The sequence below is a fragment of the Ammodytes marinus genome, assembly GCF_949987685.1.
Source record: "Ammodytes marinus genome assembly, chromosome: 5".
NCBI classification, from domain to species: domain Eukaryota; kingdom Metazoa; phylum Chordata; class Actinopteri; order Uranoscopiformes; family Ammodytidae; genus Ammodytes; species Ammodytes marinus.
Window position 1 is genome coordinate 17,804,462 of NC_137234.1, and position 72,089 is coordinate 17,876,550.

Consider the following 72,089-nt stretch of genomic DNA (forward strand, 5'->3'; position numbering starts at 1 on the left):
CGTCGTTTTGGCAGCAGCAAAGTCCTCATTTCTCCTCTTAATCGATTACTAATGCCTGTGCTGTGAAGTTGCACCTTAGGGGGTGGAGTGAGGTGGATTAATACAAGTGCCGGTTCAAATTAGAAGACAGTGCAGTGAGGAAAGCGTACATTACCCCAAATATTTCAGAGGAACATGTTATTTTAAAACAAAAATCCCCTCACAATTTGTTTAGGATTAACATTAGGTTCATCATACGCCTATACGTTTAGCTTGTCCCAATGAAGTGAGGATGAGTAAGTTTAGGATTTTGGTCCAGAACACTGCAAGCTCTATCAATAAGTCTGTAATATGGTACATGTTCAGGTAGCGCTGCTGTATGTGTGTCAGATTGAAAAGAAGGAACAAACCCTGCATACCTATCTAAAAAAAGGTTGGGAAGGGACACATCACCATGACAACACTGGGAGGAGTAGGACATACGCCATTAAAAAGAGGGAAGCAATGTGGTGTATCCTAGTATCTCATCCACACAAATACATACATTCATGTGTATGGAAACAAATTACTTGTGCTAGCACAAATGCACATACTTAACCAAACAACTGACACACACACACACACGTACGCACACACACACACACACACGCACGCACACACACACACACACACACACACACACACACACACACACACACACACACACACACACACACACACACACACACACACACACACACACACACACACACACACACACACACACACACACTTATTCTTCCTCCAGCACATACCCAAGACGCACACACATTTCTGCTAATCCATTTATTCAGTCCTTGCCTAATTTGCCACAGCGATGACAAACTGAAGTAATTTCCTGCACATCTTTTTATTCCAGTTCAATGAACTCTTAAACAATTCAGCTTGAACTTTGATTACTTGCCGCTCATTTGCATACCCATAGTTCAAGCCAATATGTCCTTACGCCAGTAGAGTGGTGGTGACCCTAGAAGAAAATGTTAACAACAGATGCACAAGTTGCCCATTGCTATGTAACAATTAAAACTATTTATCATTTTGCTTAAGTCTCACCTAAGGGGAGTGTGTTGAAAACAGAAGGGTAATGCTGTGGAACAACTGTTATATCAGTGTGAGCCAAACACGTCAGCAAGGACAGTTTGAGTGAGATTTAACACACAGATAGTAGTGACATCTAGTGGTCAATCAGGAGAATTATACAGTGTGTATGTGTGTGTGTGTGTGTGTGTGTGTGTGTGGATGGATTATGTCTATGAAAATCACGGGAGGATGAAAAACAGTAGCGCTGCATTTCTCTCAGTTCAATAATTTTGCTCCCAAAGGCAAGACTTTCTCTCCAGCATTTCAGCTTGGATTGTACTTTGTGTTTTTTCACAGGGAAGCTAATACATCTTTGTCTCTACATCTGTTATGTCTTAATCACTGCATGTACAAACACGCACGCACGCACGCACGCACCCACACACACACACACACACACACACACACACACACACACACACACACACACACCGCAGTTCCTCTGGGAAGGATGGTTTTCCTCTGTGACATCAAATTTATTTAATCAATCCAGCACAACCCCAGCTGTCCAACATGAAGTGTTTCCCAATTATCTTAATGTGATTTGCTCCCTGCTGTTGACTGCTATACTACTGATTACGATGTAATAAGACACTGAGTGTAGACACACACAAACACAGGCACGCACACACACACACACACACACCCACACACACACACACACACACACACACACACACACACACACACACACACACACACACACACACACACACACACACACACACACACACACACACACACACACACACACACACACACACACACACACACACACACACACACACACACACACACACACACACTAACACTAACACACACATGGACCCATAAACATATTTTCTGTTTCCCTACTCTCCTGTCATCGGGTTCCCAGGGTGAGTAATGACAGGACAAGCTGTGACAAAGGGGAGGGGTGGGGGACATAAAGCCCAGGAGGGAGTGATGGTGGGATGGAGGGACAGGATGGATGGAGGGATAAAAAGGCAGACAGACACGGAGCCTGAAGGCCCCGGCGGAGCGTACAGCGGTGGTTCCACTGTCATCAAAACCACAGCGCGTCCTGCAGAGCGGCAGGGCAGACATCATCCTAACTATGTGGTGACAAGTCAGACGAGACGTTAAATACACATTAGGAGGCTCGTCACAACCCCTACAGGGAACCGACAGACAGATGGAATAGAAGAAGACAGCAAGAGATGACAGTTCAGTATATCAATGCATTGGCCTTAGAGATCTGATAAATCCCAGCAGACGCCACTGACTCTCTCAGTCCCTCCCTTTGGTTTAATCCAAAAGGTGGTATACGGGAGAGGTAACAATTTTGGCGCCTTTGTGACTCTGCGATGACAGTGTGGACCCAGGTAGGATATAAAAAAGATAGTCCACGGCGCAGAGATGTGAACACACATGGTGGAGCATCTTCTGTGTGGAGAATCACACGACCGACAGAGTGAGCAGAGCAGTGGGTCTGCTGTCAGCAGAATGGCTTCCGTGAAAAACGAGGGGAAGGAGGGTTAAAAGAGGCGGAAGGTTGTGGTACTCCGGGGTATTCTTTGAAGAGACCAGAAGATAGCCTGGCCCCTGGAGCTTCGCCCTCCCCTCAGACCATCCCCCTTGTAATTTGGGCGCCGGTGAGGGGATGGAAATTTGTCGTTGCTCTGTTTTCTGAGCCTTGAGGCCGCAGAGAGGAACAACATCTCTAACGCCAAGAGCAGTACATTACCAGCAGAAGTGTCGGGAAACAGCAGGAAAGGGAATTATGAAGGAAGAAAGTGCACATCCATAATGTATTATACTCTAGTGTTTATGATTATCATATAGATGATGTACAGCGCAATATTAGTAGTACAGTACTATTATTTGAGCTTAGTTTCTGCATTAAATGAAACAGTGAAAAAGGAGATTTTTGTGTTGTTGACCACAGGGTGCTGTACTTCTACAACATTAGGAGACCTGACCCTAACCTCTGGGTCTATTTCATTCTCTGAGACACACTTCCTTTTCGCTCTGCTTATTTCTGTGTCTCTGTGCTTTCCGTGCGCGGGCCTGTAATCCTTCTCTTATTATGTCAAAGCGCTCATTAGAAAAACCGCTTCAGTCTTTTGCATCCCTTTAATTATTTGTCTCTTTCGTTCCAGGCCGCTCTCTCAGTCGAAACTGTGATATGGTTAATTGCTGTTTCAAACTCGGGCTCAGCAAACAGCTTTTATTTGCTTATTCATATCAACCACTTGAACTTGAGAGCTGCACGGTTTCAAGCATTTAAAGGGTAATTGCCTCTTCGTTCAAGTAGCTGCGTACACATTGTGTTCCCAAAAATGAGTATGAGAGACATTACAAAACGGTCCAAAACATTCAGATTTACACAGATGTTTACATCCAATGATGAGGAGGATGATTTCTTGATGTAATTTCCATCAGCACGAACTCCCGGCTGAAAACGCAAATTCTTCTCTACACAAATTGTCAGAGGTCTTGACTGGAGACTGCCTGCCTTGCACAGGGACTATCAGATCTTCTGCTGAACTACCATTATGAAGTTAGTGCAATGACATTATAATGGTGTTGCCGTCCCTGTTTTCAATTTCACACTCAATGGCTTCCATGTGGTAGAGCTTAATTGGGGCATCACCAGGGGAGTATTTGAACCATATTGCTGTGCTTTTGCATATGCAGGTATGTGTGTGTGTGTGTGTGTGTGTGTGTGTGTGTGTGTGTGTGTGTGTGTGTGTGTGTGTGTGTGCGTGCATGTGCAATATATACAGAGTCTCACTGTTTTATTCCCGGAGAAGCTTTTGCTAGGGCACTTTTATCACAACCACAAGAGCATGTCTCATACAGTACTTTATTCTCAGTGTGCACAGTAAGAGCCTGCTCTTCAAAAATACATCAATGAGTTCCTGCATCAGAAAACCTCTATAATCAAGTAAACATCTTGAAGTAAAGAAACAACAAAGAAAGCTTAACAGTTTTTTTATATAAAACTGATTGATCTGCATTTATAAAGGTTCACTACAAACTAATGTCTTTCTCATGTACAAATACATTAAGGATCAGTAATCCCACTTTTAGTTTCATAACAAAACACAACTATGATAACGGAAAATATGTAGGCTCCATTGTGTTTGCAACACTCTTTGATAATATATATATATATATTTACAGTGTTCCAGGTGTGTGCTCTGAGTTTGACTGTTTGACCTGCCAGACTCGAACCCAGCTCACAGACATCAAACACGTCAACCTCAGGCTCTATCACTATAACCACACATCAAAGGTCTTAGTTCTTTCTGGCTCCATCTGTCCTTTCATTCCTTCCAATCACTCCCCAGGCACAGAGGGACTGTGTCAGCTCTTTGGGATAGACAGTCAACAGACCATTTCCTTTTAAGGGTAATATTAAAATTCACTGGCCTGTAGAGGAGAGTGGGTCCATGAAAGTAGGTTTACAGTGAGATTCATTGATGGACTCTACAAAATTGCTGCAGCCATAGTCAGCAGGGGTGCAGCTTAGATATAGTGACAGCAGTTTAAAGAGGACTCTTAAACAATAGAGATCTATAATCTATTATCCTCAACATATCCAACTTAGGGGGTCCCTAATTGTTGAAGGGCTATTTCTCAACAGCAACCCTACAAAAGTATTGAAGTAATAAACAATCATAACATTTTTCTTTATAATGTACTACCTCCATTGATTGCTCGTATAAAAAAGCTGTACCTGATAAAGTTTTTAGCTCTTAACTGGAGATAATGTTGCATGCAACAATCTTGATGAAAGTGTTATCATGGCCAATATTTTACTTTTATTGCTACATTTTAAAGAAAGCAGAACAGATGTCATATACAAAAACTGGCCAGGTGGCTCGAGGTTTATATTGTAGCAAGGGCAAAGAGCAAGCAGCTGCTTTTGATTATCTTTAAGCCTCGACAAATAGAAGAGTGCAACATGCAATGCACCAAGACACGCTGTGCTACAGCTGTGATGGTTGAGTTAAAAATAGTACACCAAATCCACAATAAGCAGGGAGTTGCAGCATGTTTAGCTCATTCTCTATTTTGCATCCTAATCTGAAATGCTACAGGATGAGTTGCAAGGCCACACTTTAGTTTGAGATTTTTGGAATTTGGTTTGAAGGTAACACAATATGCACAATAGCACATGTAAAACAAATTAACACATTATATATGTATGTGTTTATTCAAAACAAAAACGTTTGTAAAATCATGAAGTCCATTAAATAGCCCTGCGCATATCCCCCTCTAATGCCAAAACGTGTCGCTTGATACTTCATGCTTTGACAATTAGTCGTAGGAGCTGTTATGAAAATATTTCTACCTTTGGACAGAGTCAGGCTTACCCATTTGAATCTTTTCGTTAAGCAAAGCTAACCATCTTCTGGCTTTAGCCTTACATTTAATAAACTGATGTGTTAGTGGTATACATGTTTTCATCTAACTCTTGCCAAGAAAGGAAAAAAAATTATGTCCCATATTGTCAAACTATTTTTCTAAATTCGATTTGATGCAATTTATTAAGATTATGTTAAACAAACTGCAAATCTACAATGTTAGAACAAGAACATGCAATATATGTGACAGCATGGGAAACATCACATTTTACAGACTTTGGGGCGTACTTGAGAAAAAATGTAAGGGCAACGTTGGGGTTAGATAAGTTTAGACAAGACAAGGCATTTAGGGCATTCACACCATCAGTGTACATAAAGGGCAAGTGTCTAATATTTGTATACATTCACTGTATTTTAGACAGTTGAATTGACAGTATGTTCTACACTTGCATAGACCTGAACAATAATGGAATGGTAAGTGAAAGGGTATGAAACCAATCTGCTACATGGCTAGGATTCTATCACCCTAAAACACACAATCTAAACACATTTGCAGTATGGTAAAGAGGTATGATGAAAGGGCCATGTGTCACACATGATGATATGGTACATTAACCATATAGCTACCAGCTAAATCTGTTAGAAGGGCCTGACAAAAACAACAGAAGGTCAGGCAATCGGTTTGGTCACTTGAGAGTAGGGTTGCAAAGGGGTGGAAAGTTTCCGGTAAATTACCGGAAAGTTTCCAGAAACTTTCCACGGGAACTTTCGCTCGGGAATTTTGGGAATATTCAAAATTGGAAATTATAGGAATTAACCCATTGATGACTATGGCAATCTAGGATGCATGTCCTTAATGCCTGAGGGTTTTCTGAAAAAATAGTACGAATTGTCAAGTCTACCAAAACCTTAATATCTAAGCCTGTGTAGCACATAGAAACATGAAATAAAATACATTTAAAAGTTAAGGTTCACATGTTTCATTTAAACATGCTCCCTTAGCGCTTACAAACCAACAAATATTTCTAAAAATCGTCAAAATTAGATGAATTAAAAAATTATTAAATATTGTTAATAAATAGATGCAATGTGTTGTGTGATTTTCGTCAGTAGTCTATAGTAGACCTTGATTCTGTGCACCAAACGCCACTAACTGTTCTGTCGCCGACATAGCTGGCATATTTTTTTTTTTATTATTTTTATTTTTTATTTTTTTGATTGACATGATTGTCGGTCACGTGGTCTTAAAAAAATCAACAAAACCCACCTCATGTGTATTTGAACCAATGACAGTGCATTCAATGCTGGGAATGCCATGAAAATTAGATAAAGTAATAATGCTGCACGATGCAGCATCAGGCAGGTGAGCCAATGTGGCATCGCGCAGCAGCCGTCATCAATGGGTTAACAAAATGGCGGTAATTTAAATTTTTTTTTTTCATAACCAACCATAAATCTAAACTTTTAAACACTATGTTTGGTCATAGGCAGACATCCATGCAAAATAATACAATCAAAAAACATTACATTTGAACAGATTTATTTGTAAGAAGAACTTTATCAAGTTGATTATTTTATGAACAATCAATAATTTCACTGAACAACAAAAAGATGAATGTTGAGTAAATTATTACTCATCTGTCTGACCCCACCCATTCAATAAATAAAGTCAAATGCCCCCCCTACCATGTGATGGAGGAATGCACAGAGCATGTAGGGGACGTGGCCTCAGTACCCCTGCAGTAGGATGTGTGCTATGTGCAATTTGCCAAGTGTACTTGCATAAAATCTGGTTGTTTTAGTCAAGATTATGCTAAAATATATTGTCCCCAACTATATTTAAAATCAAAGCTTAAGCCTCTGTAAACCTGGTCTAGTAAAAATCAATTTATGATATCAAGTTGGGTATCTCAATAAACTTTAAAAAAAAATCTGATTTGAAATTAAATGTTCATAAATATATTAAAACTTAGTTGAAAAAACTGCTTTTTACAGTCTAGAACGTTTGCCAGGACTGAAATAACATAGTTAGGAGAATTTAGTGCATTTGGGCTGCTTTAAATTTAGTAAATTCCCGTTTATTCCCGTTAATTCCCAAAATTCCCGTTAATTCCCATAAATTCCCGTTAATTCCCATGGAAAGTTTCCAACTTTGAAAATTCCCGGAATTTTGCAACCCTACTTGAGAGCAAAGATTTAAATAGCAAGACTGTGTGCATTTACAGACCTGGCCTGTCCATCCATTCAACCAATGTGTCAGTGGAACAGGTGTGGTATATCATGCATATGACTGTGTTCATGACTATGACACTGAATAATTTTAATTTCCCTGAACTTGCAAGCATTTTTCCTGCATGTAAGATGTGTGTGTGTGTGTGTGTGTGTGTGTGTGTGTGTGTGTGTGTGTGAACTTGAGGGCAGGAAGCTAATCAAATGAACTGCATTCCATATTAACGTGATTTATCGCTGCTGTGTAGCCAAAAATCTAATCTTGCAGACCGTCAGCAGGGAGAATTAATCTATTTCAATTCTAACTAATGACACATGCCACAGGGCCCAGGATGTGTTGTTTCCCCTCAATGCTGACAGCCTGTGTTCTTCGGTTCTGCCCTAAGGGATTGTGGGATTGAAGAAGTCTGCTTTAGTTTTACTGTGAATGATAAATCTAAACACTTACTTCCATTAGAATGAAATGTGTACGGGTAAGTGAATTAATGATCACATTACATAAGAAGCAACACATTTGAATTGAAACGTAAGAGTTAAATGGTATAGAGAGGGAATAACCAAGAGAGCACAATGCCAAAGAAGACACCAAAAACAACAGTGAAATGAAATAAAAAACATTTCATCCCGGTTTCCCTGGTTGCACAGTCAGAGGGAGAAAATATCAGCACTCTAACTTTGTGTAGCTCTCCGTCAGAACATTGGTACTAATTGGATGATGCTGTGTTGTAACCTTGGAAACAAGGGATCATACTAATTTCACAAATAACAGCAAAGAAGGTCATCACAAAATCCCAATACCAGCCAGAAAGGTCACTGAATAACGTACTTCACATGAAGGTTTTTTTTCCCCTGTTCCCCTGCATTTCTGTCATAATGAGGTTTCTTGTCAAGATGGATCCACATTCTAGTGGTGCCACAACTGTGCTGGTTGTTAATGTCTTATCCCATTGCCTTTGCTATATTACAAATGTTGGGCAAGGCCATATGTTATGTTGTGACAATTACATAAGTCTGAAATGATGTGAGTCCCTGATACATATTGCAATAGGTTGGAAACAATGAATGCTTTGAACACACACTCACACACATACTACACATGCAGATGACCTCACATCGGACACCTCATGATTGATTACCAGCCTCGGGCTATACCTCTATCTGAACTTCCTGATTTTTAAGTCTTGTTTCCTGCAAGAATCATTGCTTTTTGTGATGCAATTAACTCACTAGAATGAGGTCATGATTCATGCTGGGGTCTTCAGACAGGTAAAGGTCAGACCAGAGACAGTTTCCCAGGGTGTGGTGTGGGCTAAAAGGTAGGTTTATGGAGCTGGGTTTAGGGATATATACCACCACCTCAATAATTAGCTTGTTATATTTTGTTTATTTAATTTGTTTAAAAACTAAAGTATAAAAATGACTGGTTTGATAGCTGTTTTCCAGTGTCCAGTCTTTATGCTAAACTAAGCTTACCTTGTCCTTGCTGTAGCTTAATCCATCATAATCAATCAATTAGCTCCCTTCTTTCAAATAAAAACACACATAAAGACTTTCTATCATGTGTTTTGGTCCACCTCCATGTGAAGCTTCCTCTTTTCTGTCTGTCCATCCAACTTTTGAAACCCAATGCCCTGATGTTAGCTTGCTAATTGAGTTTCTTCTGTTAACAACCATATGGTGTTGGTTTCAGTTGCACTGCTCCAAACTAATGAGCTATTCCATTTTGAAGAAAAAAAACCTTTTTAGATTTATTACCAGTTCCTTCTAGTGATTCTAAGCAATGACCCCACGATATGAAGTATGGACATTTACTGCAACCCAGCACACACTCAGCTAATGGCCATTACCGCAGACGAAAAGCAGATCAAAAGTTTAATTTTCTAAACTTTATGACTGCTTTACCCCTTTCTCCTCTTTCCTCCTCTTTTCATCCTCTCTATTTATTGTCCATTTATCTTTTATAGGTGTCAAAGTAAGGCAGCTAGGTGCCCCAGACCGCCAAGTGCCTAAAGCACACAACCACTTCACTTAGATCAAGTAAACCTATCAATGCATTAGTATTAGGATAGTATGAGTAAAACAAGTAACCTGTTACTTTTAAAGATTTGCCATGCCTCATTAACAAACGTAGGATTAAAGTGGCAGAAAATCTGTTTGATTCCATATCAGCATGTTGCATGTTGGCAGTGCTGACGTTTAGTTCAGCTTAATTCACACAACATATTTTTTCATGTGCTCCTACACAGTGCTGCATCTGTATTCATGCAATCAGCCATTGGAGATTATTGTTGCATGACAGAATTAGGTGTTACCAGCCTGTGACAGTGTTGCAGAGGGAGGTCGGCAAACATGGAGCAATAGGGAGAATGGTGCCAGAGAGTGAAATTCCATATTTAAAAAACTGGGCTGCTATATTTATCGGTCCCATATGCACACAAACACACCCACACACATACAGACACGCACGCACACACGCACGCACACTCAAACACACACACACACACACACACACACACACACACACACACACACACACACACACACACACACACACACACACACAAAAGCTACAAGTTGCCTCCTGTTTCAGCATCAACACCTGCAGGTTAATAAGTACCACTGTGGATGGAAACCCTGCCACTACCTCTAGCATATATCCCTGGATTGTCCCAATGCCACTTCCACTTCACAGTGAGTCATTGTACCAATCACTCCTCATTTCCTCCCCTGTAAAGGCTTTTGCTGTGTGGCAGGAGCCAGAGTGCAGTATCCAGCTGCCCGACACAGCACTCATTATGGCCTAATGGAGGTGAGGCTGTTTTTATGGCTCAGGCCCATTCAGGCAGTCAGGTGCCACACAAGACTCTCTCTGAGGGCCTTATTACAAATGTCCTCACACAAATAGGGCCCACTCACAGATACACAGATACACACATGAACACATATCTGTAATTTCCCCATGTCCAGACCCTGGGGTTTTGCACCCTTCCACCTAGGACTTTGTTACAGTATGTGCCTATATATTGTGGGCCCCTAGCAAACCAAAGTGGCCACATTTTTATTGAAACTCGTAACTGCTGCGAATTGTTTCCAATTAACCTAAATTGGTCTGTTAAAGCTTAGGTTTATAGTGGAAGTAAGTGACTTACTGAATGAATCACCTAAGCACAATTGTTACCATATTAGCATTGCACCTCTCTATAATGATGTTGAGGTTCCTTAACAATCAGGATGTGTTGGTAATTGAGTGCTTAGCTGCTCTTGATTGTTCTCAATTGTTTGATAATGTAATAGAGTGATTTATGGATTCCAACATGCCAGCTACCACCAGGCTTCTACAATGAGTGTTCCCGAATTTGTAGACCTAGATTAAAAACACACCTGAGGTAGACCGGTGGGATATGGAAGTCATGCTTCACTGGCACGCACATGATTGTCAATGTGCTCCTCTGTGACCTAATGAAAGTCATGTAAATGCATTCCATTGTTATAATGAATAAGTGCAGACATAGTACATACCTCACAATAACTGGCTGAAATTATGAGTAAGTGGTGTGCTGAAGGAGATTAGAAATAATATTGGAGTTGATGCCGCTTTAGTAATTCTATCATAAACCTTGGCTACAGTATACATATCTCTTTAACTTCCAGTGAAGGAATCACTGACAGGAAAGGGGTAACTTTGGTTCCTGAAAATGTTTAATAAGTCGTCCCGTTTATAGCATTTGTTGCAAAGATTGGACAGCAGGGAGGGCAGAGGAAAAAATAAATACATTTTTCAAAAGATATAGAAATCTCATTGGCATGCAGTCTCCAAACCGGAAAGTTAACAGTACTTCAGTAAAGGCAGAGAGGTTATCATAGAATCCATCTCGATTTCTATTTTGTGCTTTTTCTCCTCTATGTGCCCCCCCCTTCTCTCTCTCGCTCTCTCTCTCTCTCTTACTCTTTATGCTTGAGTGACCACAATTACAAGCTGAAGCCAGCACAGGATGCGGCAGTGATTTAAAATGATTCATTTAGGGAATGCAGAGAGCCGACACACTGAAACACATACTCCCACTGCAGCCCCACATCCCCCCCACATACACCAAAAAGGACTACACTAAAGCTGTACATTTGCAGAACAGGTATTGATTGAGTACACACAGCATATTCAAAGAAAACCATCAAGGATGCCACCCGCTTAGGTCTGATGTCTAATGAAATGGGGGTTGCTTATATGTTTTATTTCTTATTTCTATCATTCGCTCTCAGGAGTCAGACCGAACACTGTTTACTCTGGCACGTCAAATTCTGACTCCATCTTTAAAGGCGACCTGTCTCAGGGTTTGTGAATGTGGGACCACCTCATGGGATGAGCCCCCCTCCCTCCTCTTACCCCTGACTGAGTGAACTGTGATGTTTGATAAGATGTGAGAACTCTGCCGTAAATTTAGCCGGGCTGGGCCACAGGCATTGCTGTTTCTATCTGCAGTCCTCTCTCGCCCCCCTTGGGCTTTCTCTATCTATCCTACCCCTACTATTTGATGGTCTGAAAGTGTAGATATGCATCACATGTCAACAATGTGGCAGCAAAAACAACCAAAAAAAAGCTTGCGGAGATGGAGAGAGGGTGGGTGAATAAGAGAGGGAGAAAGAGAGAGGGGAGTCGGGGGGGCGAGAGGGGGAGAGAATGAGGCAAGAAAAAACTCCTTCGCCCCCACTGGCACACAACAATTAAGCCTTCTGACAGGAAGTCGAGTGCACATGCCTCCTGTCTCCACTTTCTTCCCTTGCTGCCAGCATCTGGCCCTCTCCGATGACAAGACAAACCCTGACATGACCAGTGAATAATAACATTGGTGTAAAGCCGATTGAATGAAAGCTTTGTGTGGGTTTGTTTTTGTGTTCTGTCTTCATATCTGGCCCTGATTTATCCGATTAATGCTGCGATATATATCATAAAGAACACATACTGGTTTGTGTTTTCATTCTTACCTCACAGAAGAGGTGCAAAGAGTCCAAGTCATTCGATGTGGACACGGTTTGAATCCATTGGCTTTCTTAAACCCTTAAAAGTGATGGATGAGGAACTGAAAACCTCCTGTTTTTGAACCATTACTGTAGATTTTGTATTTATTCAACATAGTGAGAACAGCTGATCGAGGGAGTAGTGTTCCTCTTGATAAAATGACACATAACACAGCTGTGCCGCATCACGCAGACACAGATCAGACATGCACTCGCAAACTACACAAGGGAGGATGTTGTTAAATGTGTTTTGTTCAAAGACTCGCAGACCATCTGAGGCTGCATGTCAACCTCCCCTCCTGGAGGTAAAATTTACACCCTGTACCTCTATCATTCTCCCCATTTGTCTTCTTTTCCTCCTGCGATGTGCTATTGGCCTATCCGATGAGATCCACAGATGTTTATTTCACTAGAGAGGAATGTGAAGGCCTATCAAGGTCTCAGACAGATGTCAGTTCAACTATTTAGTCTACAGTATATACCATGCCAAAAGAAATGGATAGATTTGTTTGCCTGAATTTGACACAAATGTAAATACCTTTTGGATGACAGGTTGGAATGATAGTAGGGGGAATGTAAAGATGAACAAAAAAAATGTCCCTCAGGTTAACATCTGTGATCAGTTCGGATTTCTGTTACACCCGTACCGCTCATGGTTTTCCTTAGAATAACATTCACTTTTACAAGTAATGGCAAGATAACAGCCATCCATTTCCTAGGGAAGGCACTCCCTCCTTCATGATCGGCACTTCCCTTGTCTCTCCTGCACTCAACAGATAAGTGATGCTGATATTGGCAGCTCCTCATTTGGGGGTGAATACATGAGCACCTGAGTGAGACATTTGTGGTTTCCCTTTGGTGATTTCCTGCTTAGAATCATTTTAAGCTATATACAGCAACAATGTTCGACATCTTCAACAGTTCACAGCGGAGTACCCCGTTCCCCAGCTGCTATCTAGCACAGGCCTGAGCCTGCAAAGAATTAGATAGACGAGATACGCCAAGAGAAATAAAGAAGGTATCGTAGAAGTCACATGTTGTTCTTCTTTCTCTGTGTGCTTTCCAACAACTCTACCGCTGCACAAGGACATTTTTATAACAGTTATCCTTTTATTATTCTTTTTCCTTGATTGTCGGAAGCAGACTTTTTCTTTTCATACATTAGTATACCTCTATGTTTATCACACTTCCTCTATCTTTTTTTTTCTGCCAGCTGCTGTACACCTACCTGTTTACATTTTCAGGTCCCTTCACTCCTCTGTACTTGCTCTGTAAGCAGCCAGAATAAATAAATAAGCCCACGCTCAGACACTTGACAATCACTAACAAAGTCAGAACATAAATAAACAAAATGGAGATGGGGGAAAACAAATTTCAGTGTGTGCTCACATTTTTTTTCACCTCTCTGGTTGTTTGTCTAATGGGCCTACGTGTTTAGTGTTTACCTTTGGCAGTATGGCTTAGTGAATTTTGAAATGTGTGTGTGTGTGTTTGGGAAATGCATTTAATTGGGCTGTGGGTTTATTGTTTAGACTGCTTGAGTCTGATTTTTTTTTACCTCCCATTTAGTCAGGGAAATGCAGTGGTGTTTTGTTTGGAGGAATGGAAGAAGAAAGAACACTTAATGGGGCGGCGACATTGAATTATTATTTGCTTATGCCTGAGAAGAATGAGTGTTTGTTTAAAAGCTACACAACTATTGAGATGTAACAAAGCCTTCATGGGAAGTTACAGTATGAAAATAAGTAGAGTTGAGGTGAAGTGTTATCTGGCAAAGCATACATATAGACAGTACAATGTATGTTATTGGTAGTTCAGGTGGTACAACATCAATGTGCAAAGTGTTTCATAGTTGATACAAAAAACCCATATTTTATGAACCTATATATTGTTAAGCACAAACAATGTAGGTAAAAAAACAACATAATAAAGTTAACTCACTACAACACATTTAAAATGTGCAGTAGTCTCACCTCATGAATTTCAAATAGTCATAAAATAACTAGCATTTCCAAACTGCAATTATATGCATTGTGAATTTAATGTACTAACTGCCCAAGTTGAATGCAATGTCAGAATCTAATTACAGTGAATACAGTCCATTTTCAAACAAGCAGTGAACATGAGCACATACAAATTCATGTTTTTCAGTGAACTCTCTCCATTTTAGCAGCTACATCACAGTGCAGAGACAAGGTTGCAGTTAGATCCTTAACCGTGTGACCATAAGGTGAAAAACCACTAGTGTTCATGTGATATATACTGAGGGATGTCTTCCCAAAACAGCCATAACCTGGAAGTACGCTGACAACCGGTTGAACGTTAGCCTTAGACTTTTATTGTCACTTTCACGGAACATTAAAAAGTTTTATGGTTACCTGTCCGGGAATAATAGAGGGAGAAGCTTATTAAAATAGACTTTGCAGAAGTGTGTGTATGATTGTGTATGCTAAAGGTGTCCTTTAAAAGTGAGGAAAAGAACATGGAAATATAGGGTTAGACAAACAACAACAAAGGTAAATAAGATGTGTTGCAACATCACATTTTTAACCATATTTACTTTTTTTTATAAATTATTATTATAAACATTTATGCTTTATGTGTATTCACAGCGGGCTGCATTTCCCTGGGATACTCAAAGCCCTTCCATCTTTGTTGACATGTCTAGTTGAGATCTAATTAATGATCCTTATCCCTAATCATCGATAAGTAACAATCGCTGATAATTAGCTCTGCTCCAGTCGTTTTAGAGCACGAGAGCCTGGTGGCTGCTCATGCAATCAAGATTAGTTAATCTGTTTAAGTCTATTGGCAGTAAAGCCTGCATGTTTGCATGTGTGTGTCCCAAGTAGAGTAGGAGCTCCCTGGGTGACCAGGCCTGGCGGACTGCCCTCTCGCTGGAGATCTTCACGATTACTGTGAGAAATTACTCACAGATTGCAGTGCTTTCTGTGCCTTTACATACCCTGTTTGTGTGATTGAGACCCTCTCCCACATGGATACCACAAGCATGTAAGATAATATGTTTATTTGTCCAAACAACTGAGGATTGTGAACCTACAAATGGAACATTGATGGCCAAGTTTATCAGAAACATATTTATGCTCTCTCAACTCATTTCACAGAGCATTTCGGCCTACTATGCCTACATTTTAAATTCCATGTTTTACCAACTGCCAAGACCTTTAAGGAACCCAAGGAAGATGAAACAAGAAATATGGACAAAACACTGTGAAGTGATATATTGACCACTTACATTCCCCACACACGTAATGTACTAGTGAAAGTGTTTCCAATGTGTTCGGAGTTAATCCATTCTATTGAGAAAAGGTTTCATATCCTTGTAGAGATATCTTTGCTTCTCTATGACTCCAGATAACATAATATTCCTCTTCCATCATCCATGACCTTCAGTTGTTTATCTTTAAGTAATTCTGTCACAATTGAACCTGAAAATACTCTGCATTAAACACGATGGTTAAGGCCTCTGAAAACCCCATTTATGAAGTTTCCCACCTCATCCAGAGTGAACGGTTGATCCTCTTTAATGGAGGATCAACTGGATAACAACATTGTAGAATGACTGGGGATTAGGGGGCTATATATTTTTGGGTTTGTTTTATCATCTTGTGCAATGCCAAATCCTCTCAGTCCACTCGCACTCCATATATCAAGGGGTAGAGGCAGAAGAATAACAAAATAGGCTGCTATTGTGTAGTCCTCAAATGGGGAGAAATCATATGTTTTTCAGTGTGTGCGTAGTGCACACAACACATATACAAATACTTCATGTGTAGCCTGCAAAAATTATATTTAAAACGCAATCAAATTAAAAAACACCAACATAAAACCAAGACGCTTTCATAGTGACACCACAGTTTTCAGTTTGCTATATGACTCTCTCTCTTTGAGTGGCAAGGTTCAGTAGACATTTGCTTGAGACAAGGAGGCAGAACAATAGATGATGGACAGTTATGTCCTTAAATCAGACATCGATTTACTGTCCCTTCCCCCAATTGGACAAATGGACCACTTGCTGGGCTGTCCTTGGTCTTTGCATTTGATTTTAAATAACTTGGCAGCTGTTATGGGAACATTGCCAACATCCTCTTGAAACCCAAAACAGTTTCTCAATTAATTTCTAACAAAAGGTACTCAATTTCCTACTGTTTATCACCACTCTCTATTTTGGAGTAGGATTCCCCCCCCCCCTAATTTGCAAATCCCTTCTTTCATTCTTATTTCCTGTCACCTCTCCTATGCTTTATAATCATAAGACACCCCCAACATAAAAAAGCGCTTGAGAAACAGCAAATAATACTTTCTGTATTTTCTGTATATTGTTAAATATATGTGCGGAGCTTGGAAAAGTAATACAGCCAGTAATACAGCCAGGCTAAGACCAAATGCCTCTCACCCTGTATCAGAATGAAAAGGGTTATATGTTTGCCTTTGCTTGTGTTGAAACACACACATGCACACACACAATGTTAAGCACAGGTCCCAGGAGAATGGGCTGGAATGGGATGGACACATGACAATATGCAACCTTTAACAATATATGTCGTCAATGCTGCTCATCATCATGACCTGAGGAAGTGTACACCCTGATGGTGAACCTCCCAACAGTCAGGGAGGACGCAATTTAACCTGTTAACCTGTAACTTTATCTGTTTAGGTAACTTGGACCCAGTCACAGCTGCTGAAGATGCACACCCAAAGCTTGAGCACCATTAGGTTAATTACCACCAAACTGTAATAACAAGCATTATCCCACCTCACTTTATGAGTGGGACAGGCTCTCTCTTTTCTGGATCCAACATTATAGCTCTCATCTCACATGAATTTGACCCCTGTGTGTTTTTGGCTCTCACTCTTCCAAAACTTGTTTTCAAAGACACAAACGTGTGGATTTGGACTGACTCATGTCTGTGTGCAAATGTACGAGAGTGCCAAAGAAATCCATGTTTACTTCAAAATCAACAGGGGATTGGGAGTGCACGCTTCTGTCTGACGGACATGCGGCCAAGGCATTCCACCCAGCAGGATCTGCTGCCTGAACCCAAATACAGCTGTTGCTTCTTTCCTCTCACCAGTGCCTGAGGCTTGTATGTTAATATTCTTATACTTTTTCTATATTGCTCTCAAATTAATCAGCTTCTCATATCTCTCATATTTCAGTATCAGTTTCTTAGTGTCAGAAGCTGTAATCAATGACTTTATTAATCATTGACCCATCATTTACTTATGTTTTATGGATCCCTTTTAAACCATCCTCCCCCAGCATACATTTTTTTTTTAATGAAGTACAGCCCTCCAATGGATTGCTTAATCACTTGCCATCTGAAACAGGCTACAGAACAGAATCCCTTTGTAAACAATTACAAATGCATACACGATTGATTATGTGAAAATTGTATTAATGTTTTTCTATATATTCTATTTGCATTTCCTTTAGCAAATCAGTTTAATTTGATTTGCTCCTGTACATGTCTTGTGCACACTATCATATACATCCCTCACTTTAAATAAATAAATACAAATTGAAAAGTGCAATCGTGGATATAATTTTAGTTAAGAAGTGTAGTGACCACATGAAGGTCCCAACTCTGGGTGGCGGGGGTAGCTACAGATGCGGAGGGCCCCTCCCCGCCAGCAACAACAGCGTAGCTAATTGGCAGTTTGCTGTCCGTCTTTCCCAGAGCGAGCTGCCACTGAGTAACCAGCCATCCAACACACACATAGACACAGACACACACACTCCGAGTGCACCCAGAGTTCAAGAGCTCCAGCGCGCGCGTAACTACAATTAAGGGGAGTGGAAACATTTTGAGGAAGTATTCTGTTTTTCCCCCATCCACTTCTCTTTTGGTCGGGACGAGATCGCGCAAGTGTCATACTTTTGGTTACTCTTATCTCGTCCGTCAGATAATTAAGGAGAGTGACGCTGATGCGCCGTGCGGCCATGTGTTGCATGTGAGAGGAGACCGAATTGAATGCGCAGGTGAGATGACACACGCAAGAACCACAATAGAGATGAGTTTAATCATATAGTCTATTCAGAACTTACACAATTTTTTTCAAGTACTGAGGTGGAGTTTGAAAATAAATGTAGGCTACTTTTGCTTGTTTATGCTCTTTACTTACTGGCGTTTCTATAGGTTACATTATGGTAACTAACTGAGGTCACTTGTCTAGTTGATAAAAGTTATTTAATCCGGTCGATAGTTTATTGGATGGTAGACTTGTCAGTGCAGGTTTTCGTTTTATTGAACTTAATGTTTTTAAAATAAAATAAAACATTGAACCAGTAGGCTACAGTTTCTATATTTGGAAGTGTGTCTTTATGCCTAATAGATTTCCAACTTAGATTTACACATCTTCCTTTCTACAACCAAGATTTTAGCTGAACGCATTTAAAAACATTTTTTTTTTTTGAAAAGCTGTGTTTACAGCATGGTGAATAACTAACTATTCATGGGGTTTTCAAAGCATTTTTGGAAGGATCACAAAACACCAATCTTTGTTGTGATTCTCAACTGTGCAAATATGATGATAGAGTTTTAACAAATGAAAACACATTAATGTAGTAATATTATTGCAATCAAACATCTTTGATTGCAGCTGCATCAACTGAAAACATTTGATGCTGGATTTGCAATCTTAAATCAGTGTGTCACATTGCCATTACATCACACTGAGCTTGTGAGGTGCAAATATGCAAAATAATGTTAGATGTTGATTGAGTGGCAGAATGTAAGTGAGTGTTTGGACAGTTTATGTGGTGGGGGTGAGTTTGTTGGCTCGGAATACTCTCAAATTTAATGTTGTGACTAGGTGCACTTAAACACCATAACCCCTTTCCCTGTTGCAAAATATTCACTTTGTCTATAGTACATTTAACATCTTGCAATGAATATAGGCTATTGAGCTCACTACGATGTATGCATTTCTGTGTTTTGCTGTGCTGCATAAAATGAAAATAAACAGTCAAGTGGACTTAGCAGTGTAGTTATCTTTCCCTGCCTGTACATCTAACATGGACCCACTCTTCACTTACCACACTTCTGAAGGTTTATCTTACTCTTTAAAAAGAGGTTTGGGATTGAGAAGGGGGGTTTGTGAAAGAAATGCGAATACATTGTAAAACGGAGGCACAATGAGAGATAAGAGTTGGGTGGGTATAGATTTCTCTGGCAGTTTTTCTGGACTGTTGATCAGCATGACTGAGGAAAACAAATTATTTCTGCCTTGGGCCACAGAAAGACAACTCAGGAAATCCTTGTCTGATTTTCTATTCTAAAAAAGCTGTCCAATCGTTAACTCACTATGGTGGTGTCTGCCAGGCATACTTATTACATCTATATACGCAGACAGTCACAGGTTTACTGCATATGGGGCAGACTGAGAAATGCTGATGAAATCACCGTCTGGAGAGGTGCACTTGTGAGCTTTGCGGACTTTGAAGGCACTGCTGAAAAGTGTCAGCACGCTTTGAAGATGAAACTGAATTCCAGTCTTATTTCTGTGAGTGCTCTGGTATGATTGGGGAAGTGGATCTGATTGTAAGTTATAAAGTTAGAATGGTTTGAAGGGTTTTGGCAGGGTATGCGGGCTCCTTTGTTCAGTGTACCATAAATGTCATTTGTGGACTGATTCAAAATTACTATAAAAAAATCACAGCTTCAATATTCAGCTGTGTTTTGAATGGCTTTACAGCACCGTTCGGGTGCTCTTAAAAAAAGTCATGCAGTTCATGCCGAAGCTTTTTCCTGGAAGCTGATGAAAACAAAAAACAAAAAAAAGTGCTTTGCTCAAAACTCCACAGGTTTTGTGTGGAAAGTATTATTAAAACATACTTATATAGCCATACTGCACACTAGTCTAATAGCCTTATATGGCCATGTTTCCAGAATCAGCGGCTGAGGCACCTTTATTGCAGTGGTGATGTTAGTATGTTTAGAGAGTCTACAACGGCTAGGTGCCAATGACTTGCAGACAGACGGCCCGGCTGGGCTGCCTACCCTGCAGCCCTGTGTCTGTACTGAACTGTTCTGGAACTGGAGTGGAGGTTACTGCATCACACAAGCCTGGTTAGGAGAAATAACTAAAGATTAGCTTTCCACATTCGTAGCAGACTTTAATGCTCTTGAGAGGAGTTGTTGCATAGCATACATGGGTGTACCCCCGTGTCCTCAGGCCATCCGGAGACAAGAGAGAACACTTACAGCTGTCCGTCACTGCTTTCATGCCTCATTGCTCCCATCTGCCTACCTCAGGATGGTATTAGCTTACACTCACATATGTTCATACACGCAAACACTCATACACATTCAGGGTTCCACGCCCCGGTCATGCCGTGTACAGCATGTGTAGAGTTACTTGTTTTGTTATCCCTTTGTTTCCACTTTTTGTTTTTTCGTTTCCATCTTCTCTATTGAAAAGAGTTAAGCCACAGATCCAGTATCGCTTCTCGTCCCCATTTTCCCACCTTTCCGTTTTAACCATGGTGTGACAGCCGACCTGGTATGGCACCGTCTCCGTTGCACATTGTTGAGTGGCAGCGCTAAGAGTCGGGGATTAAATGACAACAATAAACATAAAAGGAGTTTCCGACAAAAGAATCAGAAACACAGTTATCTACGGATGGGAGATACAATGATAACAACAACTATCTCGATATAATTGTCCGGAAGAATAATAATAAATAAATAAATAATGTTCCTCGATAGAAATGTATAAACGCTCGATAAAAGTTTTATATAATTCAACTACCCCGGTGCGGTTTGACTTTGGATGTCCATTCATTGGAAACAATGTCACCCCATTTGAACAGGCAAAGTAATAAATTGCAGTCCAAAACCAGTCCCAGTGGTCCCTCAACAAGCTCCAGGCCACAAAGTGGGACTACCCAGCAGCAACATATATCAGCATTAGTTTAAAACACAATTAACTTTCACTAAGGAGCAAAAATCTGCCTTTAAACTTGAATTAGATAATGTCTGACCATTTAATGTGATAATGTTGACTGAAAAATATTTTGGCATTATCGCCCCAGCCCTATTATAATCTGTCTTTCGTGTATTTGGTTACCATACCAGTAATTGCCCTGAGTATTCTCTATAGTGTTTTCAGATAACAGCTTTGGGAGGGACAAAATGTGGACAGACAGGACCTCAGGGTTGGTATTTTATCCGTCTACTTTTTCCCCACAGACATCCTCTTCACTTCCAAAACGGAAGGAATTCCACTGGAATGTCCCTTCGTCTCAGCATTACCATTCATTCATTTCATCTATAGAGGTTTTCTATCAACAAGTGTGGTTGTCTCGGGATGTCTGTTATTTTATATGTGGTTTTTGTGAATGTGATGCAAAACAAGCCCCAAATGATTTACTTTGAGAAATCCTCACATAACTCAGTATAGGGCGGTGGAGTTGTTGAATGTCAGGGCTCCACTGTTAGCTGTGTCTGAGGGGCATTCCGTAATCAGGCAGCCTGTGGATTTCTGATTTGTAGGATTTATTAGAAGGTAAACGGCTGAAGGAAATACAGACTTTCCTAATGGCAAGGGATCAAATGATCCTTGTTCTCCTCCATGGAGTGGTATTAGGTATCCTTACCTATCATGTTTTTGTATGCATTCATTCATTATGTAGGGGCCAACTTTGCAGCAGCAAATCTTCAAAGCCCATCTCTGTCTGCATGTTTGGATGATTAAATGTTGTGCATAATTGGATGTATTTGGCGATTTATTTTTCATTCATGTTTTGGAGTGATTTGTAATTTCCCAAGAGATGCATGCTGTGCTGATAGATACGCTGTTTCACCCAGATAAGGTGCGGTAATGTTTGCAGTTCAAATCGAAAATGAATCATCTCTGCCTAAATGTCTACTTTGTGAGCTGAGTAAACAAACTACAGCAATTATATACAGTAATATTATACTATATAATATTTCTTAAAGCTTTAGTATAAGAGCATGTATGTTGAGGTGTTTGATCTTTGTCCAGAATAATCTAAACATTGGCACACAGATCACATGTTTTATATTTACTTTTACGTTAACAGTGAATTCTCTGCATACGATTGAACAAAGAGAGATCTCTGGAATACGTCTGCAGTGTGACCATTGCTGAAGCAAAATAGTTTGGCCATGCGTTAGAGTTAGTTGTTCCCTTCAGATCAATATCTTTTAATCAATAGTCTGTGGACACAAAGCTGACAATGCTTTTTTTTAACTGTGTTTCCAGAAGTCTACAGGCTTGTTATGTTAAGTTAAATAAATTACACTTTCTCCTTAGACTATACTCTATATTACTGTGCCAGTGTATAAAGAGAAAGAGTGGTGGTTGTCTCTGTTTGAACAGTGTTGCGTTTCCCTCTTTACTGCCATCTATAATAGGAGTTATAGCTAATCGCATACCTGTAAAATGTAAAGCTCCTTGTGGATGCTTTCTAGTTAAACAGTGTGGCTTGATGGCCGTCCTATTTTCCCTCTTCGAGACATGAACTCACACGGACTCACGGGGGAGTTGCATGCTTGCTTAAATGCAAAGCTAAAAAAAGATGATTGACTGTTGCCAAGAAAAACAACTTATGTCTTGAGAGTTAGAAACAATTACCTATGTTGTTCTGCCAGGTCAATGCCTGTGGTCAGGGAATAGAGACAAATGGCTGTGCTAATGCACTCGGTCCTGAGGAGATGGAGGGGCTTGATAATGGTTTACTCTGCAGAGCACCTGGGTGTTGCTAAATGCCTCATTAGGGTGGTCTCTGTGTGAAAATGCCCATGGCCAGAGCACTTTTTCACCATCAGCTCCTTCCCTTGTGTCTGCCGATAACTTCTAAAGGGGATATGGTGTCTTTTAAAAGCTCAGCTATGTCACATGGCTTATGCATGGCATCTGGATTTCTGTGCTTATAAGTGAATTGTGGTGAATGGTTATTCAATGGCACATACAGGCCTAACACTGCATTGGTTTGATGTTGAGTCCAAGCGGGAAAAGCCACTGCACTTGAGGAGGTGACATCTATAAGTTATATGTTGATTTATGCCATATGTTTGGACTGAGATCAGAAGCAAGCAGCACCACATTGGCTGCTAGCTTTAAATCTGTCACCGTCGCCATCAGTATTGTTTCCCATCACCCCCTGCACCGTGTGCCGGCCATGCTGCCAAAGACAACAGGGACTCTAGCCGCCAGGCAGGAAACAGGGGTGTTAGCTTTACACACATGGCACAAGCTGTCTGATGCTTCTCTTTTTCACCTCCCTCACTCTCTCTCTCTCTCACTGTTTCCCCTATCTCTCTTTTCACCTCTATTATTCACTCTTCCCGAAGTATTGACTCACGGGCTACACATAGTATATATTTCCTGCTATATTGTGTTACCATCTCCTGTTATCAGATGTTTCTTAACACATGGAGGGGTTTTTAACGCTCTTCTTCTTACACTGGAGCTCTCTCCTTTGTTTGGAGGGTATTCTTCTAGACACAGGCCTGTAGCGCTGATAGATGCGGGCACTCAAGCAGTAAAGAGAGATACATTACTCGAACGCTTCTCACATGGGTGAAATCGTGTCACTGCTCCCCTGAAGATACTGTAGGGAGGATGAGCCCCACCACCACTGTCACTCACAAAGCAGGCAAATACTTAAACCTGTTGGCTCTCTCATTCTATTCACTGATTGCCCATCCATCACACACAGCTCTATATCTGTATTTCTAACCCTGGAGGTGTGAACGGGGCCTCAATTTGTCATCTTAAATAAACAGCAGTCCGTTTATCAGGGTCTAATCCTCCCCAGTTTTCGAGCTACGGGGTGCCTGGATGGGTGCCACTCTGCCCTGATACACAGTCGTGAGCTCGGATTTCAAACACCAAATGAAGAAAACTGCACAGGGGAAATAAATGGATTACTTTGAAGTTTTGCAGCTTGTACCTATCTGCCAATGTGCCATTTCATATTATATCATGCTAATGCAAGTCGGTATGTATTGGCTTGAAAAAAAGTATGCGCTCATGTTGACACCTTATGTAATTTCCTATACTGCACGATTATGTCTACTCTTGTCTGTGTGCCCAATTGCTCCAAGTGGAATCAATCAACAGCTTGGTTTCAGTATACTTGAGACATGTGAGTGTGTGTGAAACATTGGATCTATTAATCTAGGTTGACATTGTTTATGTTGTCACAAGATAGGTCGATGTTTGTTATCTGAGAAAGGGGTGGAAGGAAAGTATTGAGGGAGTAATACGGTGTTCGTGGGGAGGCATTCTTTTGATGCATTCATTAATTTCTTCATTGATTGTCTGGTTAATCAATAGCTAGAAGGCTGTGGAATGTGCAGAGTTATTTTAGTTTAAAAACACTGTTAGTTACCAGTGTAGGGGGATGAACTATTCACAACAATTCTAATTGAGGGTACGGACAACTTTTCTTGAGGTTGCCCAACACAATTTGTATGTCATTTTGCTGAACAGCACCTGATCCAGAGTATTTTTAGGAACAATTAATTAAGAAAGTCACTGAAATTCAGATTCAAGGATAGCTTTTAAACCATTGGACACTGTTTCTTCAAGGACAATACAGAAATATAAAGAGACATTGGAAAATGGTGAATATAATTAGCCACAGAATTATTCAGTGACACCAAAGAAAATAAAATCCTCTCTGCATACTCATAGTCAGTTGCATGCCATTCAAAACATCCTGCATCTTGTGACAGTGGCATTTGTGTGTTAAAAGCAGCAAGTTATATGCACACCACATGTAGGTGCAAGGCTAATGGAAATCAGCATCAATGAAAAGAGTAATGCTTGCCACTAACTTCAAAGCCATAACATCAGTGGAATAAAAAGTGTTCCCTACTGTACTGAATATGACCAAAACATTTACAGTTTCTTCCACAATGATATCACCATGCATGTTCAGTTTGTACACACCACTCATGTTCTCCTATACTTATTAGTCACAGGAAAGCCAGTGAGTGTTCCCATGACTGTTTCCTCATACGTCTCACTTTTCAAGAGTGTGAACTAATGTCTGTGCAACGGGCCTCTTTAATGCACTGTGAAGCCCTAGACAGCACATGGCCCATTTGTTTTCAGAACATAAAGAAGGAGCTGACAGGGTCATCAGCTAATGCTAAAACTGTTGGCGAGTATCATTTAGCTAAAGAATTAAATGAGTTATCCCAGTCAAAAGAAGATGGAGGGGAGTCAGAAACTGAAAGAGGCATGGCTGGGTGAAAGATAGCAGAATGCGACTGTTTTGTTAGCCTGACCTTTGTTTTGGGCAAACGGATTTAGAGGCGACACAAAAGGAAAGTCAGCGACAAGCAACAGCTGATGTAGGGCCAGTAAAGAGAGGGGACATGCCTGTAGGGCACCATGGTGAAACAGCTGAATAGTCACAACAGAAAGTTGTGTACATATCCTGAGTGAAGTTGGATGAGACTGCACATGCACATGCACTCACGCACATACACACGCACACACACACGCACACGCACACGCACACGCACACGCACACGCACACACACACACACACACACACACACACACACACACACACACACACACACACTTATGATTGCTCCTCCCTAGCAGGACTCTACTCTCTCTCTGCAGAAAAGGTCAGAGTGAAAACGGAACAAGACAACTTCACACACCATGGAGAAAGAGGACTCTAATCAGAGTCTGAATGGAGTTTGGGCTCTGCACTCCAGGTCTGGCAGCAATCACGGTGGCAATGGGAAGAGGATTAAGGTACTATCCCATCCAGGGGTCCCATTAGTGGGATTGATGTTGTTGGCCACCCTCCCTTTTGGCGCGAGCATCAAACAAAGTGTCCCCAGGGTCAAACTGAGCCACAGAGGTAAGAAATGTAATATTGTTGACTTTGGTGTTAAATGTATTGTTGTTGGATACTTACATTTACTTTAATACTTTCATATTATTGGAGTGTGTGTCCAGGACAGTCTGAAGGCAAAACACAGTTTGGGTAATTTCAAAGTCATTTAGATATTTCATCCCATGCCAATAACCTTCATCATTAGTGCACTTGCTGAAGCTGGAGTTATAGTTAAGGCTACATGAGACATATGAATGTCTAAACCCACCATATGATTACCTTGAATTGTTTTGTTATTTTCACCCGTTTCTTTTCCTGTTAGCATTTCATTCAGAGCACATCTTCAAAGGTCTTGCTTCATCTCATTTTATCACCACTTGTCTCTATTTGTCTTGTGGCTTTGTGCACACAGCCGAGAGGAAAAATAAAAAGAGAAAATAGTTGCAAAGAGGTTTAGTTGTACTGTTAAAGCAAATGGTCTTTGAAACATCACTGTAAAGTAGAGTGAGGGATTTAAGGACCGAACCATTAGCCCACTTCATAATTCACTGTTTTTCCACATTTAATGGGCGCAAGAATGTTTCCTGGTCACTGTGTGAGACAGACCTGCATACATAAATCTGCAGTCAGTCTCAATAAAATATAGTGTTATTGCAGTCCAGGTTCATACTGTATGTCTAATGCCCATTCATAACATACATTTCATGTTGATAGCATTGGTTCATAGGAGACTGTCGTTCAATCTGTTGTGTGTATGTTAGCTGGTCCCAGCAATGTGCGCTGTGTTCATGTGTTTAGTTTTGCGTCTGTTTGTTTTGTGCCACAGAGGGAAAAACTAAATTATGGCTCCCCTTTAAGCCCATTCTAAACCCCAGAGCAAACTTCACTTCAAAGTCTCCATCCCTCATGCTATGTATCAGCTACAAGAAACCACACAAATGGACTTCAGTTTTGCTCCATAAAATTGAATCCCCACTGAGACCTAAAAGTAAACTCACTCTGACTTCAACCTCCAAAAGCTCTCCTCTGGTCAAAGGCTTCCTAATAACCCAGTATACGGCTGAAAATAGATATCTGCAGGAATAATGATTGCTATGGGACAGTGTTTACTCAGCAGTGAGGCTAGTATTTAGCTCTATTCAGCTCTCTGTCTCATTTTGCTCCAAACAATCTGTAAATTATTTCATATATGATTTCATTTTAATGGGGCCATATATTGGAGACAACGTTTTGATACTTTATCAGGGTAAATCTCTTGGCTTTGACTTTAAGCACGGCTGACTAAACTTCACTGTTCATTCAAGTTAACAGCCATCTGACAATGCGGTGGTTTCATTTGGAACTCAGAATAACAACCGGAGAACAATGTCCATGTTTGGCTCTCTCACTCAGAATGACTGAGGCAAAGAAGAATCTATCAAAAGAAAAAAAATCACCTCCAACCCAGTGCATACATCATGCACACATCTTGTCATCGTCTCATCAGCGTACACTCTAAAAAAGAAACATCCACTCGGCAGGGATCACTCTTCAAACATCACGTCACCCTCCTATGAAAGCGTGGCTGCAATGTGGAAAGGGTGAAAGGATCAAAGTGCCATCATCCCTGATTGATTTAACACCTCCACAACAACTGCCCTTCACCCCAAACATATGGACTCCTCCAGAGTCACACATGTTCCTTGTTTTTCTAATTCCGACTAATTAGAACAATTTGAACCATGTGATCCTTTTGAATATGCTATATTCATGCATTCTATCCTCAATACTTAGTGCCTCAATAACCTCCATTTGGCGAACACATTTTCTTCAGTAACAGCAAAACAGAACACATTTCTGTTAATCACAGCTGGCTTTTCTGGGTCCATGTGTATTCATTTATTATTATCAACATTACTGTTTGACTTGATACTGGCTGACACATGGCTTATTCAAATACAAAATCATTACAGCAATGTGTCTTTACTTCATGCTCTTATTTCAACTTCACTCTTCAGACAACAAATAAATAATGCGTTACCAAATCTAGCAAATCTAGTTTATCAGCAGTGCTTAAACCTGCAAAACGGCAGCAAGCCAGCATGGTGATGTCTTCCACAAATAAATGTGTGGATGAGAGTCCCGCAGAGCTCCAACAAAGGAGCTCATCAAGAGTCTGTAGGGGGTTTCTAGCATTATTTTTAGGATAAAAGTATAGAGCTATATGCTTAGCGGCAACAGCTAAGCAGGCTGTTTCAACGGGCTCATAGTGGTATGTGTTTACAGAACAGATTAACGTTAGCCTAGGGCTAGCAGGTCTAATCTCTTTGTAAGGTTTAGTCTGCTTGGAGCATGATGTGTGTGTGTGGAGGTGAGAGCTACAAGCATGTGGGGGGTGCTGTGTGTGTGTGTGTGTGTGTGAGCTTGTGTATAGGAGGAGGTATTAAGCAGAATTGCATGGTGTGGAGGGGTCTTAGAAGTTCAAATATTGAAGGTTGCTAACCTCTCCAATCCTTCACACCAAGAGGGTAATCACAATGTCAATCCTTTCAGAGTGACTCCCACAGGACTCCCCCACATTGAGCCAGTGTTTATCCAAGGCATGTTGCTATACTGGAGCACTGAAAAGATCTTGGTGATAGAGGAGATTTCCTCAGATCAAGGAGATGAAGAAAAGTGTACTGGGATGAGAATGTAGTCAGTATTCAGATCCCAAATGGACCTCGGAAGCCGGTAGTCCAAACACCAACCAATACTAATGGAAAAAGCCTGCATAGAGTATATTTGACTCTTCATATGTAGTATATTCAAAGTGTTACTGTAAACTACGAAGAAGCCAACAGCAAACACTACCATCATATATTGGATGAGCAACAGATGGTGCTGCTCTTATCTAATATCATGTTGCGCATTACAGGCTACAGCCACAGCTCATGCTTATGAAGATGCCATCTGCAAATGAGGTCTAAAGTCAGGGAAGTACTGGTAGAGAGACACGTAGTTGTAGTATAAATACACCCGCATGTCCCATTTAAACAACTGCTTTTAAACTGAGAGAAATCTTCATGGTTAATGAAGAAGTTATAAAAATACCCTGATACAGATATGTGATAACACATCCAAAGAAGTGGGCTGTCAAAGTCTTGCTACTGTATCTCTTCTCTATCAGCATGTGTCGCTGAGGCGTTGAACCACAGAGGATTAGGCAGTTTCAAGTCAAGTCGAAACTCGTATTTTTCTTCTTTCTAGAAGAGGAAACCCAGTGGTTGTCTTTGCGATTTTTTGGTGGGAGTGAGCCGCTGGGAATGAATGAAACTCGACAGCGTAATAATAATGACGAAATATGTTATTTTTAATTCAATGTTAGATTGATGGTGCCGATGTAAACTGTTTACAAACACTGCACTGAAAAGATGCATTCATTTCTTTGTTTGTCTCTTTGTCACTCTCTCTCTCTCTCCGAGCCAGAACTGCTGCAAGCCGGCAGCGTGTCTCTGTTTCTGGGCCCCTCCGACGGTCTCCACTCCCATTCCATGCTGTTAGATGAGGAGAGAGGTCGTCTACTCTTGGGCGCCAGGGATCACATCTACCTCCTTGACCCTGACAATCTGGCCAGAGCCCCCAGGAAGGTATACTATGCTGGGAAGTGCCATTCATAATCATACCATAACATACATTTTGTGTCGTCGCTCTTCAATCCATTTACTTGAGAGACTTCAGAGGTTGTTTAGGTTGACTTCAAGGTGTTTACAGCATTTCAAGGGTCCCCACACCTTCTGACAGGAGGCTAGAGAGCTAGAAGAAATTCAAGTTTGAACAGGACACAGAGTATCTCCTCCATACACAGAAACTGGCCCAATCCCCAGACATGCAAACTCATGCTTGGAGTCACTCGAGACATCATAATAACCTTATGTTATTTGCTGTGAATAGCTCATTATTATAGACAGTGTCATTTTACCTCATGGCACTTATACCTGCCTTGCCATTAAGTGGGGTGATGTAAGTTGTTATTTTTCCATTACCGTGTTGCTCAGCTCAAATGCACTCAGCCATGTATTGTTTTAGAGAAGAGCTCACCTTTCAGTCAACAGCAGTCTGAAACTGTCTGTCTGGTGAGGTCAGGGTCATCATGTTGGAGGGCATGCACACACACACACACACACACACACACACACACACACACACACACACACACACACACACACACACACACACACACACACACACACACACACACACATATATACACAAGAATATGAACACTCAAACTGGAACATATACAAACACATACATGTATTTGGACAAATGCCAGATGTCAAAGTTTGTACGTGTGCGCGCGCGTGTGTGTGTGTGTGTGTGTGTGTGTGTGTGTGTGTGTGTGTGTGTGTGTGTGTGTTGTGTATGCAGCTGAGGTTGATACAACTTGTGTGTTTATTTGATTTTTATCTGGTTGTTTTAACTCTTAGACTTGCTCTCAAAGTGTTGCCTTACTGTTGCCTCTCCGGTCATTGATACCGATGCCAGGGAGATATGCACCGACACTCTAATTCTCTCTGCCTCCGGAGACCAGACTTTGACAGTGAATATAATCTAGAGACACAGACTTGGTGTTTATCAGTTAATGAAGAGGTATACCTTGAAAGGCACCCTTGGGCACTAAAACAAAATCCGATATCCTGCTGGCAAGCATTCCAGTTGTTCCTATTCCTTGATTTATTAAGGAGATAGCTGCTGTGCTGTAAACCTTTTACCACAGCCTTTAATTAAATATCCCCATATACTGTCGTAGAAACTAGGGCCACTGATTTTTCATATTCTGCCTTCCCAAACCAGTCCTCACACACGCCACTGTACTCAGTCAACACAACACATCGTGACTCTGCTTTTCTCTATGAATTCCTCAGTGGCATGCACCAATATGTTTTGATGTATGTGGCGGTGTGTTTGCATGCATATTCAGGCTCTGTCGACCCATGAATAAGTTTGGCGATGGCTCTCCTTGGTAGGATTTAGGGGGGGGGGTAACACACTAAGCACATAAGCCTGTTATAACACATGTGTGAACATGGTGGGCTACATTGAGGGAACACTGGGTGATATACGTCCATTGCTCTCTCGGTACCAGCACATTGACGTGTTAATCGTTGTATTATTGAGATCAGTTGTTTGTGTCACTCAGAGAGGCGATGACCTAAACTTTGCCCGTGCTCATTTATAATTAAATTTTAATAACACTTTCAAATAAACAGAACTCTATTTATGATTTAGATCGCAGAAGCAAAATAGAGCATTTAATACAATAAAGAAATATCTTCAGGGAACTTGTCTGGTAGTGTGTTCCACCCTTAAGGAGCCCTGATGGAGAAGGCCCGGTCTCCTCTAGTTTTTTAATGAGTCTAAAAAGGACCTTCTGGGGGAGCTTTGGCTGCACTTTGGTTGTATCAGTATCCTTTAAAGTGATCCATACCATTTAATATTCTATTCTAAAATACGCAAGGAGCCTGAGTCATGCTGCCAAAACAGGAGTATTATGCACTCTCCTTTCAGATAAAGTGACAAGTCTGGCTGCTACAGTTTAAACACATTATATTGTTATTTTATTGGCTGGAACAGGAACAAAGTGCATTGGAGTAGTCTGGCAGAGATTTAAGGAAAGTGTAAATTACATTCTTCCAGTTCTTTGTTGATGCAAAAGTGCTAATGTTATAAACTTCTGTAGTTTCATTTAAATGGAACATAACTATGAGTAACTATGAGTGTATAAGGACTGATTAATCTGAAGTTAGATACCGCATTGTGAGATGTGAAATGTTTCTCCTTTTGTTTGTCTGTCATTAGATTCACTGGCCTGCTTCCCGGGACCGAGTTGAAATGTGCAGACTGGCAGGCAAAAATGCAAATGTAAGTGCTTCTAAAGAAAGTTAAAAAAGTTAAAAAAAATGAACTAAAATGGATTCTAATATTTGAAATTCTGATTGTACATCATTGTGTGTTGTAATATACAGTATCACAGTAAAATCTGACTTTCTATAATAGATCATTTTTCTGCCCTTGCTTGTCCTAGTTGGAGTGTGCTAACTTTGTCAGGGTCCTCCACAACTACAATCGAACACATGTCTATGCCTGTGGGACGGGAGCCTTCCACCCCAACTGTGCTTTCATTGAAATCACCGGCCACAGAGAGGTAAAGTAGATTTAAGTGTGTGAAAAAAAATGACAGCATTAATTCAGGAGTTAACATTTTTGAAAGTCTAATATATTCTTCCTTTACATCTCTCAGGATGGAGCTTTCCAACTGCTGCATAGTACGATGGAGTCTGGCAGATTGAAATGTCCTTTTGACCCCTTGCAGCCATTCACATCCATCCTCACAGGTGAGATGAGACATCGTGCAGCGCTATGGTAGTCCTCCGCCTGCCTTATCTCTCGTGCACAAGAATTTTATTGCTGCACAGCACCATTTACTCAGGGATGAATCATGTCCCTACTTAAGCCACCACCCGTTTCAGTACATTTGTATTGATGTTTATTTTTTTCCCCCAGCAATTTTCTGGAAATTATTTTGGTCAGGGAAGAGGCATAGCGACATTTCCCCGGGAGCAAAAAAGTTACTTGGCAGAGAATTGTAAACAACAACTGCATTATCTCTCCTTCATACTGTGCATAGAAAGTCCATCATACCATTTTGAAATAATCACCTTTTTGTCTTGAAAGGAAAACACATACAATCCATACATTTCCATCTATATTCACACATTTTTCACACAGCATTCATTAGAAATGTTTTTTTTATTCATCTCCTGAACCTTAATAAAAACAAATAAAAAGTAGAATAGCAGGGTTGGAAAAGTGATCAATCCCCAGATGTAATACTTTGTTGTGGAACATTGTGCTTTAATTTCAGCCATCAGCCTGTTTGGATAAGTGTCTAAAAAACGTATGCACCTTAATTGAGGAATATCTTCCTTGCAAAATTGTTCAGAGTTCAGTCAAATTATGTGGTGAGTGGAGATGGACTGCACCCGTCAAGCCCATCCACATTGTTATGGTATTTAGGTCAGGGCTCTGACTAGGCCACTCTAGGACATTCACCTTAATGTCCTTTAGCCACTGGGTTGTTTTTTTGGCAATCTGTTTTGGGTTATTGTCGTGTTGGAAGGACGCTGAACCACCTACACAACTTCAACTGTCTAGCAGGCTTTCCTCAGAAATATAGGTGTACTTGACAGCTTCCATTTTCTCTTCAACCCTGACTAATTGCCCACTCCTAGTAGAAGATAAACACTTCCAAAACATAATGCTTTCATCACCATGCTTCACTGTAGGGATGGTGTGTTTTGGGATGGTGTGCTGTCGTGTTTGGTTTCAGCAGGACACAGGGCTTGAAGTTCAGTCCAAAAAGTTCTCTGCATCTGACCATGTAACATTTTCCCACATGGCATCAGAATCTTCAATGTGTATTTCAGATAATCAGTGTGACACTTTATAAGAAGAGGTTTCTTTATTTTCCTGCCATACAGGCCAGCGTAGAGCTTACATATGAATATTGTTAGTAAAAAAAAAGCTTGAAAATTATGGATTTTATGTGTTTTCATTTCAGGCTTTAGGACGAAAAAAGTGACTTTTTCAAAAGAGTTTGATGACTTTCTATAGGCACTGTATGTTTGGTTAATGAAATATTTCTCAGGTTGTGTTTTTGTATACGAGTTCACTGAGGAAAATATTTGAGCTAAAGAACTGTCCTATCTGTTTACTCATATGTTTTCATGGTGTACATATTGAATAGGATTGTAAAACCAATGAAAACTCTTGCCGTATGACTTTTACAACTTGTACAATAATGTAGAGTTTGTGCTGATTTGATGAAGTAAATACTTTACTGACATGATTGACTGACCTATCTGTGTCATTGGTCCAGATCAGTACCTGTATGCGGGCACATCTTCAGACTTCCTGGGCAAAGACACAACGTTCACACGCTCCCTAGGCCCTCCACCTGACCAGCACTACATACGCACGGACATCTCCGAAGACTACTGGATCAATGGTACACACATACATGCTTGTACAGATCCACATTAACACGCCGAGTGCACTCAAAAAAAACTTGTTATTGCTTTTTCTCCAAACTTCCAGCCCTCTCCAACCGATACAAAGAGCCTCTCTGTGCCCTCGGTATGGTTATTGGCATTCCAGGGCAGGAGAAAACAGCCCACTTATTCATTTCGCTGGAACTTTTATATGAGTGCCATAGCTGAAAAGGGACCGCACCTACAGGGGAATTTACAGTGTGCCACAGAGTTCACGATCTTAGTCCCACAACCGCATAGCCACCACACACACTCACACACACACACACACACACACACACACACACACACACACACACACACACACACACACACACACACACACACACACACACACACACACACACACACACACACACAGACACACACATATATACTAAAGTCATCAGTCATCACGGAGGAGGGAGTCCTCTCTCGCCGAATACATCTCCCTTCTTAAGTGTTCTACAGCCATTGATGGGCTGTCGTGTATCAACAGTTGTCACCCAACATCTCAATCCTTACACATGGTCTCCACATTTCACAGCCAAACACTCACTCAGAGATGTTTGGAGTAATTACGTGTCTCCCTCTCTCTGGGTGTGTGTATACTGTACAGGATGTGTTGGCCCAGGGCAGGCAAAGAGAAAGAGCACATCATTTCTTGCAGAGGTTCTGTTGTAGTAAGCCTGTGGAACATCTTTCCAGTGCCGCATGACTAACAATGACCTTCTGTCGAGTGTGTTTGCAGTCATACATTAAGCTGTTGAAGTTGGGGAATCACCCTCTGGTGGTTGGCTCGGCTTCTAGGGGTTGAGCCAATGTTGATGTAATGCCACTGCAACGCTTAAGCTTTTGGACTAGTTCCCCCCCTGGAACGGGACACTGAACGCAACATGCTGCTGCCTCCTCACAATGAGCAACTGTACTTATGAAGTAGTATTTTGCATACAATCTTTCCAGACACCCCTTAATATTATTGATAGGAGGTAAAACTTACTTCTATCTTTACTACATTTCAGAGGCAAATATTATACTATTTAGTGCACAGCATTTTTATCAAAGACATTTAATAGTTGTAGATATTTACACCTTCCAGATCAATAGTTACCTCTTATTGATGACATGACACATTATAATACATAAGACTTGAATAATCTTACTTTTTTAAATATAAAGCTGCAATAAGAAATATATATACCAGACAGGCTGAAAATCATACAGAAAAGTAAACAAAACTGCTTTAAACTAACCTTAACATTCTAGGAATCGCTGTATTAGTCCACGTATCAAACTGTGTAGCAATTTAAAAGCTGTATGTGCAAACCAAGCCTTAACTTGGGAAATAGAAATGGTAATAAATCAGACCTTTGTGTAGATGTAGAGCAAGATTGTAAATAGTCATGTGGTAAGTGCAGTGTTGATGCCACCTTAAGGCTGCAGTGCATGGCAAAGCCATTACCTGACTTAATTTAACACTCTCCCCTCTCTTTTTCCTCTCTGTGTCTGCAGAGGCCAGGTTTATATCTGCTCATCCCATTGCAGACACCTACAATCCCGATGATGACAAGATATACTTTTTCTTCCGCGAGGTGTCCTGGGAAGGCAACGACAAGAGCATCGTGTCTCGAGTGGCTCGTGTGTGCAAGGTGAATTATTCCCTGTGAGAGGTGTGAAAAGTGGGAGTTTTAGAGGGGAGGGGAGAATATGAAGGATGGGTAAATAGGTAGGGGAGATGGAGAGGAAAACAGAGAGTGAAAGCCCCAACTACTATACTGTACATGAGTGTTGAGACCCAGTTGGTAATAAGATAAATGGTGCTTAAAGATAGAAGGAATCGGTGTGACATAGCAGAGTGTTGTAAAAAGGCCTCCTACAGTGTGTTGGAGTGCCCTAAAGGGATCTGATTGGATAGGGATATTTGTGTCTGCCTTAAGAAGTGTTTCATGCACCCCAGTGGGAGGCCCTCCTGACACATTCTTCCTTTGTAATCATCTGAAAGAGTCTGTCAGGGGCAGTAAATCACACTTTTAGCCCCTTTGTGTTCTGCTGATCGGGCATTCACAGTGGCGCTGCGTACATTGTCATCATGGTCGATGTGGCTGAAATATCTTTGGTCATCTCAATGTATCAGTACAAAGGGTAATACCTTACATGAATAATATTTTGTAGCAGTTCCATTAAAATATCATGTATTAACTTTAAAAATGTGTACTTTGCTCGATTCTTTTGTCCAATGCGACCTATAGAGAAAGCATGCATCCTGTACTGAAACAAGAGCTAGACGTCATTTGCTAGAATTGCCATATTGCCAAACTTCAAATTCGCACAGTAACTGAATGATTTTGCCTAAACAAACTCTCTCTCTGTTCTGTTTTTACATTTGAAAAGCATAACATGTTTCAGGGCCCATTAAGTTCTGTTTGACACCATGTCAAAACAGCTGTCAGCTTGAATGGCGCTGCACTGCTGACTGGGGGCAGATGCAGGATGGATTCATGTTTTTTCTTAAAAAAACTCTTTATTTATCAGATTCCGAAGAACCACTGGATGGATTCATGATTTAGGGGCCTTTTGTATACCATGCAGCGTGCCATTAGTCATTCCAAATGGGACCAGCCCACACAGCGGTTTGCTATTAGCATTCGTAGGCCTATTGCTACATTCTTAGAGAAAAGCTCCCAGCGTATTTATGACTTGGGGGTAAGCTGTAAGGCAGCCTGAAAGGGGATTCCTCTGAATAAAAGCCCTCTCTTTCCCTTTCAGTTATCTTTCTCTTTTGGTCTCTGAATTTCTCCTCCGCTTTTCCTTATCTGTGAATTTGTTCCTTTCTGCATGTTGGAGAAATGACGGCACTTCACTTGGAAGATTATTACCATTGTTAAAAAGCATCCTCATTAAGTGCTTACATTTTTTTCTTGTCACTTCAACACAAGTGTGTTTTTGTGTGTGGTAAACCTCAACCGTCTCCCCTCTATTCCACTTAGCTTGTTCGCTGGCTAATTTTAATGGGGGAAGTTCTCTTAGGTTTTCTATGCATTACAAAGAGTTGCACTTGAACGCGTCTCAATCAGACGTTGCCACTTCAAGCAGCGATTCATATGCTAAGATAAACCCTGCAATATCAACCAGCAACCTCAGTTGATTTGAGTCTCTCTCCCAACACACACTCAACTCTATTGGTTTCTTTTCTCCTTTGATGTGTTTTTCCTCGTCTCCCCGTTTTCCCTCTCTTTCGCTTTCCTCTCCCTTTTCAATAACTCCCGAATGTCATTATACTAACAAGAAGGTCTCCTTTGTGCCAGTTAAATAAGCAGATTCATTCTACATGCATGTGGTTCACCTGTTTATTTTCCTAATTAGTGCAGGAAATGGGAGTATAAGGCTGTGATGCCGTGTGTTGTCTCTAGATAGATTACAGTGGGCCTGTGGTTAAGCGTATTAATTGTGGTCATCTTTTGGCCATGTTGCACAGCTGCACTTGTCTGACTTCAGGGTTTTGTTACCAGTGTATGTGGTTGTGTGTTTCAGAATGATGTGGGTGGGCTGAGGAGTCTGACCAATAAATGGACAACCTTTCTCAAAAGCAGACTTGTGTGTTCTATCCCTGGAGCAGACGGAGTGGACACACACTTTGATGAGCTTCGTAAGTGACTGTGAAAATGAAAAAGGGAAAATGGAGGCCAATAAACTGGAGCTTGTTCTCCACAAACTACCTTCAGAGAACCCTTTAGAATGGGATACAACTCTCAATTATGTACCAATGGCACAGTGGTAGTAGTAGCAAAACAAATTAGACTGTAGTTGTACTATTTCATATAAACACAAATGTATGTGAAACAATATATTTCTGTGCAGATAATAGTAATACAAAATAACAACCTTTATGCCACTTCTGCCCTTTACTTGTAGAGGATGTATTTCTGCTCCCTACTAGAGATGACAAAAACCCCATAGTGTATGCAGTCTTCACAACCTCCAGGTAAGTAAAGTGTTCATCACACCATTATCAACACCACCTGTGGTCTCTCATCCACTTACCTATCCTTAACCTGCATGCACTCTTGTTTTCCCTTTCTTCTCAGCTCAGTTTTCCGTGGCTCAGCTGTGTGTGTGTACAGTATGGCGGACATAAGGGCCGTGTTTAACGGACCTTACGCCCACAAGGAAGGGCCTGACCACAGATGGGTGGAATACGAAGGGAGGATACCGTATCCCCGTCCTGGAACGGTGCGTTTGCCAATTGAAGGGCACAGACACAAGTGGAACGACTTAGACTTAATCAGTCCCAGCCAAGGAGGATTTTCCTTTCACAAATTACTTGAATAAAAATCATCAACTTCTTTGCTAATTACAAAACAATAAACATGGCCTCAGTTGGATACGTGCCATTCGTGGATTCAAGGGGTGAAATGTTCAAGTTGCCGTATGGTATTCATGCTCACATCTGCTCATGCAGCCTCATAATGTATGACCTAACCTTGGCTTTGATGAGGTTACTCGACATGTTAATCAGATTTGTGTTTCTCATTTTGTTTAAAAATACGTAATCAAGGGATGTATGGAGTATGCTTCAGGTGAACAGCTGTGGGTGAGCTATAGGATACAGGGAAAATTGGGAGCAGGAGTGATACAGATGTTCCAGATGTGATTTGTTCCTCCCGCAGTTCTTTATTCCACCACCAGAGGGGGCCATGCACCAGTAGTAAACTGTAGGCCAGGAACCAGTGTGGTCTGGTATAGCTGACAAGAAATATAGCCTATGGGAAAATAGTCTCCAAGCACTGAGTGAAATAATCTTGATTGTGATTGTGAAATATTTTTACAAGATAAATAATGTATATTTTGTCCCTTCAGTGTCCCAGCAAGACATATGATCCGAGGATAAAAACCACCAAGGACTTCCCAGATGAGGTGGTCAGTTTCATTCGTTTCCACCCTCTCATGCATCGCTCGGTCTACCCTCTGACTGGCCGACCTGTGTTCACGCGGGTCAGAGTGGACTACACCCTGACTCAGATTGTGGTGGACAGAGTTTTGGCAGAGGATGGACAGTATGAAGTGATGTTCCTGGGAACAGGTTAGACACAAGCTTTCTCTGCCCTTAGTTTGTTTCCTGAAGCTCCATATTTTGGCCAGCAGATGGCACTAGATCACTTTCAGTTGTCCTCAGCCTTTACAACAGATTAAGCTGATGCTTATGTTATGCCCTTGCTTTTGGAAAGGTACTATTAATGTAATGTTCCATTTGGATCCATGTATCCTGTTTCGGGTATTGTACATTTTAAGATGTACTGTAAAACAACCACATCAATGTCCGAAAATGGTCCAATATTTATTAGTGCCTTAGAGGAAGGTGGGAGTGTATAGACTGGACTCATTTTATTGGATATGAAAACAATTCAGTCCTCATACCTGGCTGGTATACATTATTCACTTCTGAATTATGATGTCTGGTCCTTCTGTCTGTCTCTCTCTCTCTCTCTCTCTCTCTCTCTCTCTCTCTCTCTCTCTCTCTCTCTCTCTTTCTGTCTGTCTGTTGTAGATGCTGGCTCAATTCTGAAGGTGGTGAGCATCACTCAAGAGAACTGGTCAACAAAGGAGGAAGTGGTGCTTGAAGAACTTCAGGTTTTCCAGGTTTGTGCAAAACACAGCTGCTCACACAGTTACGCAAATAGAGGAGCACGAGTGCAGACACATTGAATTTCTTCAAGCATTGTTTTTTGAAAAACCATGCCAACCCAAGTGTTCCCCAGCCGTCCTTGGCGGGGCAGTCATCATGCCTCCATTATGCAAGCTCTGTGACTCTAAAGGATATTTCTGAATTATTAATCAACAAATGCATCTGTTGTTTCCAGTCAATCTGTGCCACAACACATTTTATTATTTTAATTTAAGTTTTATATTTTGCAGGTTCCCACTCCCATCCTTAGTATGGAGATGTCTTCTAAACAGGTTGGGCCTCATTCTCATCCATTGTGTTTTCCCACTCTCTTCCCACACAGTATTTCTGCATGTCTCTTCTGCTTGCCACATGCATTCAGTCATGCCTGATCTGGTACAAGGCATACTGTTTTCTTATCCCTCAATGCATTCATGTATTCAGTTTTTCTCTTTCTTCTTAGCCTTCCCCATGTTCTTGTTGCTCTCTCTCTCCCCTTTCTGCCTCATTATCTTAGGGTCAGAGGTGTCAGTCTGCACTTCAACCCCAATCACGCAGCTTCCATTAATCTCCATAACTGTTTGTGTGCGCTTACCGGGGTTGTTTTGAAGCACTGTTTTGGAATCTCTTTAACGTCAGACGAGTCAGAGCATATCCTCGGAGTCACATTTGTAAAAAATTACTCACACTGAGAAATGCCTGTGGTTTGTCCATACTATCTGTTTGAGGTTTTGACATTCTAAATGAATTGTGATTTAATGTTGACCCCCAGTTACTTAAAAATGTTAAGATTTTCTTTTCGAACTAACCACAAAATATACAGTTTTATAAACCACTGCTGTTGCTGTTCTTTCTCTACCAGATTTATAGATCTTTTGAAGATCTAACTAAATTTATAACCTAAGATACATTTGAACTTGAAATCGATCTGCATGTTTTCCTTTCCTAAAGCAGTTAGTGTGTGTTTCACTTTAGCAACAGCTCTACGTGGGTTCAAGTGAAGGGCTGGCGCAGGTTTCACTCAGTAGATGTCACCTGTATGGCCAAGCCTGCGCTGAATGTTGCCTGGCACGAGACCCCTACTGCGCCTGGGATGGACACACATGCTCGCGTTACATCCCTGCATCCAAAAGGTATGCTGGACTCATTACTATACCGAGTTGTAGTCATTATGTAACATTTTCCAAAGCATGAAAATGTAGCCTTTTTATTATTGTTTTGTTAAGAGCCATTCACTCAATACTAAAGGATCATTTCTGCACATTCAAATAATAGAAACAGATGATGGCGTGTCTAGTGTTGATTTGTCAGTTTTTATTGCTCTGTTCTGAACATGACAATGAACATAATTAAAGGCCAGATAACTTCAACTCAAATGTTTCATTTTCTTAAACCAAAAGAAGGCTTTACACAGCACATACACTTTCAACAAGACCGTATTCCTACATGCAGATGAATCATTAAATTAGTAAGTGTTATTCTTTAATATTTAGGCTAATACAGTATACCATATCCATCCACTGCACAGTTTTGTTGTCTAGACACAACACTCTTAATTAATTTTTTGAATTTACTTCCTTTCAGGCACAGAGCTGGCACACATTAGGATTTTTGAAATATTTAGATGTGACATTATTAACAGCAATAAACTAAATATGCTTGAACAAAAAAATAAAATACATGAAAAACGTTTATCTGTAACTGCAGGGCTGGTTCTTTATTCTGGGACTTTTAGAGTTCAAAGTTTCTGCTATACGGTATTCAGTATGTTTTCTATTTTGGTTGTTGTTCTAGTCCTCAGCATAGTTTCCGTGCCACTGGCTATTAGTCCATTTGAGGCATTGATTAAAGATGCTGTTCCTCAGATGGTTAATGCTACTGTCCTTCCACACATCTTGGTCCTTGAGGTGCAAAAAAACACATGTGTGCTAACTGTATGTGTGGCTGTGTTTTTTTTCTTCTTTTGTGTGTACTTGCTTGCACGAATTGACGCTCCACAGAATATACACCCCACAGTTAGAGGTCACACTGCTATATTATTGGCCAGTGGGGATGCTGTTATGGTTTGTGGAGTAGTGCAAGCCCCAGCTTTTAGTCTCAATGGCTCTTTGAAAGCATAGCTTGACAGTGTCAGTGACTGTAGGCAACAGATGTCTCACCACACAGGACTGAGGTGGATCAGGTGAAATCAATGCAAACCGAAGGAGCCCAAGTGAGCAACGCACAGCTTGACGCCAAATAAACTGACATGTGATTGTAGATCATACTGTATGGCTGTAATGGCTATACTGGACAGGATGACTTGAGACGTTTAGTGGTGCGTTTGGGGGGTTTGCCTGTGTCGCGAGGGATACCTGTCATCTTAAATCACATTTTGAGTGCCTGTGTAAATTGTGTAAATATGTTGTTATATAACTTATTCACATGTTGATCACATCATTCCTATTTCCCCAGTTCCCAAAGGAAACATACTCCAGTTTGATATATTTGACAAGCTAGCCATTTATTCTCCACTTTTTTAAATTTCTTATTTTTTTTCAAAACATTCTGGCTCAGTTGAAAAACACATAAAGCAGATTGGAAATATTGTTTGTATGATAAGAAATTGTTAATATATTGTAAGCACTGCACTGCACTGCACTGCACTGTGCTGTGTTTGATTTAATATTTTTCAATGTTATTCACATATTTCATAATCTTGATAATCATTTTACATAAGCTTTATTCTTCATTACTAGGGTAAGTGTTAATTAATAGCCACTGTAATGTGCCTGTTTGTACAGCCTGAGGTTGTACAACTTTCAGTATCTTGCTCAGTAATATAATTCTGGGATGTAAATAAATAAATACTATTGAACTACTGATTCTGATTTGTGGACTTGAATGTGTGTTTGTTCTCCAGGCGAGCAAGAAGACAGGATGTCAAGAACGGAGACCCGGCCAGTCAGTGCTGGGACACAGAGGACAGTACGTAGACCCTGTTCGCTTAAGAACTCTTCAGACTGTATCTGTCTTTGTAAAAAAGTATTTGTTTTTTCGAGTTCTTTCCGAGCTGTAAACACACATCAGTGAACAGATAAATGAATCACTTAACCAGCCTCTCTAGAGTAAACATGGATCATATGCCTTTGTAACCAGTGAAATCTCAGATCAATAACAGCTGTCTTTTCTTTAGATCTGGTTGGGGGCCGGGTAGAGGAGAGGGTCCTCTTTGGGGTTCTGAGCAACTCCACCTTCCTCGAGTGTATCCCCAAATCTCAACAGGCTCAGATCCGCTGGTACATACAGAGACCTGGATCTGAACGCAAGGAGGAGGTCAGAGATTTCACTCCTCTATCACACATTTACACACCTTCCTTGTTCCTTGTTTTTTGTGTTTTTCTTGAGTTTGCTGTAAATGAGGTGGCACCCAGTTCACCGTCATAAATCAGTGAAAATAACTGTCCTAAGACACGTGTTTCCCACTGAAGCAATCATTTGTGACAGAATGTCTTCAAAGCATCCACAAACATCACACTTGACTTCAACCTCACCCAGCCGAACCTGTCTGCAGTTTCCTCCACAAATCACATTGCCGCAGGTCCTGCTTAGATTAGGGAAGGTAAAAATACTCAGGCCGGACCTACCTGAGGGGATTGAGTAGTCGGTTGTAGAATGTAGAAAAATCACAAGCTGGATTTCGAGCTTTTTCAAAGCAGTTATACAAATAAAAAAATATCAGTGGTGCAAATGTAGTGTTTTTTATTTCCAAAACCGCTGTGCTATTTCCTTTTTCTATAAGACCAATATCTAAAGTCCCATGGTCTAAGTTACTCGGATCCTTAGATCCTGGGAGACAGAATGGTGGACAGGGATGGACATACAGGGCCAGAGAGGTAATGTGTTTGTATTTGAGGTGTTGAAAGGAACTCATTGATGATGACACTTGTCTCCAGAAGGAGACAACAGAGCGCCGCTTACTCAGCACCCCTTTGCCCTTCCCTCCCCTATCAAAACACACAAGCCTTCCTCCACCCTTTGTGAGTGGCCTGCTTGCCACCTCAACCCACTCACTCTTCTTCCCACTACACTTATTTACTCCCACAACTGGTCCCATGTCCCCTTTCTCAGGGTTGAATGTAAACACACTGACAGGTGCAGGGACCCATGTGTTTCTTTATAGGCCCGCACAGCAGAAAGCCCTGTGTTTTCCTGTGTGTGTGTGTGTGTGTGTGTGTGTGTGTGAGAGAGAGTCTTTATGATCTCCTACAGCAGAAATCATAACAGAGCGCTCCCATAGGGACAGCCATGTGTTTTGGGGTAATGAACACAATGGGGTGTTTTCTGTGTTTGTGTGTATAGGCACGCAATGATATGTGACCTATTGTACACTAAACAAAGTGATGAAGGAGTGAATGCAGGAGTGCTTCCTCCCCCAGGATTGTTATTTGAGAGCCTCAGAAGCTTAACAAATGAAGCATAATGTGCAGCATATAATGGATCAACTACAAGTTCACTGGTGTTTACAACGACACATGTTGGAGAATGCACATCAACATTTTAAGTTAATGGAAGTTTTGTCTCGCTGTCTTCTCTGACAATGAAAAGGTAGAGTTTAGCTACTACCTGGACTCACCTGCAGTCCATTATATTTTATAGTTGTGTAATTAATTAATGTCAGTCAAAAAACATGGATTTCAATGTGAACAGGAAAAATAGGAAAATATATTAACCCTCTGAGGTCTAAGGGTATTTTCTCCGATTTTACATATTCTATAAATACCTATTTCAAATGTGCAAGAAGATAAATTATACCAAAGTGTTTTATATGGAAATGTTCAGAACACATTAGGCCTTTGCTTTCTGAGGTCTACTTATGTCCTAGACCATTGTGTATTTAAATAATTGGCTTAAATGCTGAAAAATGAATTGCGATTTTTGAAAAACCTGGAAATTTGTGTGAAAGAAGAACCTTTAGTCATCCTGTTGAGTTGTTCTGGCTCTTGAAATTGCTTCTCCTAAGCCTTAGCTTCAAAAATTAAATTTTCCAAAACACAGTAGGGGAGTGCACAAAACATGACTAATATAAAATTTGGTCCAGACACTTTTTGGTAGAAATGGCTTTAAGATAAATTATTGATCATCCAGCACAACACTAAGTGAGTAACCCTCACAACACAGACACACACATAATAAACAAGATGTCTAATTGATTTATTGGGTTCCATTTATTAGTTGGGTTTTTCTTCTTATGGGGTAAGGCGGTATGTGGTGTTGGCGCAGGTGATGTTTGAAGAGCTCCCACTTCCTATGATTTTCTTTGCACTCTGTTTCCTTTTGTCTGTCATCCTTTTTCCTCTCCTGCCCCCTCAGCCTCCCTCATCAGTCCCACCTTACGCGCCCCACACACATCCTACCTCTACTGCGCGTCTACCTCGCGTCTGCGTCTGACTTTTGGTCACAGACTGTGAAATCAACGTAGAGCGAGCACACATCCAACCTCAGACGCACTGCTGAGGCGCGTCGGAGGCACGTCTGCAGCGACGCTCCCCTTCACCTCAGGAGGCTCGCCTATTTTTTTCTGAGAGCAGCGCGTCTCTCTCGCGTCTCTGTGCTTTAACTGATAGAGAAATACTCTGCTGAGAGTCATATTGACTTCATACTGGCAGCTTTCGCTGTAGTTTCACCATTTCCTGGTGTGTCCCCTTCAAAATAAAACTTCCAACAAGCGAAAATATGGCAAAAAAAAAAAAGAAAAAAAATTACAATGGGGCGCACGGATTACTGTCCAGACTCAATATAAATCATATGCATCATAGATGACATGAAATAACTTCACTTTTAATGGGAATTATCTATGAAAACTCTATGTAGAAAGATAGGGCTTTTAGAAGCAGCGCTGCAGCAGCAGCAGCTGCTGAGACGTTGCATGTGTGTCCGAGAAAAGTCCGAGAGAGGCAGCAGTAAGGTAACGCGACGCGCTCCAGAGGTAGACGCAGGATGTGTGTGGGGCGCGTTAATCTGTCCTCACTTAATTCCTGCCGTCCCGCTCCTTACTCCGCGCTACTTCGTCTGTCGTCTCCACAGTTTCCCAAAGTCTCTTCCCATCTGCGTATTTGCCACCTGATGGGTTTTGATAGAGGCACCCTGGAACAGCTGCTCAGAGCACCTGCAGCCCGACCAAATGCTTATTCTCATCACACACTTGTCCCTCCTCTTATCCCCTGTATAGTTTAAGTCAACTATTAAATATGTGAGCTGGAGTAGAATTTATCACATTTTTTGCAAAGCTTTTTTTTTTTTACTTTCTGTAAGTGTTTTCACATTCCTGGCAAAGCTTGAATTCCATTGATGGTGTTCATTAGAACAAAGCACAGTCTTCCTCAAAGCATTGGAAGTTTGAAATCTAATATTTAAACCATTGAAAAATACTTAAGCACACTTGATTATGATGATTCATTTGACTGTTAAAAGGTGCTTTTCATTGGGTGTCTGCATGCACGTTGTTCAGACAAAATCAAAATATACGTGTTCAGTGTCCCTAAAAACACAGCACTGAGTTTAAATGGCTGACTTTTCCTTTTGGTTCACAGATAACCTAATTGTGAATGTCACACAAACAAACACATAAATCCTGATAGAATGGTTTTAACAAAATCTCCTCACGTCTCCACAAGGACATTGCACGAGTGTGACTTTATGTTTTTTGATATATATCCAGAGTGTTTTGTCAGGTCGGACAGGAAATGAAAATGCAATGGAAGGGAGACTTAAGTCTAATGCGTTTAAGGGTCAAAGTCCAATGAGGCTATGGGGTCTGTGGGTCTGCCTCTGGCTGGACAACACATCATCAGTGTCAGACCTACACAACTGCCACAGAGATATATAGACACACATATTTAAACACAAACACACAGATACCGGAAAACAAAGCCACGACACACGCATAGGCAAATATATTTCATGGAGTTTTACCCCGGGGACCTCTTTCTCTAGCTTTCTTTTCATTTACACCTCTAGGGGGTCATGACAGGGCTGTGGGAGGTATTCTTTTGAAGCTTCCACATACATGCATGGACACACACTCGCTCCGACACACACATGCTCATGCTCTTTCTCTGTCCTCTGAACACAGCTGTGTTGTTTTAAGGCCTGACAGCAGCCGTGCCATCTGATAAATCATTGTGGATGTTAAATGAAAAGAGTGGACCATAAACATTTCCACGCTACTTGCACCTTACACCTTATTGGCAAGCACAAAAGGTCTCCCACAGACAGACAGACATACAGACACACACACACACACACACACACTATTGCCACATACCTTGTCTTGCCTTTGCGTGCCTACTGCTGACACTTATTATGCATCCAAAGATCTTTCCACACCCCATAATGACCACTGGCCCCCCACACTGTGGTTGACACTCACCGCACCCAGTTCAATATGTTTCCTGTTTCAGGGTCATTACCATGTCTAATGCACCTCGGATACAAATCAGGCGTGAATAGTTTATTTTACACAGAGTGACAGGTATCAAGCCTGTGTTTTGTAATGTTCTGTCACTTTGATTGATTGCTTGGAGGGGATAGACAAACAGAGATGTCTTGCTGTTTTGTTGTAAAGCTTTGAATCTTGAGAAAAGAAAAATATCATTTGGAAGGTCTGTTAAAGAATGGAATATATCACATCATTTTATGTTGTATCATGTCCTACTGTAGCCGGTCAGCCTAAAGGAAGGCAGCTGTATTCACATGACCTTTCCCTTTGTGATTAGTTTCTTATACGAGTTTTTTGTGTTGTTGTTGTGTCCTAGGTCAGGCTGGATGATCGCGTTGTGCGCACGGATCGAGGTCTCCTGATTCGCTCCCTTCACACCTCCGACGCCGGCGTGTACGTCTGCGTGGCTCAAGAGCACACGCACTTCACCCACACTCTCCTCCGTCTCACGCTGCAACTGGTCACACATGGACAGCTGGACGGGAAGCCTAGGCCCAGTGAAGACCCGGTAGTGGAGCTACGGCACGCCGCAGAGTACCGCCAGCGTTACAAAGACTACCTGAGAGTGATGAGCGCTCCCTTCGCCTCCCTGGAGGAGTACTGTGATTCGCTGTGGCTGGAGAAGAGGCCGTCAAGGGGGCGGGGCCGAGTCGGCAAATGGAAACACATGCAGGAAATGAAGAAGAGCAGGAACAGGCGACACCACAGAAAGAGAGAGGAAGAGCGGGGGGAACAGGAGAAAGGGAGGGTGGTGAGGACAGCAAAGCAGTGAAATAATAAAAAAAATACAAATTTGAGTTAGCTGTCTATATTCATCAGGTGGAAAATGAAGCAGGTGTGACACAGAACTGTAAAATTGCAATGACAGATCAAACAGTAAGCAAGCAAAATCTAACTCAGAGCAGGGGCATGAAAGACTCACACTGAAATATATAAGTTCAAGAGTTAAACATATAAAATAATTAGTCATGTACTATTTCATTCATCTGCCTGCTGCACTGTATAATTTTCTATGAATCTTCTACCTTCATGTTATAGCAGATTCCAAAAGGAAAACGTTTAAATGCTTTGGATACAACTGACATTATTATTTTGTCCTTTTTGCAGATAACATGTTTGAAAAAAAACAGAGATTGAATAACAATGATCTTATGCAACGTTTAAAGTTGACCAGATGAAGGAATGCAACATGACATGAGTCCCCCCCCTTCCTCCCAACCGACACTTAGGAGAAGCGATCATTTGATGATAGAAACTTGGTTGAATTGGTAAGCTTGGGTAAAACAAATAGAGCTTGCTTGTGGTGATGACAATGCATTCATGTTGAATGATTGTAAATATTTATATAACATGTACAGGAGATACAGTATGCTCAATTTAGTCCCAATACGGATCTGTAGGCCTATAACTATAATGATAATCTTGTAATATGTGTGGACTGACAAAATGACCTATTTTTGTATAAAGGTTTCACTCCCATGTACTGTAGGTTCAATAGTTTTTTTCCTCATTGCTATTTTTAAAGGTTATTTAAATAAAATTGTCTTAAAACCTTGCCAGCCTGATTTGCTTACTTTCATTCTGTGAATAGATAAGAAAACAATACGCAGTCTTACTGTAAATACTTACTGCATTTCCAGGCAGTCTCAAGCAAACAGCAGACATGTTGAGAATGGGTAAGGGTTAGTTCAGCTGAGGCTCTCCTGATATAGCAGCACAAGTCCCTGTAGACTGTCAGAATGATTCAGGACCAGCCGGTGTCTTCTTGAGTGTTGTTTTCTTGTGTTTGTGTGTGTGTGTGTGTGTGTGTGTGTGTGTGTGTAAGAGAGAGTGAAAGTAGCTTTTGATCAAATTAAGAAGGTTTAAAACTTCAAAAGCATTAACATCAGTAGCATGGCCATTAAAAGCCAGCATTATGCAACCTCATCTGAAATACAGTATCTACAAAGTCATCATGATGCTCTATAAACCATAGCATAGAGCCATCATAAGGATATTTAGGTCATTTTCCTTACAAACATACAGCAAGGCATGAGCAACGGGTTAGAATACAGGCATTTGTATATGCTGGCTGGAGTAACTTCTGATAGCCAAGGACTTGAGACGCAGTCCAAGCTGTAACACTTTAAAGATGAAATAAACTTTCAGACGGACAAGTGAAGTATCTAAAGATGCTCAGTCTTAAGGACCGAGGAAAGACCTCACGATGAAATTCCCGGGAAATATATTATGACACTATGCCAGAGAGATGTGCTGCTGTAATTGCTGGGAAAGGTGGACATACCAAATATTACAGTTAAAACTGGATGAAACAATAGGACTCACTTCATCTGATATTTGTTGTGCTCAGAGCAACCATCTGCATATTTCATGAACATTATGAAATGTTCTGTGAAGTATGTCAGAGTCATGTCACTACTCGTGATTTATCTGACCTAGTAGTATACTCCTAAACTAGGTTTTTGGGAAGCTGCTTAAATAATGCCATTTGCAAGGGGTGTGTCCCACGCTAATATGAAGATATTGATATTGGTCTTATATACAGGCCTTCCCCATAACCCAGCTCTAACTATGGTGACATGCTTGGCATTGTATTGGCTTTACATTAACAGGAACCACTATGCCTCTCTATCATTATGCGTGCCTGTCCTCTGTATACATAAGTACATGGACAGCATTCAAGTCTCCTGTTATGTGTGTCCACAGTGTTTTACTTGTGTTTCTTGTAACAAAGACAATAAATATTTCAAGCACTTCCTCCTCGTCTATAGTTTATTTATCAGTCAGCTGCAAAGAACAAACTACCTCCCCCTGAAAGCGGAAACCGCAAAGGGACACCAGGAAAAGACCAGAACATGCTGTGTTCATGCTGAAAAGACAGTGTTATCCTAGAAATATAAAACAAATAATTCATCTCACTTTGTTCACAATATCAAATCAAATCAAATCAAATCAAACTTTTTGTTGTATAGCACTTGTCATGTACAGTGAAGGCAACACAATGTGCTTTACAGTAGGCCTTTACTTAGTAGAACAAGAAGAAAAAATAACAATACCACCCCTCACCCCAAATCACAGACAGAGCAAAACATTACTTTCAGAAATGTAAAACACTTTATACAACATAACTTTATAAGCTCAGACTAAATAAAACAAGTAAAAGCATGGATCAGTAGAAACAGTTCAACATGAAGTGATGAAGGAAGTGATATATACTGCCTCAATAAATTGTCCCTCTGTTGGTCACTTTCATATAGGTCTAAAGTGCCATGAATTTGTTCAATGAGGTTAGTGAAAGGTGAAGAAAATGTGGGAAAATGGAGAGGGAGAAACAAAAACTTCCCCACAATATTGTTAAAAACGTTGAGAGACTGAGAAAAGGTCCTGGAGTGTACCAATAGCTTGAGAATGGAGGGAACATGAATAATCAGCCGAGAACCGACATACCACAGATGTATGACCTGTATGAAATCAACACCAGTTGCCACACCCTGTAAATACCACAATTAAGTAGTGTTAAGTATAGGTCTAACAGGACTGCTTTCTGAGCTGAGGGTGGCAATATTTAAAAACAATCCTACTTCACTTTAAAGTGTGGCGGTTGCTGGTGAATTTGAACAATGTTGATAAAAAGGCAGCGACATAAAAATAGTATTACAACTCATTCTTCCTGCAGGTAACTTTTCCTGCAATCCCATATGTGCACGTATGCTTTTAGGTAACTGTTATTTATTTCATAAAAGGTCCATTGTCAGAAGTTGTGCTTCCTCATAAAAAACTCTTCACGATGTGGACATATTGTGCGTCAGGCATGTTGTTCAGCATACCACTGTTAATACAGCACTTGACCTTCACATTTGGCTGGAGAAGAACAACTGAGTAAAGATGACTTGCTGCGATAGACAGGCAGACAGAGGCGAAGAGAGGGTCGAGGCAGAATTCGGGGAAAGGAACCAGGTTTAATGGAAGGAACTGCTTAATTTGATGTGATTGGTGTAATGAGCGAGCAAGTCTGCCTAGGACCCCTATGGCGGCCTTTCCGGATACAAAGGCACATGCACACAGTTTGCTCCCTTTCCAAGTAGTTTCCCTATATGTCTCGTGACCCACGTGGACACAACGAGATCAGATACAGGGCACAGGTCTGGGGTGTTTCCAATTGGTGGGACAGGTTGGATTTGTGAAGCTGGAAGCCCTGTACTTTAATAATAATGACTGGGCCTGGATTAGTGGTTTAAAGTGTTTTATAGGTATTTTAACCATCATAACTATCCTTTCACTTATATTTTTTAATCCGATTAAAAATACTACTTCAATGTATTGAGTAACAACTGTCAGTGTCTCATTTGATTTTAAAAGGGGTTCAAGTGAGGATCGCCTCAGAAAACAATTATCACTGCCTGGTTAGTTAGTTGGCACATAAACAAATGACATTACAGATTGCAGTATCCATTTACCTGAATAGCCTGTCATTCTGTCTGCTTTTATTGTCTTGACACCAGTGAGCACACATGTACGGTATTTATGTCAGTTAAATGCAAGTGCGCACAGGTGCAAGAATTTAAAGCAAATGTGTGTTTTCCCAATCAACACGTTACATCTCACAGCAAATCTTCCACAGTGGTACGCCAGAATCAAGATATCAAACACCTGGAGACTGGAGGGGAGTGAAAAAGGGAGAAGAGAGTGAAATGGAGATGTCAGACTGCGGAAGGTGTTTCTGGTTCTATATTACAGGGTATTTACAGCTGTGCAGATGTGTGTGTTTGTCAGGCGTTGACAGTGAACCTCTTGGTCGAGAGAGAGACAGCCAAGTGCTGTTGGGAAGCCGTCGGCCTGGGCGGCATTGATGGTCGCCTGGGGGTACTGGAAGGCAAGAGGTATGTGTGTAGAAGCTAGGAAAACAGTTGTTACTTCAGAGTAATGACTACCTGTGTTCCCTACTCCTGCCTGATTTACGGACGTGCAAATTCTCTCCTCTCTCCGGAGATTTTTGGCCGGACAGACAGGATGCAGTGTATATCCAAAACAAGCGCTAGTTCAGTCAGACTCTCATTGTGATGTTTAATGGTTTATACATTTAGAGTTTGGCATCTAGTCTCTGGCCCCATCACTCCCACACAAATATTTTTACATGTAATATCGAGGAGGGATGATTAAATATATCCCCCCTCCCCAGAGCCTACAGGTGGATGCTGAGGTGGTGGTGGGCCTGAGAAAGCATTGTAGAGCGTAGCAGAGCAATAGTGTGAGAGCAGCAGCAATGGCAAGGCAGAGGGAGAGAAGGGACATCATGCAGCTTAAATAGCTGGCCAAATCAGGGGAATGTGTTTGGTTGGTTGTACAGAGGGGTAAGGCATCTCACTGCCTGAACTAGCTTGCAGGCGCTTCGCTCTATGAGAGTTCATTTGTTTTGTAAAGCTGTATTGAGAAAATACACTTGAATGAGACGTCTCCATTGATTGCTCCTTGCCCTGTTGTTGTTCTCCCTTGCTGTGGCAAAGGCTTTGTAGATGAAGGCCTGAGACTAAATTGGGTTGCAAGTTTTCCCCTTGGGGATATATGTGCTGATTGGATATCAGGTGTCATTTGGCATTGTGTGCATCTTCCCATATCCACTTTCACAGAGGTTTTGATTAGGCCCATGTTCCTTCTTAGTGGAGGTCAAGGGTCACAGAAGGGACTGCAGGGCTCAGATATCTCTGGTATTACCGTACCAGAGGACAGGGAATACTCCTTCAGATTTTATCCAACAAAAAAAATAAAAGTACAAACAGCACTGAACTTGACTATAGTCAGATTTAAACTTATAAAATAAAATAAAATATAAATCTAATGCCTGTGACAGTTTTAAGGTAGTTTGTCTAGCCTGTAGTAGAATTAATTTAGCGATCCCCACTAGGACACGGGAAAGTTTCACTATTTAATGGACAATATCAGTTGCACAAGAGATATTTTCAAATGTGAGTAAATGTTATGATTACCTAACCACTGCTCAAGGTCTTATGTCATGACTGCTGCTACTAGGAGTGTTGGTAACTACTGTGACATGAGATATGATTCCCAATGGTCAAGGATCATTAAATCATTTAATCATTTTATGTATAGGTGTCAGAACTGCAAAGGGAAAGATACTTGGGTTACTTTCAATACAGTTCATTTAGAAAGAAAATTATATATAATTTGACTGAATAAACTCTGTCCATTCCTTCACATTACCGTATTACTAATAGCCCATCCCATTTATTAATGGTGGTGGTTGCCTATTGAGCCCTCATGTTACAGACATGTGAAAAATATTATTGAGGAGTAGACCTCCACATGCTGTGATCTGGTCTCCATTCGGGCTAAATCATCATAACAGCATTGCATATAGTGTGGAAATCTTGTGACACTAGATTAGGTACAGTAAATAAACGTTTGTTTTTGTTCTTATCAAATAATAGTGACAATGGGCTACTTTCTAGAATCCAATCTTATGGTATGGTATCTGGGAATATGGAATGCCTTTTATATTTGTTTATTGACAAATTGTGATGCTGATCAAACTGTCAGCATCCAAAAGTAGCTATGTATAGTGGAGGAAATAAGTATTTGATCCCTCACTGATTGTGTAAGTTTGCCCACTTACAATGAAATGAACGGTCTATAATTTTAATGCTAGGTTTATTTTTTAACAGTGAAAAAGAAAATCCAGAAAATCACATAAAAAAAATATATAAATTATTTTGCATTTCATTGAGAGAAATAAGTATTTGATCCCCTATCAAAACATTGCTTAGAACTTGTTGGAGGAACCGTTGTTGGCAAGTACAGAGGTCAGATGTGTCTTGTAGTTGATGACCAGGTTTGCACACATCTCAGGAGAATATTTGGACCACTCCTCTTTGCAGATCCTTTCCTAATGTTTAAGGTTTTGAGGCTTTCGCTTGAGCTTCAGTTCCCTCCACAGATCTATTGGATTAAGGTCCGGAGACTGGCTAGGCCACTCCATGACCTTAATGTGCTTCTTCTTGAGCCTCTTCTTTGTTGCCTTTGCTGTATTTTTAGGGTCATTGACGAGCTGGAAGACCCATCCATGACCCATTTTTACGGACCTGGCTGAGAGAAAGAGGTTGTCACCTAGTATTTCATGGTACATGGCTCCAGATAGTTCCCTCGATGCAGTGAAGTCCACCTGTCCACTTAGAAGAGAAACACCCCCAAAGCATAATGCTTCAACCTCCATGCTTGACTGTGGGGATGTTGTTCTTGGGGTCATAGTCAGAAGAACTCCTCTTCCTCCAAGCATGGCGAGTCACTATGATACCAAATAACTTGATTTTGTTTTAATCTGACCACATCACCTTCTCCCAAGCATTCCCTGAGTCGTTCAGGTGCTCATTGGCAAACTTCAGACGGTTCTGTACATGTCCCTTCTTGAGCAGGGGGACCTTACGGGCACTACATGATTTCAATCCATTACGGCATAGTGTGTTACCAATGGTTTTCTTGGTGACTGTGGTCCCAGCTGCTTTGGGATCATAAACAAGCTCCTCCCGTGTAGATCTGGGCTGATCGCTCACCTTTCTCATGATCATTGATACCCCACAAGGTGAGATATTGCATGGAGCCCCAGACCGAGGGAGATTGATGGTCATTTTGTGTTTCTTTCATTTTCGAATAATCGCACCAACAGTTGTCTCCTTCTCACCCAGCTTCTCGCCAATGGTCTTGTAGTCTATTCCAGCCTTGCGCAGGTCTACAATCTTGTCCCTGATGTCCTTAGACAGCTCTTTGGTCTTGCCCATGATGGAGATGTTGGAGTTTGATTTATTGACTCTGTGGACAGGTGTCTTTTATAGAGGTAACAAGTTGAGACAGGTGTGTTTTATAGAGGAAACTAGTTGAGATTAGGAATACTTTTTTAAAGCACAAGGACTAATCTGTGGGAGCCAGAATTCTTTATGGTTAGTAGGGGATCAAATCACTCAATGAAATGCAAAATATATATATTTTTTTTTATGTGATTTTCTGGATTTTATTTTTGATATTCTGTCTATCACTGTTAAAATAAACCTAGCTTTAAAAATATAGACCGCTCATTTCTTTGTAAGTGGGCAACCTTACACAATCGGTGAGGGATCAAATACTTATTTCCTCCACTGTATATGCCCAAGGAAAGTAACGTCTGATGGAGCAACAACCCTTCATCAACAATCTATCTGATGAGATATTTTGCTTTTGGTTAAATGGGGGCTACGAATGTTCAGTACAACTTTGAATTTTATTCAATTACCCTTTTTTCTCTCCTCTCCTCTCCTCTCCTCTCCTCTCCTCTCCTCTCCTCTCCTCTCCTCTCCTCTCCTCTCCTCTCCTCTCCTCTCCTCTCCTCTCCTCTCCACATTCATCCATTTGCATAGATTTATCTCTAAGGCATGGTCATAAATGTGTCAGTTTTCCTGGGGTGGGTGTGATGTCCAATGAGAGTTATGAGAGAGTGCAGTTAACGGGTAGAGAGAGAGAATAGACAAAGTCAACCTATGTGGCTGTTTTGTGTCTGCCGTATAATGTGGAAACCCAAATCCACAAGAGAGTACCTTCAGCCATGAAGGTTAATGAGCTCCGTAAACATGGAAATCTTCCAGAACATTGTGGGCTAAGGAGGATTTTCAGCTATTTTCCATGTCTGGGCGTGAAGAAAGCACTCAAATTTCAAGCTTGATTTACTAGCACTGCATCAGAACAGTCCCTCTTGTTTTTCCTCAAATATCCATTTCAAACAGCTTTGGGTTACCTTAATTTTCAGGCCGGTTGTATGAATTTTAATGAATTTAGCTCTGTCAAAATACAGACAACGTGTGTTTATACTGCTTAAGATTCTCGGAACATTCATTGGACACACATTGACAGATCCCTGCAACTTGTCGTTATGTGCTTGAATACTGTCTTGCCCTAATTTTGACCGACGAAGTTCACGCTAGGTGTGAAAATAAAGACATTTAATATGACTGTAGGTTTACATTTACCAGCCTCAAAATAATCCAGGGGATTGTGTTTGATGATCTTGGAGTGTTAATAAAAACAACACTCCTCGAAATGGTGGGTGGAATGTTTTTTTCCAAGTATCAGTTTTCAATTTGTACATCATGTCAGAAGGAGGACATGTTTAACTTGATCAAAGATATATTGCTGCAGCTAAATCATGAAAACCGTACTTAATCGCAACAAGAATTTGACGGACAAACAATTAAATATGTTTAAGAAAACCAAAATTTGAATAGACAATATTTTTATTTTACTACAATGGAATTAATACAGTATAGTGGAGGTTTGACTGTACCCATAACTTCCTTTATCCATGTTTAAACTTTCTTACAATGAAGCCTGCACACCAAAAGCATTTCAGTTCAAACAATATAAAATGTATAATAACAATAAGGAACAATATAACAATCTTAACAGGTAAGGCAAAATAGGAGATTGTTGATGATAAAGAATCTGCAAAGTAAAATTGCAGCTGGTATATATCATTTCACAGTTAATTCAGTTCATAGTCATTACAGTGGCTTTATTTCAAAGGCAAGACAGGCCCATGGCTCATTTTGACTCTTTACACAATCAAAACATTATTCATACAGTGCATATTAGCGTACAAATTAAATGACATTAATCTAATACCTGCACTCACTGCCACACTTACAGTATTAATATATAGTATTAATATACAATATAATATATATAAAGTACAGTAACAGCAAGTAACAGTAAGCTTGTACAAGCTGGTTTGATCTATGTACATGAGTAGTGCAGACAGATTTAGAATGTTTGGCATTTATACAATTTGATTACAATAATGTAGACTGTTAAAAATGTAAGAGGACCTAATTTTGATACTCCTGAGAATGATTGAAAGGCACCGGCTGTGTTTTCTGACGGGCAGATTTTACTGTTGTTTCACATGTTCTAGTACAAAAGTCATGTATAACACATTGAAATATACAGTTCATTTAGTATTTGATGAATTGACATATCAAGTTGCATCACAGTGATCCTTATTACATAAGGGATTACAGTTTGTTGATATATCTGGGTGTATGCATGTGTATGCAACACCAGAACTGAACACATTCCTATTCCTAACTGCATTGCAGTATGATTGTGTGTGTGTGTGTGTGTGTGTGTGTGTGGCCGTATGTGTGTATCTCATATTGCTGCTGGCATCTCCAGATCCCAGGAGCCCACAGTGTGGATATCTTTGAAATGGATAGGGCTTTCAGTGCAGTTTGATGCCACACCTCTTTGACCTATAGCCTTCCAATAGTTGTTTCCAATTGGTCACATATCTATACTTTATCCTTGCTTCGCTCTGCAGCCACACACTTAAACGCACACACAGACACACCTACGCGGCTGCACTAATCTCATTTGGAAAATATTTCACTGATTTATGTAGCAGATATCAACTGTAAGGAAAGGAAGCACAGGCTGACACTCACACCATGTTAATCTATTTATATATTCACATTCAAAATGAATGCCATCATATCATCACTACTGTAATTCTTTGACAGTGCTGGAAACTGTGAGGAGTCTTAAGCTACTCGAGGGAGGTTAACCCATCAGAGCGTCCATCTGTGCCCCACATTTCCAGCCCACCCCAACCAAATGTAACATGATTTACAGCTATAAAGTCATTCTTAAAGGCCATGTACGTCAGATGCAGGGACAAAAAAAAGACAGTAGAACAACAAGACATGATGATACAGAGATTAAGAGTGAGAGTTTTCCATCATATTGATCTGACAGACTGATTAGGATACTTGGCAAGTGGTCATGGGCTATCAGATGTATTACCGTAGATCCAATGTATGAGGGTGAGACGAGTGAGATAGACAGAGGTGACAGAGAAAAGTGGACACTTGAATGGGATTAGTAGTTCTCTACAGCCCGATGGCATGCAATGGCATCTCCTGCTTCTCCAGTCATTCCACATCACATCATGGCACTGAGGATTTGGCAGCTGAAACCAAACATCTTTGAAACTCGGCCCTCGGACACGACTCCCTCTGCATAACTCCATGGTGAGAAAAATTCCTTCTCCTTTTCAAAGACTATCTGTAATGCATGATAGCCAATAACAATGGGTTTAGAAGGTGCTTTTCTCCTGCCATGGTCAGACCCTTGTCTTTGGGGTCACTAATTCACTTGCACATTCAGGAGACACTGAGCTAAGAAGGGACAGTGTGTGAGCTCTGTGCAGGGCAGCCTGTTTAGTATAAGCAGCCTGTTTCTGGCTGATTTTAGATGATGATTACATTTAATTAATTAATTTCTTGTAATTGTATTACTATTTCAATTGTGATATTGCAACTGCTGCTTCAATATTCTACTGGGTTTACATTTCTAGAATAAGGTGATGTGCAAGGAACAATATTACATATGTTTGACATGCTTTGATCAATTTACCTGCTGGTTATTCTTAACTTTTCAGAACATTGCAGTGCCATACATTCATTTAGCCAAAACCTTATATCATAAGCTTACTTTTGGTGCGTCGATATTAAGTTATGTTTTTATCTTATTTGCATTTGCAAATACCTACCCATCCACATTTTTTACACATATCAACCACAGTAATGGCAGTGGTAATGAGATAAACAGATCTTTCTAAATATATAACACATCATATAAGAACGTGTGAGAGCTCAAATTATACTGGTGGGCACAGGGAAGTGGGACTATCATAGCCCTGTTTAACACGTTTACAAACAAGGTGGCGTAGAGACTCATGAGTGCTTTAAAGACTGTGTGTGTGTTACTGTGTGTGTGCACATTTGGTATGTTATAATTATTTTCCGCAGGCATGAATGGTGATGAGTTGCCAGCGTCGGGAGATCAAAAGCTTAGATGAAATGTTTGTCACTGTAACAGCTGCAGCACTGTGGATTTCCACTTGATACTTTTAAGCAGAGTGACTGACTGACTGCAGATACCTATATTCTCATCTCCTGGTGAATACAACAATTCATTTGCAAATTTTCCCCCTCGAATCACAACATTTGCGAAATATTCTGCACTTCCATTTTACAAGGTCCAAACTGGCTTATTATGCAACAATCTGTTATTATTTTGCAAATACGCACACAGGGTCCGTTTCTGTTCTACTATGGATAACTTCCAAACAGAACTTTTTTATTAGAACCAAGGGTTATTTTATTTAAGTCCCCAGGTGCCTTATTCTCAACAAATTACATAATACAAAATCCAAAGAAGCAATACATGAGGGAACTACAGTAACAGGAATCTGACTATTAACTCAACAGGCGATTTGTATTGACCTTAAGTGTGACTTACCCCACCACATGCAAACTGCAATATCATCACCACACAAAGATAAATATAGACGGGCATTTGACGTGTCACCTTTCTATTTACGATTGCTAACGAGATTTGGTTCTGGCACCTTGGCTAGAAAAGACAGCATAGCAGGGCAAAGGCAGTAAGTATTGACATTCTCAGTATTAATCATTTTCAGTTTAAAGGATAAATGGAAGGGCCATGCTCCTATTGACTGAAACTCCTTTTCAGATGCAGAGCCATTCAGATGTCCCGGTAATGAATGCCAGTCATCAAGAGAGAAACAGTCCCGTTAGCAAGGCCCATTGTTTACAGTTGAAAATAAAAAATGACGTCCATGGCTGTACATTGAATGCAGCACTTCATCATTCATAAACTGTTGTCGCAGTCTAGTTATCATAGCAGGTCTTCACATAGCTTCCTTGAATTTGAAAGTGATTTGCATGATGGCAGATGATTCATTGCTTTCTAAAAAGGAGAAGCTGCCCGTGTGTCTTTGACTGTGATAAGCCCCCCGTCTTTTGGCATTAGTCTTAATTAGTTCATTCTACATTCATTGCTAGCTAATTACTTTCCTTAATCGTCACCAGACACATGGTATTCTTTTATGATTATTATTTATTGTAGCCTGTAAAATGAACTGCATTTTAATATTCTGTAGGTTCTTTCTTTCTCTCCTTTTCATTCCTTCTTCCGTCCTGTGGCTTTGGTGTAACCTTACCCACATGGCTGAGTCTTTGATGTGTTTCCCAAATCCATGTGCATGTTGGTTGTCATGTTGCTTCATGGCAGACACATTCCTATCTGCTAGAGTGGGGGGCCTTCCAACACCCAAAAACACAAACACATGGTCAGTCTCCTACTTTCTTTCAGAAATGTTGTCCTTGCTGAAGCAAACATCCACATACCGAGCATCAAAAACACCAACCAGTCAGCATCCTCCATTGTATCTAGTATGTGTGTCATCGCTTGGAAAATGACGCCACGGCTGTTTTCCATGGTGATGCTATGACCACCTGCTAAACAGTAGCTGTACTATCACCGATACTATACGGTCCATGGTACTATATGATAATGGAAAACGAACTCCAGACAATATACCCTATACTAAAGGCGAGTAGAGTATAGAGCCAGTACCATGTAATGGAAAAGTGACTTATGTTAAATATGTTGGTGGGATGAGGGTTAATGAAATACAGGACTGCATCGCGAGTGCTTGCATAGAGAGAGGCACTGTATTAAGGCACCTGTTTTGGCAAGCATGAAGGGCACCGCTATCATCAGGGCAGACTGTGTTCGGTAGCCTTCTGCAAGTGACGGATGGCTGCACTCACTGCCATTTTATGGCTCCTTCAGCCATGCTTAAAGTTGAAATATGTGAAAGAATAGGCAGAGAATATATTTCACACCAGACATGGAGGTCACATCCAACCTGCTTTGAATTTTATGGTGGCTCAGATTCACAAGACGTATGGTAGTGTGCGTGTGCATGTGTATGTGTGTTACCTTGATAGAGAGGAAGGAGAAAGTTATAATAAAAAAGTCACAATCAAGTTGATAAATGGTATTCCCCACGTTCTCAGTGGAAAGTGTCATTTCACAAGATTCATGAGTCCCAGTCCTTCCAGCTGTTCAGGTCTGCTCACTAGATTCACGACTCACCTATTCTGTCTGATATCTATCTTGATAGTGCCAGAGAGTTTAAAGACGATGCACTTGAACTTTATTCAACTGTCAACGTTTTGCCTCATTAAAGGTGGAGTAAGCGATCTCCAGAAAACGTTTGTTTATGTTTATACTATCAGTGGCCAGTCGGAGATGGCCGTTACCGGAACCGGGTATCAATACCCAACTTTTTGTCTGTGAGCACACACAACGTACAGGTAGTGGATAGTGTGTAGATCATGGCTGATTTAAAAAAAAAAGGGTTCTGGATTACAATAGCTGAACATGCATTTAATAGAATAGCATTTGTACTGTAATGACATCACTGTCAGCAATTGTAAATTCTCTCCTAAACAATTTGCCTTTCAAATGATTCAAATGAAGTGCATTTTTGACACCACTAATGTAAATAGAACATGCTTGGATTAATGTCCATGCTATGTACGTGTTTTTAAAGACAACAAACAATTTAATTTGATCTGGGAAGAATAATTCTCGTAATTTGGCTATATCCTATTTTGCTTTCACAAATGTCCCCAATTCCATTTTTCACAGGCTTTGTTTATGCAAAGTGTATGATAATGGCCATTCCTTTCTGGGGATGAATGTGTGAGTATGTGAAAGGGTGTACGGTAGAGATGAAGAGAGGGAGGTTGATCATAGAGAGGTATTACTCCCCTGTGAGTGTTGTAAAGGCAGCACTATTATGCAGATGAGTGTGTTCAATGTAGATAGCCACCACCCAGCAGCACGTCATTAAATCTATAATGGCATAGGGACCTCACTATTAGGCTGCTATTCTAATGTTCTCAGTCTTTCTCTTTGTTGTACCGTCGACCAAATACCATTAAGCACCTGCTTGTGCTGTTTCGTCCAGTCTCTCTTTCTCTTTGCTCTTTTCCTCAAATCCTGGTTGTGTCTTTGTCTGCCTCAGTGATCTCTCTCTCTCTGTCCCTCGGTCTCTGTCTTGTATTCAAAGCCCAAATAAAAATACAGACCACAACCAATTACCTCCGGCTTATCCTATTATGCCACTGGACAGCTAGTGTAGATGTTATAAATACGGCGGTCCATACCTGTTAGTAATGACCAGCTCAGAGGACCACAGTGAAACCCATTACCCCAATTACCCAATTATCTCAAATGACGGGTGATTATCAGACATCATCACCAATACTGCTCTAGCACGGTCTGAATGTAGCTATTCATGTCTCAATTTTCTTAGTGTCAACACAGACAAACATTTAAACTCACACACACACACACACACACACACACACACACACACATTTAGTACTTGGCCTGCTGTCATACTCCTATTTTGTCATCTATTGCAGTATTGTCTTTCTCAACCATTCGGGGCTCCTGGATGAAGCTCTCAAATTCGATGGTAAAGGAAACAGAGCTGTTAGTGCAGGGTCACAACCTCTCAACCGACATGTGAGATGAGGTTTATGTGTGTGTGTGTGTGTGTGTGTGTGTGTGTGTGTGTGTGTGTGTGTGTGTGTGTGTGTGTGTGTGTGTGTGTGTGTGTGTGTGTGTGTGTGTGTGTGTGTGTGTGCGTATGTGTGTACGTAGGACATGTGAGTAGCACAGGTCACATTGTTCGACATTCACTGAAATGTTGTTTTTGTAGTTCCAATGCCTCCCCTGTCCATCCATCTGTCTTCAAACCAGTGCATCGACAAAAACCCAATGAATAGTGTTCTTTCCGGCCGCCAGAGAAATGACAGCAGTAACCAAAACAAGTGATTAAAGAACAGTATATCTGTCCTTTAATCAGTGATTATAGCCCTAGCAGGTCTTCATGATTGTGAAGTCAAGAATGTGTCTCGGCAACTCGGTTATCCCACTTCCTGATAAATATCCATCTCCTCCTCCTGTCCCCTCCTTCCACTGCCTGATCTTCCCCTTCCCTCCTCCTCCTTCGCCTTCATCTTTTCCACCAGCCTCCTACAATTCATGGCATCACACCCAGTGATGACGGACATCTCAAACAGAGCCCAGTGTTTACTCAAGTCTAAAAATAAGGGGTTAGGCACCAAACGCCATAACTTGTGCGCGCCTGACATGTCAGGTGCAGCAGCAGCAGCTTGTATTTTGTATGTATGCACGTCTCTCTTTCAGAGGTTGGAGGGGGTCACTGGTGAGGTCATGTGTGTACATATATGCCAGGTAAAAGAGATGTCCAATGACGGACGGAAGCTCCTGTGTCTACCAGTCATCTCCCATGTGGCAGAGTATCACTTGCCCCCCCCCCTCTTGTTTCTTCTCCCCCCTGTCTAACCCCCCAAATGGTGGTAATACAGCCAGGACTATTCTTAGCCTCTGTGTCAAGCCTGTCTCTAGGGAGCAGTCGAGAGGTCTCTGTTTCATTACGCACACACACACACACACACACACACACACACACACACACACACACACACACACACACACACACACACACACATGCACACATGCACACAGGTGTCTCGAGATATCTCTATTTGATCCATATTAAGCACTGTAACTCTGAAACCAATTTGAAGAACAGCCCTCTAAGTACGTGATCGTGTTCCACCACAACTGAAAACTCAATTAACGGAGTGGTATACATATTGAGTTGCTTCAACAGGCTGCCTGCAGTTGACATGTTTACTTGTGAAGGCCTCATCCCTGATACAATCCGAAGAGTGAACAGTATTTACTTAGTGAGTTTTCAAGTCATGCAAATACAAATTTGATTCAGAGAGTTGCAGTGGCATTTGCATACATACCTGTAGAACTATATGTTATGTAAAGTAGCTGAATTGTTGGAGTGTGTAATTTAATTTTATTAAATAAGTTTTAGTAGGTAGTGTTTTCCATTTGAGGTGGGAATGCAGATCCTCTATCTAGCACTGGGAAACAAAAGATCAGATTTTTGTTTTGTTTGAAAAATAGAAAATTTGCATTTGCAAGTTGTTGTTCACTATTCTTGTAAAAACTGCTGGTCTAGTCCTTATATCCTTACAAGGTAATATTGTTAGTTTTTGCTTTTGCACATTCTCTCTTCCAGCACACTGCTTCAACAAAGAACGCTGCCTCTGGGTGACTCTTCATGTGACACATCAACATAACAACTGATGCTTTCATTCCCTTTTTCAACCCTGGTAGCACTACCCTTTATTTAATTATTTTTGTTGTGGTAACTTAATTCTTCAGTAAGAAGACATTTAAACATGCTTGTGTTCGTTAGTGAAGCAGTACCACCTGGCTTTTGTGGTACTGTGTGTGTGTCAGTGTGTGTTTTGTCGTACTGTGTGTGCGTGTGTGTGTATGTGTGTGTGTGTGTGTGTGTGTGTGTGTGTGTGTGTGTGTTTGTGTGATAGTTGAGACCCCCCTCTCGCATGTAAATCCTGAGGTAAAGCGTCTGAAGCACGTAGCACTTCATAACAAGGGCATTGCCTGACAGACCACACGCAGGATCGGCACCAAGCTAAAGCCTTCGCAGCGGGTAGAACATCCCGTCAATGTGTCTCTGTGTGTGGCAGAGGAAGGGACATGAAGAGGAAGGTCTGGTTTAGTCCCCAATGCAGCTGTCCTGACTGGGGTGAGGGCCAAGCAACTCTGCACTCGTCCAGTCAACTTCACACACACAATACACACATGAACACACTGACATAAATACTGCAATCTCCATACAACACGTCCTAATAAAATGTGTGTTTAGTATTTAATGTTTAATATCCCACTACAAATGGAAATGAACAAATAATAGCATGTGCCTTGATCAGCAAAAAAAATTAGCGTGAAAAATAATTTTGTCCAAAATAATTTCACCCTTAAACTTGAACTTTCCTGTAATGTATGTGTATGCCAGGAATGTTAAAGGAATTGCAGATGGAGTAGTATGGTCTTGCTGCCAAAGTTTTCAGTTTGCCAAAAGATAATTGACCTTTCAGCGATTGTTTTATGTCTTAAAATGCCAAGTGATGAATCAAAGGACATTCACTGGCAATGGGGAATTTGTTGAATACCAAAGCTTTTGGCAATAAGTCTGTGCAACAGACTACATTTGCAGTAATCCAAAAGGTATTCTTTAAAGCCCTTAATTAAAAGCTTAAGTTTCTGTACCAAAAAGGGGCAGGGTCTGTCAGTTTTCCTGGGTGTTAAGTGATGTACAACGCCTTGGATCATAACATCAGGGGCTGGGCTTGAATGTCTGCCAGTGACCTGTCCCTTCATCAAACCCCAAATCCCATAAAAATAATTATGTCCCACAACTGTTGTATCAAAAACTCAACGGCTGTACACTCTGCAGCTTCAAGAAGCAGGAACCCAAGGACTGCAGGACACCTACAACTAGAAAACAATGTAGCAAGAACTGACACACAGCAAACAAATTAAACATTACGTCTCTATTATTTATCAGCATGCTGGATACAAATGGTGTATTTGATCTACTGTATTGCTGATCACTGTCCACAGTCCACAGATGTGTTGCACAGGGCTTGGTCTACCATACTTGGTTCAGTGGTTGTGTAAAAGAGTCAGCAGTCGTTTGCTCTGCTGCAGAGCTTGAATGCCATGTTTCTGGTGGTTAATGGCCTCCCATGAGCCTGCTCCTGTTTTACTGCCCAGCCTGTGAGAGGGAGGAAGGGAAAGAGTGATGGCACCTGGGGGAAAAGAAGTACAAAAGCCCAGAGAGAGAACGGAAAAGAAATACAGAAATAAGGATAGGGAGAGAGAGTCAGCAAGATGAAAGGGGTGAGGAATGATGCATTCATACGAGATAGGGAAGAAAGAAGTTGACAACAAGGGTAAAATGGAGGAGAGGGACAGGGCTTGTGGTGTGAGACATAGTGTAAGGTGACCCAGAGCCCTGCAGCCAGTCTGACTCCTGATGATGGATGGGCTGTTCAACAGGAGATGTATGACTACTGGAGCTAAAAACCTGACATTTATCCACACAACATCCAAATGTTGTAAAGTTCACTTTTGCTGAGCAAAATATACAGGTGCCTTATCCTGAAATATCAAACCAAAATAAATAATTTAAAAGCAAAATGGTCTCAATTGCTATCACAAGCACAAACGCAAGTAGAAATACACCAATGCCACACATGTGCTATATATTTCACATGCTTTATGTACGTGTGTGTGTGTGTGTGTGTGTGTGTGTGTGTGTGTGTTTTACTTGTTTCTGTACGTGGCCTCCAGCGTACAAAGGTCCACCATTAAGTTCAGGGTCACATTCACACCCATTAATCACAGACAAGGCACCAGACTGAAGTACTGCGTCAACTGAGGTTGTGGCTCGCCCTTCAAGGTTCAAACTCTACTTCAAGCCGGCCATTCTGAATGCTGAGTATCTACAGAGCCAGCAGTGGACCCATTTTTTAAATGTTTTTTTATTCTGTGTAAGCCCTGTTAGCCCATTTTATGGGTCCATCATGGTAAAGTTTCCGCTTTAATGAAAGTTAACAGGAAGCTGCGGTTGTACTTTAGTACCTCTGTAGTCAAAGGAGTAAGAGTCAGTTATAGGGCAGGGAGATGAGCAGCCACACCAAAGCACCCTCATTGCAGTTATATATAGAGTCTGTTCACCCCCGCCCTGCTCTGGAGGTGAATGGGCTGTATGCAAACACATTCTACAGCTTATATGACCTGTTTTCACACCCAACTCTTTGGTTCTGCTTTTCTTTCCTCATCCCATTTTCACATCCCTTACATTCCTATTTGTTAGTTAGTGGTTTGGCAGAACAGCACATTAAGTGGTTCAAGAGAAAATAAAGAGAAAGTGCAAAGCAGTCTAGTTTGATAGCTAATAGCATAACATACGTATTGGACAAAGATGCAGTTCCTTGGGGTTATTTTATCTCCGAAGGTTTTTCTTTGTGTTGATTTGTTTGGAAATGCGGGCCAAATGATTTCAAGTTCAAGGAGAGAGAAAGTGTGCCAGAGAGTAAAAGAACACAACAGAAACAGAGGGAGAAAGTGAGAGGAAAAGGAGGGATGAGAAAGAGGGGACGCCGACAGCAACAGGATGCATGGACAGTTTCACAGAGGCCACTGCAGTGTGCAATAGGTGGAGGCCTCCCATGGCGCTGTGTGTTTTCTGCGTGCTCACTGTGTGTGTGTGTGTGTGTGTGTGTGTGAGAGAGAGAGAGATCAGAGCTAGCTGGACACTGTGGCCATTGTCTGGTGGCTGTGAATAGCTGACCACTCATTTCCTCTAACTGACCAGGTGCTGAGGTCAGACACAGATGACCTGCAAGGAGTCTCTATGTGTGTGTGTGTGCGAAAATGCTTCTTTTACAATAATACACATTTTACCTGAAATGGTTCAAGTGTTAATAAAATCAGACATTATTTAGAGTTGAACATACAACTCGGCTCAAAATGTGTAAAGATAGAGTAATAGCAATAGAGTACTTTAGTTATAACGGTGGTAAATGCTCCAACAGCATAACAACAAGTTTACTTCAACAGTTTGGGCAATGTCATTAATATTACACAATGAACCAAAGGGCACTGTGGGTGATCATGTGTGCCCTAAGATTCCCTTTGAATAATTTTTTTGTTTTTGCCATTTAACTAATCTGTATTGAGATTCATGCCGCCTTCTGTTGTCCTCTCACTTGTCTTTGCATTAACTCCAAGGGAGTTGTTTTTATTGCTCTTTCCTGGTTGGTCCTGATCACCATGTAGATCTCCTGCTGTCTGTGTAAATCAATACCTTGTCGCACACACCAGCTTTTAGCCACCTGTGACAAAATGCCCAGAGAAGAGAAACTGGTGGAGTAAAATGAAAATGAAAAAACAAGAAAGTGTGTGTTTGTGTGTGTATGTGAAAGAGAGAGCAGGAGCGAGAAGGATAGAGGGAGAGAGAGCGAGTTATTATCCCTTTTTGTTATTCTGTTCACTCATCACGTGACTCATCAGTGACTGAATAACAAAAACAGTGCCGGGAGACTATTTCCACTTTAACACTTTCCATCTCCCTGAGATGTACTGACTAACACACATGACCAAAAAGCCCTCTGCTGTGTCACTGACAGCTGCGCTACTTTCCTTAAAACAAAGAAGGTTGAGATGATCTCAAGGCGGGAAACAATGGCAGACCAGTGTTTTCAGAAATTGTTGTGAAAAGCTATGGGGGAAAACACTTAACTTGTGTGGAGGTGGATGGAGGGCTTCAACAAAAAACAACGGTGGATTTTGTTGTAATTTCTTGTTAAATTTGACTGGTTTTAGTGTGGACGTGGCTTCAGTAGCACTGTGACAAATCAAAAACTGACTCTCTCTCTCTCTCACATTCTCTCTGAGGTGCAGCTGCTTTTTACACAATGTACCAGCCACAGGCTCGCACATGATCAATCACATTTACTCATTCACGAAAAAAGTTAAAAAAAAATTCTAATGGGACCATAATGTCAACATAATGGAGGTGTCAATACAGAAGGCATGTTTTGTGTACAAAATTAAAACGCATACAATGTTCTTTTTCTGCAGTAACATATGTTCCAGTTCACATTCCTGGTAGATAAACTGAAAAAAATTAACACTATAGTTCAAACTTTAAAGCCACTACGAGTAACCTTGTCCATTGGCGACCCCTTTGGACAAAAGCGGTAGTATTTTTACGACGCCAGCTGTCGCGAAGCTGTTTTCTAGCTTGTGCCGGGCGTGCGAGATTCAAATAATCAGGAAGCAATATAGTGCATGTCCGTGTGATGAAAGCGTGAGGGCACCGGACTCTTTTCGGCTCCGTGAGAGTGGTTAGTGACACAGCATCAACTAATGCCAGTAAGTGCTACACACACCTGATTGCAATGAGTTGATGCATTGTCACCAAACTACTCTCACGGAGCTGAAAGACTCCGTGTCCTCACAGAAAGCGAATGAATGAGAGACGGCAGTTAGTATGGATCACGATGAGGTAATGTGTTTATGTTGTTGTAAATAATGACTATTTCAGATGAATAATGGTCGACTCATCTGATGATGGTGAGGCAAAGTAAACATTGTTTTAGTAGGCTACCGCTCATTCATTTAGGAGTAAACACTGCAGTCTAGTTCGCTCCCGTGAAATTGTGTATACGTTGCTTGGCAACGCCCTCCCGCTCATCTACCACTCTCCCTTTTAGCTTTTCTTCATTGCATTTTCTTTTTTTTCTTTGATGGTTCAGCCCCGTTATCAGTCATTATGACGACAAATAACTGTCTCAAACAAAGCTCCCGCTCCCCTTCCCTCACCTGGAGGGATAGGCTTCTCAAATCGCGTTGTTGCGCCACACTGAAATCTGCAACCAATACAGATATGTGACCAAAGAGCCTGCACGTGCGAACCGAAAATCGGACTGGGTGTGCGAACAGACCAAACGCAGTAATAAAAACTATATAAAACGTCTTTCTTTGCACTGATGGTCTTGTTTGCTGTTAAAGGTAATGTATGATTATCAGAGGAAACATGAGGCTGTTTAAAAGATATCTAAATGTTACTCGTAGCTGCTTTAACAACAAAATATCAAGTCATTGTTAAAACCGAGAGTTACGTATATACAGTTCTGGAAAAAATTACAGTAAGAGACCACTCCAAATGCTCAGTGTCTCTCGTTTTACTATTTATACACACATGTTTGAGTAGAATGAACATTTTGGTTTTATACTATAAACTACTGACAACATTTCTACCAAGTTACAATACTTTTTTTGTCATTGAAGCATTTTCAATAAGTTATGTAGACATGAAGATTTAATTAAAATCCATACTGGTCTCTTAATTTTTTCCGAAGCTGTAAATCACTTTGTTGTGTTTTGACATCCAAGAAGCCATCACACTTATGGATCAGTTCCTCAATCTGGATTTCCTGGATCATATGTCATCATGTCTCACCGGCTGAAGCAACACGTCTTTTGGATATTTCTAACACAGGGATTTTCGGTCTGAACAAACTCTGGGCCCACAGTGTGTTGCTTTCAAGGGGTCCATAATTACAAGCAGTGCTCCTGGACACACCTATCTAAAGTTCCTCATAATCTACAGTCACCCATACAGTCCATGCAGTCGTCAGTTCGGTGCAGGTCCAGTTACCAAACATTTCCGTCCCAGGTAGTAATAATAAATAGTGAGGCTGGGAAGGTCAGATTAGAGAGAGCGGTGTGTATTTTCATATAGCTGTAGACAAGGGCGGCATACTAAAGCTCTAATGCCCTACAGATGGTTGCACTCACTTTAGTCAACTACAGGACGTACCTTCTCCCCAGCCTGGCTATTTGATATGCTGAAGCTTGACCAGCCTTCTGCATGTCTCTGTAGATTGTGTGGGAGGAAAGACCCGATACAGGAATTCGTCAGGGATTTACTGAGTCAGATACTAATCTGCTCGTCATAGTCGATAGCATGCAATCAAAATGTCTCACTAGTTCAGTTTTTTGAATGAAATACAGCAAATACTTTTTACATAGAAATAACTTGACATATATCCAGTCAACAAAGGTGTTTGAGGGAATGTCAAAGCGAAAATGGTGTTCTTTCCAGACTGACTGCTGACATTTACCAGAGAGAAACCCATCCAGAATAAACATCCTCCCTTTACAATATTATGACTTCTGTAAAACTAACAGCTGCAACAAGTCAAGGCAGATTTTTAATGGGTGATATGTCTAAAAGCATTTTGAAAACTATTAAAAGTCCTTATATTAAATACAGATGGAGCTGAAGAGATAGGTTGAGAAATACTTTCAGACACCAACAGGGACTTTGATGTGTCTAAAAGCTTACATAGGCCCTAACTCTGCCAGAAAGCAAGCGCAAAGAAAAGAGCAAACATTTTCCACTTGCACGCTAAGCGCACTCATATCATAGGGAGCTCTTGGGGGCTAAGCCCCCCTGTATTCAAATCCTAGTGATGGCCCTGGACACTAAACAGGTGATATACTGTACATGACAGTAACGTTCACTTAATAACTACATGTACGATATAGAGACTGATCTGATTTGTAGTGGAGTGCTGCACGCTGGTTTGGGATCGCAGTTCTCTCTCCGACTAGACAATCTGATATGCTGAAGCCTGACCAGGCCTCTGTTAATGCCTGTGTAGACATTCCAGGAGGATAGACTTTATACAACAATTTGTCAGGGATTTTATTTATCAGATAATAATCCTTTGTATAGTTTTTAAAAACATACAATGTTAACACTCCACAGGTTCAAAAACATACAAACATTTATAAATCAAAGATTTTAAAAAGTCAGATTCTTTTTTAATCCCATAAATCATCTTGTAAAAACAAACATGTATTCATCTTGCTTCCCATTGAAAGGGTCCCAACCCACCTTTCTTAGGAAACACAAGGTAGAAGGTTATTA

At 40.9% G+C, this 72,089-nt stretch overlaps 1 protein-coding gene across 1 annotated transcript; it reads left to right on the forward strand.

Moving 5' to 3' along the window:
* Positions 1-18,571: 18,571 nt before the first annotated feature.
* sema3d (sema domain, immunoglobulin domain (Ig), short basic domain, secreted, (semaphorin) 3D) lies at positions 18,572-49,256 on the forward strand. The gene is made up of 18 exons (XM_080028214.1): positions 18,572-18,699; positions 26,331-26,577; positions 30,001-30,161; positions 32,374-32,436; positions 32,600-32,719; positions 32,816-32,909; positions 34,454-34,582; positions 36,117-36,253; positions 38,136-38,250; positions 38,517-38,586; positions 38,690-38,834; positions 39,462-39,684; positions 40,150-40,241; positions 40,518-40,559; positions 41,242-41,399; positions 43,169-43,233; positions 43,442-43,581; positions 48,063-49,256. Exons 2-18 carry the CDS (start codon positions 26,373-26,375, stop codon positions 48,516-48,518), a joined length of 2,415 nt encoding a protein of 804 aa, XP_079884340.1. The 5' UTR covers positions 18,572-18,699; positions 26,331-26,372; the 3' UTR covers positions 48,519-49,256.
* The last annotated feature ends 22,833 nt before the right edge of the window (positions 49,257-72,089 follow it).

Bases quoted from the DNA above. Each gene is read 5' to 3' on its own strand.
- sema3d (XM_080028214.1), top strand. From the start codon at position 26,373: ATGGAGAAAGAGGACTCTAATCAGAGTCTGAATGGAGTTTGGGCTCTG. The intron at 32,437-32,599 runs GTAAGTGCTTCT...TGCTTGTCCTAG, and splicing joins TGGCAGGCAAAAATGCAAAT to TTGGAGTGTGCTAACTTTGT. The intron at 43,234-43,441 runs GTACGTAGACCC...TCTTTTCTTTAG, and splicing joins GTGCTGGGACACAGAGGACA to ATCTGGTTGGGGGCCGGGTA.